Raw genomic sequence first — 72089 nt, forward strand, 5'->3', positions numbered from 1 at the left:
TTTTGTCCTAATTTTGGAGTTATTGCCCTTTGTTATTTTTTAATACTTTGAACTCGAAACTTTGTCCGGAACATAACTTGAAAACCCTTGGAGATAATTTGTTGAAACTTCATACAGTGGTAGAGGGCATCAAGGGGGAGTGCAGTGTCAAAGAACCATAACTCTATTTTGCCTGGTTTTTGAATTATCTCCCCTTATAGAAAAATCTTGTCCGGGGCATTACTCTAAAACTATAAGAGATATCAACATGAAACATTGTAGGTAGATAGATCTCATTGGGTAGAGGTGCAGTGCAAAAGAACCATAACTCTGTTAAGCCTTATTTTTGAATAATCTCCCCTTTTAGAAAAATCTTATCCAGGACATAGCCTGTAAAACTTATAAGAGATATCAACATGAAACTTTGTAGGTAAATAAATCTCAATGGGTAGATGTGCAGTGCACAAGAATCATAACTCTACCTTGCCTAAATTCTGGAGTTATTGCCCTTTGTTTATTTTACTTTTTGAATTGTCCAGGACATAACTCGGAAATCATAAGAGATATCATCAAGAAACTTTGTAGGTTGATAGATCACATTGATTAGAAGTGCAGTGCAAAGAACTGTAACTCTGCCTTGCCTAATTTTAGAATTATTGCACTTTGAACTTTTTCCACGGACATAACTCTGAAACTACAAGAGGTGTACTTTCCTGTGTCCAAAACCTATTCGGGGAGCATCACCCGGCTCAAACCGGGCTCTTGTTTCTTGTCTAGAGCATAACTTGAAAACTACTAGTTGGAATTAAAAACTATTTCATACAATGGTCAAGTATATTGAGAGGAAGCACAGTGTACAGAAATCATAACTCTTTCTGGACTCATTTAAAAGTTTTTGCCCTTTGTTACTTTTTATTGTCCAGTGCATAAATGAAAATTAATGGTTGGAATTCAATGAAACTTTATACAATGGTCAAGGGCAGTGAGATGAAGTGCAGTACACAAGAACCATAACTCTATTTGGACTAATTACAGTTATTGCCCTTTGTTACTTTTTTGTCCTGTGAATAACTTGAAAACTTGTAGTTGGAATTCAATACAACTTCATACAATGGTCAAGTGCAATGAGAGGAAGTGCAGTGTACAATAACCATAACTCCATCTAAAGTATTTATAGAGTTATTGCCCTTTGTTCCTTTTCGTTGTCTTTCTGGACTTATTGCAGAGTAATTCAATAAAACTTCATCAATGGCCAACCACATTGAAAGGAAATGCAATATACAAGAACCACAACTATCTTTAATTGCCCACAACCATAAATGTATTTCAATTGTTTTACAAGGTATTCTGTTACTAGTAACATCCTCATTTCGGAAGCAGTCTTGCGGAGGTATTAATCACATTTAGTGATAGTTCTAGTTTTAATAATAATTGTGGCATTTTACAGATTAACTCATTGGAAACAGGATTTATTTTTACTGGACGCGCCTGTAGAAGTGGTTCAGGGTGGCACAGTTGTTGGAAGTATAGTATTATCAAGAAATCCAGAATATAGACGACATATTAGAGCAGAGTTTAAGTTTATGGTAACCTCAGGAAATGAAATTGTAAGTACATAACCCCTAACCTGCTGGCTCTGGAAATGATTATACTTTACTGTATCCCAGTATAGAGCCAAGCCTGACTGCCTTTTCCTTGCAGTATGACCATTCTCTATACTATTGATAAATGATCATATCCTCCTTGGGGGCGTCCATGGCCGAGTGGTTAAGGTCATTGACTTCAAACCACTTGCCCCTCACCGCTGTGGTTTCGAATCCCTACAGGGACTTTGGATTCTTTCATGTGAGGAAGCTATCCAGCTAGCTTACGGAATGTCGATGGTTCTACATAGGTGCCTGAAATAAAATGCACGAAAGGGCACCTGAGCTCTTCCTCCACCAGTAAAGCTGGAACGTCGCGATATGACCTATACTGTGTTGATGTGACGTAAAACCCAATATAAATAAATAAAATATCCTCCTTGTGGCTAAGTGGTTGCCTTTGACGGTAGAGGCATCAGAATTGCAGCCACTGTTTATCCCTGCATGATCATAAGAGGGAACTAAATGGGTTCAAATTTCTGGAGTCTATGCATCTCTTAGCTCCAGCAGGCACCAAAAAGATCGTGTTGATCTATATTTATTTGTTTTTATTTTAAATTTGTTGGTTTATTTTGTGGTTACTTAAATCAACACCAGCACTGTAATGGTCAAATGGCAACTTTCCAGCTTTGCTTATGAGGAAGATCTCAGATGTCCCATTTCAGACACAAGGGGGCATTTTTATAGAAGAACCACTGACCTTCTGATAGCTTCCTCATATGAAAGATTCATAAGTCCCTGACATGATTCAAACCCATAGGGGTGAGAGTCAAGTGATTTGAAGTGCATGACTGTAACCACTTGTCCCCGGAGCCTAGTTGTACTAATTAGTGTGTATATAAAGTCATGTTTCAAATATTTTATATGTTTCTCTTTGTATTAAATTTAAATTTTAAATGTTTCTCAGGTTTTAGCAACAACTTGCATGTTTCTCTGTATTACAAGTTACAACAGATAATATTCTATTTGTTTTCAGTGTAGTAAGCACAAGAAAAAATTCTTCATATGGAGATAAGTTTCTCTGTACATTGACCTGATCATCATGAGATATCATAAGACGTTAACTTACAGATGACTTGCAGTCGTCAAACCAGGCTTATGACACTTATAGAGGTAGTAAAGCAGATGCTTTTATTGCACAATGTCAGCAGTCCAGACTCAAAACTCCTTGGCACTTTCCATCAATCTTCAGAAAAGGAACTTTAACAAAATAGTTAGAATATACTAATCGTACACGGTATCTCATTTTACAATCATTAAAATATAAAAACATGTAGACAAGTACATGTAATTAATAAGTGTTTAAAATAAATAACTCATTTTATCTTTTTATTATATATTATGTGTAATTTCACCTGTTTCATACAAATTCAAAGGTACAAAAGTAAAATGATAAAAATTTATTGACTTTATTATTATTATTAGAAATGAAGTTTTTGTCAAACTTTAACAGCAGAGCAAAACATGACAGATAATCAAGAAGAATTATCTATCAATTTTGTATTTTGAATTTATAAGATTTATATTGGTCTCAGTTGTATTCACATAACATATAAGACATATAAGTCTGAATTGCCTCAAAGCAACAAACAAATGTTGAATAGTCATTGAACTCCTGTAAGACTTGTATTATATATCTCTTACCAATCACATGCTGGTAATGAGAGCCATTTACTTTTGCCATCAGTATAGGGTCAAGTCAGTCTGCATTTCCATGCAGTCAAAATTGTTTAAAGAAATCTATCCCATGCAGGGCTAGGGCTTATATATATTTCATATGTTATATTGTTTGGTGGTCAAAATTACCAGCCCCCCTCCCACTAACGACTCTGCTTCGTGACCCAGTGACCTATTTATGTATTTTAAGCTACAGCTATTAAATTTGGCCTAGGTGCACATTTGCAAATGCAAAATTGTACTTTGATACCAGTTGACCTAGATATTGATCCAGTGACCTACTTTTTAGCTCATCTGTCACAAAGTGACATGGTGAGCTTTTGTGATTGCTTTTCAACCGTAAACTTTTACTTTAAAAGACATCTCCTCATTAACTGCTAAGCCAATTTCAGCCAAACCTCACAGAAATGTTTCTTTGGTAGTCAACTTTAAAAATTGTTCAAAGAATTTAATTCCAAGCAGAACTTTGGTTGCCATGGCAACCAAAAGAAAAAACTTAAAATATATTCTTTTAGAAAACCATAAAAGCTAGAGCTTATATAGTTGGCATGAAACATGATTTAGTCAATGTCTACCAAGTTTGTTTAAATAAATGCCCTAGGGTCAAAATTGGCGGGGCCCCGATGGGTCATTGATTTTCTTTATTTGTATATAGTAAAAACTTAAAAAAAATTCTTTAAAAAACACAAATAGCTAGAGCTTAGATATTAAGCATGAAACATCTAGTGGGTGTCTACAAAGATTGTTCAAATAAAAGCTCTGGGGTTAAATTTGGCCCCGCCCCAGGAGGTCATTGGTTTTCCTTATTTGTATATAGTAAAACCTTAAAAAATCTTCTTTTAAAATACCAAAATAGCTAGAGCTCAGATATAAAGCATGAAACATCTTCTAGTTGGTGTCTGCCAAGTTTGTTCAAATAAAAGCCCTGGGGTAAAAATTGGCCCTGCCCCAGGGCGTCATTGTTTTTCACTTTATATTTATATAGTAAATACTTAAAAAATCTTCTTTGAAAAACTCCAAAGAGCTAGAGCTAAGATATTTAGCATGAAACATCTTCTTATGTTTATCTACCAAGTTTGTTCAAATTAGGGCCCTTTGGTTAAAATTGGCCCCGCCCCAAGGGTCATTGATCTTCCTTACATGTGTATAGTAAAAACTTAAAAAATCTTCTTATAAAAATCCCAAAGAGCTTGTGTTTAGATACTAAGCATGAAATATCTTGTAGAGTGCCTACCAATTTAGTTCAAATAAAAGCCCTGGGGTCATAATCGGCCCCTCCCAGGTGGGGTCATTGTTTTTCCCTATATGTATATACTAAAAGCTTAAAAAATCTTCATATAAAAACCCCAAAGAGCTAGAGCTTAGATATTTATCACGAAACATCTTCTAATGGGTGTCTACCAAGTTTGTTCAAATAAAAGTCCCTGGTTTAAAATTGCCCTTGGCCCAGGGGCCTACAGGTGAGCGATTTCAGGGCCATCATGACCCTTTTGTTTAGGAAATAGATATCAATTCTGAGTGCATTGTTGTAGAATAATGCACGGTTTGAGTTCAAATGCGTAGCAATATAATCACGAAGGCCGATAGGCCTGAGTGATTAATTGCAAAGCATTTTCGTGAACGAAAAACGTGTATTATTCTACAATAGTGCAAAAAGAATTTATAGCGAGCTCGACGAGCTGGCCCGAAGGGCCTGCTCGCAAAGCGAGCTTTACGGTAACGCGAGTACCTGCTAAGTGATGGTTTTGAAAACTTTCGTCCGAAGTACCGAATTGGACACATCGCAACTTTTCGAATTTAAAGATAACGAATAAAACAGAGGAATTCTGACTGAAAACGGATGTGTAGACTGGTCACCCGCGCACGTCTATGGGAACCATAATTGGACAGGGAACCAGAACAACGGAAGCTGTGTATAAAATAACGAATGACAGTTTTAAAATGGAAAATGTAAAATGAAAATTGAAGGCGCCATTTTGTTTGAAAAATCTGATTAATAAAAACCTTTTTTGTCGAATTTTGATGTGAAAACTATCTAGAATGAAAGAAAATGGTCTAACTAAGAAAATGAATCCGAACACCAATATCTTTTATTCAGTCTTTAACGCTGTTCAGACGTTTAAAGTATTGTTTACGTGACGTCACAATGTACCGCCAAACAGCACGTGCAAAACAATCAAATCGAGTACGCAAAAGTTTTAAATTTAAAATTTATTTCACTTTTAATAATCTTTATTTCGCTTGAAAAATTATAGAGTGAAATAAAATAAACAAACAAAGTTTTATCAACGTTTCCAAAACTCGTTATTCATTTAACGACAGGGGCGGAGCCATATTTAACACAGTACGGGTGACGTCACACGCACTCGTCACTGCATTTGAAATAAAAATGAGCGATTATTTCATACTATTTCACGTAAAAAGTACATCGAGCTCGCTTTGAGGCTTTGCCTTTTTCATATTATATATTTCCTTTCTAACACGTCAAGAAAAAATATAATTATCAGTATAAAGTTGGACTTTATGTTTGGTGGTTAAATTTGTTTTCTCCTCAGAGTTTCCAATAGAAACGTTCTTTAAAGGCTGTTCCAGTTGGTTGAAAAAAAATGTCGTTAAATCTACCGTGTTAAATCTACATTATGAAATAACGAATTTTGAAAACGTTGATAAAACTTTGTTTGTTTATTCTATTTCACTCAATAATTTTTCAAGCGAAATACAAATTATTGAAAGTGAAATAAATGTAAAACTTAACTCTTTTGCGATATTTAAATAGAGTACTTGATTTGATTGTTTTGCACGTGCTGTTTGGCGCTACATTGTGACGTCATGTAAACAACACTTTATACGTCTGTACAGCGTTAACGACTGAATTAAAGATATTGGTGTTCGGATTCATTTTCTTAGTTAGACCATTTTTGTATTTTCTGATCGCAAGATCAGTAAATACTTAGCTAACATCCACGGTCTAACACAAATTTTCCTAACAGACCTAACAACGCAAAGTAGTTCTCACTCAGAACTGCTTAAAAACCAGCAATTTAAAATAAAGAATAATTTTTAATGTATGCATTTAACGAATTACAGTGCATTAAAAGTGTAGAGTTGTCAGTAGAAATATGAGGTTACAATCACAAATTTCGCGGATGAATATCTTTTTTACCCAATGAAAAATGTTCGGCTATTTTCGTAAAGCTTAATCAATGAAAATGCTATTTTTAGCTATGTCGATTACCAAATACTCCAGAGCGTAGTACACAAATAAATCTGACTGTCGAGTAGTGGAATATATACATGTCGTACTGTTTTGGCGAGAAGATTTTCGCTAAATTATTTTCATCAGTGTTAAACAACAGGTTTATAGTGAAGAAAATACCTCGAAATTAGTAAGGATTACAAACACGGAATGGAAATTCTCAATTTAGAATTACAATGTATTTGTTATTATTCAAGCTACATATGTATTACTTCACCGTGGTGCAGAGGTAGCGCGCTCGTTTAGGGTGTGAGAGGCCCAAGGTTCAAATCCTAGTCGAGGCAACTTTTTTTTTTGAAGTGTCTTTTTTAAGGAAGTAGCCACGATATGCAAGGATAAAGTATGGCTGTCATAAAAAATGAAAATGATTTTTTGATGCAACTCTAGTCATGCAAAATTCCATATGTATCAATCTCAAACTGCGTTATAGGCGCAGTCGCTGCGTAAGATTAATTATAGTACATAAAAATAAATTATATAGGAAAATGCATACAGATAGTCAGTATGATTTAGATTGCAAAGGTCAGAAAATACCACAGAGGTTGCAGCCCTTTGATCTTTCATTCTAGATATTTTTCACAACAAAATTCGACAAAAATTGTTTTTAATTTATCAGATTTTTCAAACAAAATGGCGCCCTCAATGTTAAAATACACAGGGAAATAATAAGAACGGCGAGTGCATTGTTGCAGAATAATGCACGCTTCGGGCCTTCTTTGTTTATATAGAAAAATTTCCGATAGAGTTAGAATTGTATTTTGAGCTGCAGCAATAAATTTTGGTCTATATGTAGAATTGAAATTTGACTTTGGTTGGGCTAGGTTTTTACATGTGACCTATATATTTGTATAAATAGCTATAGCTTTGAAATTTGGACATGACTGTACAGTTTCAGTCTTAGATGTCATTGCATAACATTTTTTACGTGATATATCTAGTGCGTTTTTGTGTTATTTTCAATAAACATTTTCCAAACACACACACTCGAACGAATTGTGCTTACGCGCAACAGTTTATACTCATTTATGCTTTTAAAAAGGGACAACAAATATTCTATCTAGATTTCAAGGGCGCTGTTTTAAGATTTTTATTATTATGACTCAATAATTCATAGACAAGTAGTTAAATAAATCTGCCATAACTTAGTGTGATCAGGCTTTATGTCCCTTTGCTGTAAATCTTGACACATGAGATATTGGACACGTTTATGGCAATTTCTGGAAACAGCAATAAATAATAAGTGGCTAAGTGTTTTATCAATCTATGTTCGTTTGCATAACTACACGTATTGTCATAAATACTGACTAACTCGCCTTAATTTCTGATAAGCTGAAAATATATATCTAAAATATCCGTTTTATTTAGTTCTTAATAATACATCTCTGTCACCAATCTTAAGCATATTTTTTCCAGATCTAAAGTGTTTTTTTATAAATAAGAGTAAAAAAAAAAATAATAATGAACCACCTGACTTCCGGATGGACTACCTTAATTTCAAATGCTTACCACCTGCTTAACAAGTATCAAAGGCCTGCATTCTACTTTGATTAGATTTGCTTTGTTGTCAAAAATCTTATGTTGATCAAATCTAAAGGAGCTCCACTAGTTAGGTCCAAAATGTTAAGATAAAGAAACAAAATTTAATCAGTGACATCTTTGTTTTTTAATATATTTTTTGTATTTTAAAAGCATTCCTAAATACAATTTTACCAAAACACTGGAAGTTAACAAGTGACTATACAGGTATAAAGCCTCATAATTAACTTTTATCTGTCCGTCTTTTTTTTTGTGAAAATTCCTGGTCACAGTTTTTCATGCACAGTTTCTTAGATAAACTTCATGCAAATTCTTTAAAACTGGAATATAGAGCTGACATTGTGATTCATTTCTGTGTGATTCAATCATTTATTTATTTGTTTTTAATATGAGTATGTTTCTAGAAATGTAGTAAATATAGGTCTCGTCTTAAAATAATTTTTCAAGAAGACGAAATGTTCAGCCATTCTCTATATCAGACAGTTGGAATAATATGACAATGTACATGTATTAATGCGTCTCCTATTTGCCTTTAAATAATGTTTACCGTTTGTTGACTTGTTTTAAATTAAAACTTGTGCAAAGGTATTTAAAGTGTATTGGTCTATAATGTGCATATTTTTCATAAGTATTTCAAATATTGACAAAACAATAGAAATATATCGTTTGGATATTCTTATAAGATATTTCTTGAAAAAAGTTCTAAAGTGATCTGATATTAACATGATGAAAAATATTTTTATATTCCAGAACACTTTATTATATTATTCATCTGTCATATCGGATCATGTATTCAACACTTATGAACAACATCTATATAGAATTCTGATTTGTTTTCATATTTGATACTGAATAATTACTATCAACATACTCATTTATGTATGGTGTTACAGATCTTCTATTATAGACCAATTCACTTTGCTAGAATAACGCAGACAAGAATTCTGGTGTAATAATCACACGCGTTGTGTAATAATTGTTAATTAAGAGGTGGAATGAGAATCACACGGTTTGGTAGCCACATGAAACGGAATAGGCAGACTTTTGGATTGACACACCAATATTGATAATACATCAATTAATTCAATATCTTCCAGGGGTTGACACTAACTTTTCAGCCAGGAATACCAACGGGACATCTGTTTTTGAATCTTAAGTTGGAAGTCCCTGACTTTTTTTTAAATAATTATAAGAATATAGCAATAACCTTTGTGTATCAGTATAGATATGCAACCTATTTTTATTTTTCTTTCGTTCTACTTTTTGGGATGTTGATCATAGCCCATATGTAATAACATTCATTAAGTAATGAAGGAAGGGTATCCTTTATGTTACCTTCCAGCATTACAAAATCGAAGTGTTTATAGGTCTTGTAAAATATGTCTTAAATATTACTGACTTCAATTGATATAATTTATTTCTTCCCTTTGTCTGTAGTTATGCATTATATATTCCAGTAAGTAATTTTCATTTGATATTGTAATATTGCTGTATTAGGTTAATATTGCTGTATTAGGTCTACATGAATAAGTGTAAACTAGTCAAGAGAAGACAAGAGTTATAGTCTGCAAAAAAACATTTTTGCTCATAATTCCTAACTTATATAATTCCTTTACATAATGATATCAATTTCATGATAAGAAAGACAAGAAACAAATTACTATTTTTGCATTTAAAATTTAATCACTAAATCGATAAATTAAAAAAAATATTTTTTTTTTAAAAATCACGCATCCGAATTTGTTTGTCCGAAATCTAGTAACTATTGATTATGGAATTGCCGATTTTTTTCACAATGTAAGTATTCTTACACCATAGTAAACATCAAATATTAAACAAAACTATATAAAACAAATCATTTTTACTATGTTTACTTTTTGTAAGTTTATCATGTTTAATATTTTTTTTGCAAGATATTACCTTCTTAAATGAATACTTTAAAGTTGATTAATGATCAATTTTAATTGTTTAGTATATTTTTTATTAAAAAAATTTAAAGTCCCAACGGGACATCTGACTTGGAATTTTAGAAATTCCTAATTGCCAATATTTGGAGTCCGCGGGACAACGTATATAGTGTCGAACACTGTCTTCTGGGTATTCTTTTTCAACTACACTTGGGATACCTCGAGCTGCCTATACTGGAAAAAAACCTTATTCTATTACTGCAACCTGCATTCTCATTCTTGTGATACGAATGGAAAGGAGTGGATGAATGGAAAGGAGTGGAGACAAAAATGGTCTCCTGAACAAGGTGGTCTACGTCGAGGAAATGAAATTTGAAAAATACATTTTAGTCCTTATCAATTGCTGACAATGTGTATATATGCATACTTGTATTATATTTGTAAAGGACAACGCATGTGTGTTTTGCGTTTGATATTTGTATTACTTTCTCTCTATTTATTCATTTCTAAGATATAAATGTATACAGTACAGAAAATATATGTTTTGAAATGCTTAACGCAGTTGTTTTCAACCGACCTAAATGTTCGGCATACCTCATTGTTTAAGGAAATGATATACCTTTTATCTAAGATGGCATGCTTCCACTTTGAATTGAGCTTTTTCAATCATCATGTACTAATTCAGTTCCAAAAGACACGCTATTATTATTTTTACAGAATAGTGTTACCAAAATGTGATTTTTAACTAACAAATGAACAGTTAAAGAATACAAGTATTTACTTAAAAGGAGATGGAGTTTTGTAGTTAAAAGCAAATGGACGAAATTTCCACTTCCCTAGTGATATAACATACACGATGGTAGTTTGTCAATTAAAAAACAGCCTGCAGTTTTATATCGTTAATGTTTGCATAGATCAAGGATTAGAATCGGCATATGAAAAAGGTTAAAGTAGAAAGATTTAGACAATTTTCACTAGTTCTTACACTTCAAATGTGTTATCATCATCAAGGGCTGCGATCATCATCAACCGATCTGGATACTAAATATGTTTACAGAAAATCTAAAAAAATATTCACCATTGTACATAATGTAACAAAACGTGACATTATCTACAGATTTATATATATATCTACCTCGTTACCAACGGATTACACATGTACTTTTGCAAATTCTGATACATCTTGTTGTGAACGTCTGATCACATTTTACCAAACAAACACTTAAAATTTTGATGTAAATTTTGTAACAGAATAAAACTGGAGTCGGTCTGCTTTAAAATATAAAAGATACTACTTCAAGGACTTTGAAGACCTAAATTAAATTATCTTTGCTAAGTAGTGTCAAATAAGATTTACTTCTACGTAAGGATGAGTGGACGGGTTACTTGTGACTACTTCAGTTAACTTATCAATTTGAAAGTTAGGTAAGTAAACACTTTAATATATCAACAACCAAAGCAAGTACGTATTATATATAATTAACCTTTACCACGCTAATATCTTTAATTGGACTTTTTTCTGTCTGGACAAAACATTTTATCATTTAAGATATGTACTGACTAAAATGCAAACCACGATCAGCCGGTACATCTGCATGGGTCGCATGGGTAAATTCAGTTGTCGTCATCAGGTTAAGGATTTAAAAACCAGCGACTGGATGTATAGGAATTATCAAATGTGATTTCAAGTATCGTATAATTCACTATTGATATGTACAGAAATAATTGGAGGTCTGGTGCATAGTTTTTGAAAGAGGGAATACGGTTTCTAATTTGAAGAAAAACAAGAAATTTTGAAGAAAAAATATGTATGAGAAATTATAGAAACCCGCTTTTATCTCTTCGTCATCTGTTAGTTTCAAAACGTGTGCACAAAACTAAATGTCTTGTTTCATATCTTTTACTTTTTTAGCTCACCGGAACCGAAGGTTCAGGGTGAGCTATTAGTATATCAAAGGCGGATACTCCGGCGTCATGTGTCAACAATAATCTTCTTCTCTGAAACTACTGGGCAGATTTACCTCAAATTTAGTCTGTAGCATCCTAGTGACAGTTAAATTTGCTCATGCCATTTCAATTGGCCCCTTTTAGGGGTCAACAGAGCTAAAATAGAAAAAACTTTAAAAATCTTCATTGATTCTACATACTCTCGTAGGTACACATTTGCAACATAGATATTTTAACAAATAGGTCTTTGCAAAATATTATGTCAAAATATTTCAATTTATGTAGTGAATAAAGATTGTTTATTATGAAGAAATAAAAATCAGTGTTGTGAAAGTAAATTACTTGAGGGGCAAGTTAAAGTTGAACTGAACTTACCGAAAGAGCAGGACTTGCCTTTCAAGTTAATTCATTTAAAAAAATAAGTTCCAATAAAGAAAAGTAGTTGTTTCTGGTAAGCGACTCAGGGCCATCCTGGCCCTCTTGTTTTCTTATTTTTACTTCTTTTTTTTCAAATCGTTGAAAGTGTAAATAAAATGTACATTTAGTTAAGATAAACAATTATAAAAAAAGTTTGATCACTTTGTAATCCTGTTAACCAAAAAAAAAAAAGATATGATAAAAGAATAGTACAATTAATGAATATATATCAATCTTTTGTTTATTCCTTTTATTTTGGCTTGTATATAAGCGGATATATTGATGATTTAAAAATAATCAACTTAAAATGTCATGGATACCGTCAAATAATAAGGCATTTTTAACTTTAACAGAAATTATGCACAGATACTAATGCACAAAAACGACAAACGAAAGAAAATGTCGACAATTTTTAATTAATAATTCTAAAACTCTTCTATCATCGATAACAATCAATGGTGTCTGTCGTAGATTTGTTTGTATAATAACTATCATTTTACTTGTAGTGTACATGTGTGTTAATGATGACGATCTTTTATTTGTAACCATTTTGTCGAAGATATCAACAAAGACTTCGCTTAACAAATACGGCAAATGGAAATATGTGACAGTGGGATTAAAAAACTTAAACTAACCTAATAAATGTAACCAATTTTACTATGAGCACGAAACTCCAAAACATAATCTATATTTCAATTTTGCGAGATAGGGTATATTATTTTCAAACTTTAAACACTCCGTATTTACAAAATAGTTTAATCACGCAAATCATATACTGTATAATTATGGAGCATGTCCACGTTTTTAACGATTCGAACATGCATACATGATACCAGTTAAACTGATGAAATTTTACTGCAATACAATGTGACGAGTCATTCAGTAAATTATCCACGCCTCTCTAAATGAGGTCAGTAGCTTTCAACCAATGGCATTGTTACAAAAAAGTATTTGTTTTCTTTTTCCTAAAATAACGATAAAATTGGGCCTACATTTTTTATTACCGTTTTATTCAATCGTGCACTATCATGTTTAATTATTGTGAGGCATATCCCACACGTTTCTATGTATTTTGGAAACCAAGCTCCGGCAACAACAGAGGAATGGTATAAAAGATGAACGCACCAGACATGAGCCAGGGTTGCCAGCAATTCTTGAAGAATTAACACGGTTCAAATAAATCTTACAGGAGGAATAAAGATGATGCGTTGGTCTATTACAACTTTAATGTTGGTGGCTTGTCTATTCAAATTTGGAGGTAGGTTACTCTCTTTATAAACAGAAAATAACATTTAAAAATTAAAAGGCGAAGATGAATAACTAATTAGACATTTATTTTTTAAGGAAAAAACAGAAACAACGCTGCTATAAGCATATAAGTACAAAATAAATAAAAGGTTAGTTTGTAATTAATTTTCATTCTACTAAACATTTGTAGAAAAAAAAACAATCCTAGCCGAAATTTTTATTTAAGAATAAGACTTACAAGGTTTATTTCACTGCATGTTGTAGTAGAATATTCGGCTTTTGAACTATATGCTAAAGTATTTAAGTATTTCCCATAATTGCAATGTACCCTAAACTAAAACATTTATAGTAAGAATTAATTTTAGAAATATATTCCAGCTTAGTACTTGTTTTATTAGTTTGCATCATTTTTATTAAGTTAGGTAAATGCTACTTTATGAACAATTGTTATTTATCAATCAAGACAGGTCCAATAACAAATAAGGCCTTCAGCATTTCGTTACAATATTTTCGAAGTAAGTTCGTATTTTTAACCCTGAACCCCAAACTTTAAACTTGCATAGTTTATTTATTTTTGCCAGGGTTAGAGATTGTAATATGTATCCTTGTTTTAGGTTACTATATAAATACATAATTCATTCTAACGAAAAATATTGTTTCTGTGAATATCTGTTTCTTAAAATGTGATTTATGTTCCGTAAAATTGGACTTAAGTATAATATTTTACAATTCACTTACAGTCACTAGCGAAAAAATTAATTCAATAGAGTTGGGCCTGGATATCGAATACTACTTAGGCCGATGATGGTTGTCTGTGCTATGTTGAAATTTTTGTGACAGTCCAATGGAGAATTCTTTAAAAGAATATGTACTCAATGTGTACTCATAACAGGAGGTATCCACTGTGAAGTGTTGCTCAGTACTTTATCCCCGTATTGTTAATTATTCTGTTTCTACATTCTCACATTCCATGTCTTCAATGTTCTATGAAAATTGGTGGAAACATATAAACCCGAACATTCCTGTAAAATGTTTTAACAATTGGTACTGCATCAATGATTTAATTTGAGCGCAAGTTTACTAGCTTATTGGTTTGATTTGCTAGTGACAGTCGCTTTTGCAAGGAAGGGGTATGAAAAACAGCATGTCTTCAACTAAATCAAAGTATGTCTCATTGAACATATCTTCGTACAAATAATCGTGGTTAACAGTAAACACGGCTTATTTTCGTTATTCTATTGCATATTTTGACATATAAAACTGTTTTTGATATTGCTAGAATTAATTTTCTCAAAATCAAATTTGAATTGCTTGTTTCCAAAGTCGGTATCATTTACTAGCCTTAATTGCAAAACAATGTTAATCATACATGGTAACGTATTAATGGTTTATACAATGGTAATATTAAGTCTACAGTAGTATATATAGTTAACATAAGATATGAAATTAAGAAGTATGTGCAACCATTTTGTTAAGAATTTCACGTTAATTTGGATTTTACAAGCGTAATTTTTACAAAATCATTTACGAGGCTCTTAAATACCATGCGTTTTACAATATATTTTCAATAATTTCAATGTTATAATACTTGAGATATCTAGAGTGGATATTTGTCTTGCTTAAATTCTGTCATTCATGTAAACCATTCAACAATTTCTCATAAAATTCCTTTGTCAAACAGAAATGTTCAACATTTACGAGCCTATCATTTACGGGACTCACTCTCTTTCACCTTCTCTTGTGATTTATTCTGCTGGATTTGTTAAATTATTTCAACTTGTTAATGGACGTTGGTATTATTGGAATAATATTCTTCCACAAAAACAAAGACGTATCCATGTTTTTTTAAAATATGCATCTGAAATGTGTCTTTCGCTTGCAGGTAGCTTCTAAAAATCATAATTTTGATATTTTAATTGATATTTAGACGTTTTGACTATTATAGATTTCAATGGATACCAACTTTCATATACGAATACATTTAAACTTATATTGCAATCACAAAAATGAAGCAAACATGAAAACAGACCTGTCCCGTATCTGACTGAACTGTCCCGTATCTGACTGAACTGTCCCGTAAATGGTTAAATTAATTTTGGAATATTCCTTCGAGTAATAGCAAATTTTAATTTTACGCTTATCGGTGTAAACGCAATAATATTGGAGTATATATTGTATTCATTGTAAGATACAAGGTTCTTTGGAGCAGATATGGTGAGAACTTCCTAGCTAGTATTTGTCCTTAAATAAATACATTCTGAAAACTTTATAACATTTTCATAGATGTTTACTTAAATGGGATATGACTTTTCATGCATCTTGATATAAAATATTTTACTTTATCTAGACACTTAAACAAACATACCATATGTGTTTTGCAGTTCAATTATAAGATAATAGTAATAATTAAGATTGATGTGTCCCGTAAATGACCAGAGCGAAAATAAAAATTAAAAGTTAACAGTGATTTTCTCAATAAAAGTGATATTTCTATGAGAAAAATTATTTGTTTTGATTCGTTCTATTGTAATCGTTTACACTAAATTGGATTTATATGCAAATCTAGCAATCTTGTTGAACTTCAGATACCATTTGTACGATCTTTTACTCATTTTTTTGACTATTTTCAGTTCAATTGTTTAAATATTGTTATTATGGCCAAATCTTGCCAAAAGAATATCTGCCCCATTTCATAAATAAATACTGTATACGTATCATTATGAATATATAATTAAAAGTATTAACATTTATTTCTGTCAATCCATAACATCCTGAGACTTGGTCACTTACGGGATAATTGAAAAATCATTTACGAGTCCTTGATAAATTGTCAATATATGAGATGACGTAAATTATTTCACATTTGACAGTTGGATAATAAATAAGTAGGCAATATCAAGAATTCGTCAGTAATTTTCATATTTTCTTACTCGTCCATTGTATGGATCTGTGGATTTTGTAAGGTTATTCATTTTGAAAATGAGATTTCAAATGAGATGCATTTCCAAGATGTACTTTTGTCAGTTCAATGATTGATTTCCATTCGCAGATGTTAATATGAATAGATGATGGAAAGTTTATTATTCTAAGAGACAAAATAAAATCGCCATATCATATGCACAAATTTAAGGACCATTGTCTCGAAAATGGCGAAATTTAGTTTCTGGTTTTATCTGGAAAACCTTTCATAGAGAAAAATCTAGGACATCTGTACTGGTAATACATGTATTTTATATTTAAGATGTCGAGATTTTGATAATTTTGGAATAGAATAGAATTTTAATATACAAGAAAGCTCATTTTTCAGTTTATGTGGGAATGAGTAAATAAGTTTACTCACCGCCTTGGAGTATAGCGTTATTTTCTTCCTTTTCTTTTACGGTATTAGTTCAATCTTAAAGGAGATAAAATCTTTAATACTTGTCCAGACAACCACTTTCTTAAATAAATTTCTAGTTAGAGGCTCATAAGTAGAATTTAGCCTCTTACGAACACTTATGAACTGTGCTCTCTTTTTTTTTAAGATGCTGTCCCTACCTTTACAACTCCAGCTAATGGAGTAGGAAGTGTAAACTTGGATGAGAATGTAGCTGCTGGTCACAGAGTGATAACTGTTGCAGCAACTGTAACAACAGGTCAAACTCTTACACGGTTTACTTTGATAACGCGAAACACTCCTTTTGTTTTAGGAGCAACAACCGGGGTACTTTCAGTCTACAGTCCTACGATTGATTATGAGACTACAAAAACTTACGTATTAACTATAGAGTAAGTAGCCAAATTGTCAATCTGACTAAAGTTCAGATTTACTTATTTCTTTCATGTAGATCTGATAACCACTAATATGTTTCGCCTTTTCCCAAGAAAACATTTTTAGCTATGCAATCAAACCGGTTTTGCAGATAGCCATAAGAAGAAGTATCAAAATACAGTTATCCGAGGAAGTTAGACAAATTGTTGATTTTTGTTAGAAAAAAGTGGTTTGAAGTAATTTTTAACAAATTAACTTGAAATAATAGTGTCAATTTTTAATTGGCAAGATTGTTTTTGCCAATTTACCTGCCGGCTATATGGACATCGCCATGTTTGTTCTCAAAATCGTGAAAAATACCTACACAGTATTGGTTTCGCAAGGGCTAAAATTAGAAACGGCATCGCTTTCAAATTAAGGATAGCTCGTTTAAAAGATCGCGAGAAGGCGACTATCTGTGGGTGGATGTTAGATCCTAATGCGTAGCGTTATTAAGGAGCTGGTTTTTAATCAGACTGCCAAATTGTTACATTAACAACATTCAATTATTTACGGCAAAGCATCGAGGGCTACAAGAAGAAAATATAAATATGCAAATATTGAACAACCGAATAAGCCGATAGAATTCTCATAGAAAGTAGTTATAACAATTAACACTAATAAATTTTAAAAAAAACAAGAACAACTGAGCACCAAGTTAGAAATCTTATCAAAATAGTATTTAGCAAAAATGTCCAATATCATGTATATAAACCCACATATCCACAAAAATCACTTAAATGTACACATTGTATTTATTTTTTGTTATTATAAATGAGTTAAGTTTGGAATCATACTTAGTTCTTATTTTTTCTAGAGTTGTTGATAGCTTGCCATCAACAGCAACAGCTACACTGTCAGTTTTAGTCCAAGATGAAAATGAAGCTCCTTCGTTCTCAGCTGCAAGATACTCCGTATGTGCGAAAGATGGTTCTGCAGTAGGTAAGTAAATCATATCAAGTGAATTTAGCATTTTACTTTAGCCGAGTGTTTCATACAGGTTTTATATATTGGTCTTTCTACATTATGTTAAATTAGCTTAAGACATGAGTCATTTGAAAATCCTATGTTTTCAATGAGATAATTAAATTGATTTCATACCTTATGAATTATAATTAATGAACTCTCATCGTTTGCACCACGTGATGTTCCAAAAGAAATCATTATTAATCATCATAAATCTCATCGAATCAGCATCATTTTAGCGGTCCAAAAATCATATCAAATGAATATCATATCTTTCTCGCCTCGGGGTCAGTTTTGAAATTCCATCAACGCCCTACGTACTTTAAAGAAAAAAGTATAATGACCTCAAAATTATGTCCGATATAAGTCATAACACACTGTTTAAACTTGAGAGAAGTCTGAAATTTTGGTTCCCTTGCTATGGATTGAAAGGCAAATTACTGAGCAAAACGAACAAATATCATATAAATTCGCCTCTTTTTTCGTAATGTACGGTATTTGCAACGTTTTTCTTATAAAAAGGCTATAGAATACACCAGTTAAATATGTTTCCTTTAAAGGCCCATTATGCCTCAGAAATGCTTCCAATTTATTTCCCTTTTCATTTTCGGATACTTGGTACAGTTTTCACAGTTTTTACTCATTTGCCATATATACATGGACTATATTTTGCAAAGTTCTATAGCTTTGTTGGCAATCGGTATAATTATAGTGAATAAGTATTTTGTATGGAAGTCAAAATACTACTTTGTTTACATTTTGCTACCTTTATTACACATAACTCACATTTAGCGCTGCTTTTGTCAAATCCATTATTCAAACATGATTAAACACATGTTGACCTGTCTAAAGAATAGAAAATATTGATTTCTGAGGCATAATGTGCCTTTAATGAATATTTACTATAACTTACTCTAAAATAAGATTATTCTTTTATTTTTCACTATTTTGAGTTCTAACTTCTTAGTTATGTAAAAACATATTGTTCACATTTTTTGTGGTATGATTTTTGTGAGAAAACAGTGAATTTGTTAATTTACTTTAAAATGTATAGAAGAAAGGGTTGCCATTCTTGTACGACCAATAATGATAATAATGTATTTATTTGTTACAGGTACGACAGTGACTTCTTTTACAGCAACCGATCCAGAAGACGACGACCCTTTGACGTACAGCATACAAAGTAATTATTTTTGTATTTCAATAAGTTTAAACGGGAAGATGAAACATTTATAGTAACTTATTCCAAATAACAGTAAAAAAAAGCTGCTAGCAACAATAAAATGTTATTGGAAGTAAAACTTTTCGCATTTAAAGTTATAACGCTATGCTTTTTGGACTATTATTTTAAAAACCACTCTGGAAATAATTAATAATTATCTATTTCAAATTTTGTGTGAATTTGATAAACTTTGTGAAATACATATATTATTGCTTGTTATCTGAAAAAAAAATGAAAAAAAAGAAAAGTATAAACAGATTCTTCTTTAAAAATATGTGTATTTGATCTGTTTTATTTTACAGGTGGAAACACAGACACTGATTTCAGCGTTGAAACATCATTCCTGGGAACAACATACCTTACAGTAGCAAAGATGCTTAATAGATGTGCAAAACCAAGTTATACTCTTGATGTTCAAGTCTCGGATGGCTCTTTAACTGATTCAGCCACTTTTGATGTAACAGTTTCAACTGCTTGTGAAAATGGAGCCTCAGCTCGCGTCTCCAGCCTTGCAGCTTTACTTATAGGTCTCATCTACGCAATGGACTTTTCTCTCTTTCGTAATTAATTCCTCGAATTTGACCGGCTAACAAGACACAGATATAGTGTAAACTGCTGACAACATATTATATTTATATGTTTGAGTGCACTCCTTTCAGACACAATCATTTTCATTCTTACTTTGTTTATCACATCTAATCTCTCTATAGATACGATGCACAGCATGCAAGACTAAGTATAGTAGTCACTGTAGACAGAGACAATTTAAAACTAATTTAATCAAGTATACAAAATTCTTTAGAGAAATTTATTTTACATGATAGGGAATGGTGGGTTTATTCCCCACTGTTTCAGGAAACTCTCTGTGTTTTGATCTGCAAGTTAAAAATATACACGTACCAACACTGCATCTTTATCGACGCCATTGATATAAGTATTGCCCTTTACTTGTGACATTTGGCCGTCATGATCTAAACAGTGGAACTCGAAGAACAGTAAATTATATATTTAAGTGAGGGTGCCGTTTAAAAATAAACTTCATTCTATTTTTAAATATCATAATGGCAAAACTGAAATTGAAATTCGGAAATTTTGCATAAAATGATTTTTGTTTGTACTTCAGTAGCATTTAGTTTCACGTGCTTATTGCCTTTTGTTTTGACAGCATGAAAACATATGCATATACATGTAAGCAAATTCATTAATAACTCAAGCTATGAAATTGTTCGTTAATTTTGCACGAAATCTATAATGACCAAGTATTAATATTGACTAAGCAAAGCTATTTGAAGAAACCTCGTAGTAAATCAAGCTAATAAAGTATTTTATTTCATTATCATTATGTTTTGTAAGTTACAATGTATCAAGTTATTACACCCGACTCACTTATATACATACATTTATCAAATATATCTTACGATATGAAAGTTCAGGGGCGATTTCAATGATGAAGCATTATATTGCAGATGTTTGAATCTTTTCTTTATTTCTTAAATCTTAACAAAGTCTTTGACTTTATGATTGGTAAATGTATTAAATTAAGTGTTTATATTGCGTCAACAAATGACAACGTACTGAAAGAGGCAAAAGTATTTGATGACAACACTAAGATGCAGCTGTACAGATATGTGTGTTTTGTTTATCTTTCTTTGTTTATATTTGCTTGTACTGATAAATTATAATCTTTAAACTCTTGTTATTTTTTATTATTTAACTTTGAATCTGAATCGGCCATAAAATTGTGATAGTCACGTATGTGTTCTGCTTCCCTGTGAAAATAATCATCATACGAAAGCGAAAAGAAATTCGAAATCAAAGAACTGGTAGTGTTTAACAGAAATTGAACCCAAAGTTCATTGAATGTGTCCATTCTTTCATGATAGATATAGTTTTGGATGAATCGTCTAAACCTTTCATTTGATTCTCCTAACCAAGGCTTTCACCTGCTCTGTGACAAAAGCAACAGTTTGAGAATAGCGCAGCGATATCTTTTTTTCAAATCAGCCGAATGTGACGCCATTTTGTCATGCTGATCGATGTAAAAGGGTATTTATTCTATGTCCACAGTAAACGGGTCTAAATAATATAAATATAAAAAACTTATGTAAGACTTCAACAGTCAGTTTGTATTCAAATGAATATTACGATTTTAAGATTCAGCAATGTATTATTTTCATAATAACGACATTAATATATGCTTATAGATCCATCGGCTGTTGGGTCAAGACTCATTGATATAAATCTTAAGTGCTTTTGAAGTTGTTTTATAAATTAACAAAATTGAACCGATAACGGAAAATGGGAGTCATTCAAAGTTTTGCTGTGAGAAAACTGGAAGGGGTGCTCCTGCATATGTTAATCGATTTTGATCTGCATTTGTGGTGGATAAAGGTATAACCAAAGAGTGCCGTTATTTAGAAATAACTGTCACGTAATATTTGAGTATAATTCACAACTGGCCGGCCGGCTTTGTCTAATTTTAACTTTTGAAATTTCAAAGATCTTTTATAAGATGTTTAATGCACGGGCAACATTTGTTCATTTCCGTTTACCCTGTTACCTATCGGGTACAACACTGAAACAAATTGTAGCCACTGAAGAACTCGTCTTATATACTGCATGTAGCTCTCGTTAAATTTGGTTTTTTGCACCAAAAACTTTTTACAACGAAATTGGACAAATGAGAACTTAAAGTGGTCTCTGGAATAAGTTGTTTTTATGTATATATACATCGGGTTTATATACAGAAGAAATCGCTTGGCGAACTAACGCCTATCTGACAGAGATGTTTCTTTGATCATCACCAATAGCCCAACATGTCATAAATAGGTAGCCTCCAAGTTTTCAAATAGCGCTTCTGAAAAGAACTCCTTTTTGAATAAGGTTTCGCTTGAAATAATTGAAAGGTCTGAGGCCTATTTTGATTATATAGACTAGACAGTTAAACCTGTGAACTAAATCCTCCGATATGAGAGACAGGAAATGGTCTACAAACGGTCTTCATTTGTAGGTAACTTCATTTCATTTTATCAATGTTGGGTTATCAAAAATTGGCCTTTATATTTGAAGGGCTATCTTAATTAAGTAAACTGTACATGTAATTGTTTCCTAAAATTTGTGAGATATCATTGTTTTTTTGTTGTTGTTGTTTTTTTTATTTGTTATGCTATCATAAACTACTTATGAAGAGTAATATTTTTAGAGGTTTTAAAGATGAGAAATCTAATTCAATAAATGTGGCAAGCTAAAATTCAAATCGTTCTGTAATGTATTTATTAAAAAAAATTACATTAATTGTTTTAAAGCAGCATGTATCAAGTTTCATTTTTACTTTCATTAAAGTTGGAAAATGTATTTAAAAGTGAAATATTGTGCATTGTGCAAAACAGTAATTGGCTCATTGCAAATGGTACTTACAATACACATTTACAAAAATTAGGTCAGAATATGCAAATATTACCGTTGCTGCGTTAGTCAAGGAGTCGAAGTAAGGTGATAAATACTGCCAAATCAGTAAAAAAATCCCACACATGTAAATAATTACTTGAACCTTGAATCTTTAAACCTTTCTTAAAATCTTAGTACATTTTTTTTCAGTTTGATATGCATGAAATATTTTGGCTCATCTGGAAACATGCAGCTTGAATGTTTCAATTTTTTTGCACTTGTCCAGCCACTTGAAGAACATTGCATTTGTATTTGCTCATGACGTTATTAAGAAAAACAGTTCATTCTTTAATATATTCATTATATTGTACTTTCATATTCCTATTAATGTATTTTCATTTCTGGCAAATTTTCTCCAATTGAATCATTTGTCTCCGATCTCTGATTCAGAAATCATGTGAGATTAGTAGTCGGTCACTTGCGGAGAACAACTGAAATACTGGTAATTTATCCAGGAAATGTCTAGAAATCGGCGTAAGAACTAAACAAACAAATCATTAAAATATCTTAATATACTCGTGTAATGTACTTTGTTAAACACTGAAAACTATTCAGTTAATGTGTAATAAAATATGATCTGTTCTTATGGCAACTGATTTAACTTTTGCCGCATGAAGAAAACATATTTTGGTTTCAATTATCGGGATAAAAATATGTTTCTACAAGTTAAATGTTGATGCTGCACATCAAAGACGCCGCCAAATGATGTGAACAGTCAATCAGCATTGAAAATCGTTCTCTTCCGAAGCACTGATCAATTTTTCTCCATGTTCTTAATATGTGCTCGTTGTTTTATAATAATAAAGTTGAACATTTTTGTGAAAAAGTAGAACCTAATGCATAAAATTCACAAAGAAATGCCATGTCTGAAATTCTGAAATGTTTGTCTGTTGCGACAAAGATTGAAATGTCTGGTCGAAGCAAAATAAATTGGATAACAAGTAAAAATGAAATGATTTGTAAACTTAAAATAATTTGTTTGACAACCCCATATAGTGTAGTACAAATGAGAACAGACGTCAAAACATATCGCACTTTAAAATTTAGTTTGGTAATGCTTTAGAAAGAGAGTAAGAAAGAAAGTTTTAAGGAAGTATGTCGAATACAAATAATAGGAAAATACTGTTTCTACAGTGTAAAACAGTGTGACTCTGAGCTAATTTGTATATCTGACTTTACCCTATGAAAGTGATTAGCCTTTGTCTACAGTATATACAGTCAGTCTGGTCAAGGATTTTTCAATGTTGGCAATATATTAGTGTATTTTATAGTGAAATCTCTTAAAAAAACTTCACTCAGGTCCAAAAGCCTAAAAACATAAAATTTGAATTATTAGCCTGATTTGAGAGAAAAGCATTCGAACGCTTTTAAAGTTTGGGTAATTTTTCAAAGTCAAATAATTATTCTAGAAAAACGGAGTGAGCGAATGATCTTAAAATTTACAATCAAGTTATTGGTCTAGCCTACATAGAATTAATCTAAAAAAAATAATTCAATAATAATTGAATTTCGTTCCCAAATACAAACTTTCATATACCAGAAAATAATGGTCTGTTACGTATCCTTTATCACAAATAAAAGAGGCCGTTGATCAAAAAGATGTTGTTGTAAACTTCAAATCTTCATTGGTCACAATTGGGGGAGACCCACAGTTTAAAAAATAATCATATTCATCCCAAACAATTTTGAAATAAAATAAAGATGAACGAAAATAGGATTTAACCACAAAATCATTATGACATTGAATTTTGAGTACCGTAACTTGAAAACAATAGGAACACAATTTTATTTCATTCACCACAAGAAGCTGACTGTAAAATTATTCTTACTATTTACTATACTTATTATTAGTCATTAAGTTTGACTTTGACCCTTGAAATTACTAAGATTATTAGCCACCCTCTGAAGTTAACATTGTTGAATAAAATATGTTCTGTTTTTTTCACAAAGTGTTTTACCAACCTACAAAAATACAAATAATTGCAAATGACATAAATGTATACATTTTGTTGCTCCGTTTCAAATTGTTTTAGAATTACGTCTTTATATTTAAAGTATTCAAACAAAACACTTATCAGTCAAATGAGTGTTAATATCAAATGAAAGTTCATTGTAACGTTACATGTAATTAATATTTAATACTTTACACAAATTTTTATTTTGTGTCTGATTTTATTGACCTTATTTCTGCATACATTATAGCGAGCATTTGAAAATTCGATCGAACATAGGTAAAACACGTCTATTTTACGGAATGAATCCAAACGTTAATTTTATACTAGTAGTTTAATTTTATATCTCGACGCAGTCAGATTTTCAAATGAAGACAGTAGCTAAGTGTATTGCAGAGGTCGTAGGTTCAAACTGGCCAATCGCAAAACATTTTCATATATTTTTTTCCTTTTCTTCCATTATAGATAAAGATACATATTGCAATTCGATAAATTGAAATGCAAAAGATTCAGAACAAACGAAATATAATAATACTAATAATAATATTATCATGAAAGGCCGCTCTCATTCTTTAAAGACGGTACAATTTAAGTTATATTAGGATTGATTAAAAAAAAAATAAAGATTTTTACACTAAGTAATAGGCAGAGGCTAATGAGATAAGCAGTTCAATAAGAGCCTAGAAGGATATAGATTATAGCTGTTTAAGCCGTGATTTCTTTTCCTATAAGAGTATAACTTTATTGCTTAATATTTACTTAGATATTTTTTATAAATAGATTCTAATTATTTTTGCAAAAAAGAAACAACATTATTTAGTTACTCTTTGCCCTACTCATCCAATGTGAAGGCCTAAATTTGAAAAATTCTGCCACTCTATTATTATAAACTGACATTGCATTACAAAATGCCCGAGCAGACATCTGGGTAGAATCACCGACTTTCCGTACACTACCTGGATAGTTTCCTCAATGAAAGAATTCAAAGTCCCTGGCGGAAATCGAACCAACGGCAGTGATGGGCGAGACTTTAACAACTCAGTCACGGAGGCCCAAACAAAAACGGTACGTCTTATGGAAAACAAATAGCGACGTTATTTATTCAAAGAATTCAATACCTTTACTGGTGCATGTTGTTGGTGTTTCCCAAATGCCAGTTTTAAGGCTTTTTATTGTTTTGTTAGTTGCAGTATATCCATAGTCACAAGAGACGGTAGCAATTGACCCAAACGTTGTTCTAATAAATACAAATTTCCCATTGGTCATATTTGGGGGAAACCTCCCTTTGCATTGGTAAAATTGATACACTGACCTCGCCAGGCCAGGTAAACCGGAGCACACACACACGCACACACACGTTTAGAAAATTAGATTGTTCTAGAATGTAAAGTTCAATGTTCTATTGGTCATATTAGGAGGAGACCCACAATCTGACAGATAATCAAATTTATTCTGTAGAATAAATTTTCTTAAATGATAAAAATAAAGTTTTAAAAGCAGATTCAACCTCACTTTGATGATGACGTTTGTTCATCTAAGTCTAAAAAAGGGAAAAAAGAAAAAGCAGCAATAGAAATAGATGTTATTCACTGAATGAAGTCATCCAGTGAAGATTAAACGCTTTGTACGTATCACATAATTCACCTTTAATTAGTCCCCGAGTTTTGACTTGTTGAAAATACCAGCCACCAAAATAAATAAATAAATAAACAAATAAAATAAATAAAATTTAAAAAAAAAACATATTTCTCGTAAGATTTTGTGTCTGTCGTACATTTGTCGTCGCAGACCTGTTTTAACTACGTACGGCTTGACCATAGCTTTAGATAAGTTCGTGGTGAAAATATTTAAACTATGAACTAATTTAATGATATCACTGGTAAGAGTATCGTTCCTTTGAGATAATTTTATGTCAACGTAAAAAATGTTTTTCTAGTATTAAATTTGGTGTCAAACAATTTTCAACCACAAAAATAATTTAAAACACGTATTTATCAAATTAATTACATGTACTGTACCGTATATATTGGTTAGATAGTTTTATAAGAAATAATGAACTGTTCACCATAGTTGATGTGGCTAAATATTCTCCTTAGAAGCAAATAAAAATCAAAGCACAGAAGGCGCTGAATTTGTTTGGGTCTCAGAATGTAAGAAAGGTACAGGTTGTGAGATTATATGTATGGTGCCACCAATGCTTTCCAGCGTTTTAAATGTAGTAAATTGGCTATAAGACTTATTGCAACACTGATATTCAATCCAATGTTTATTTGACTTAAACAATTTGAAAAAAAATGAGTTGCCTTTACTGGGGTTTGGACTCCAGACCTCTCGCTTCCTAAGCGAGCGCGAAAACCCCTCAGCAACGGTGAATTTATATGTGAACGGCCTGAAGAAAACCATATTATTCTAAATTAGTGCTTGTAACGACTTTAACTGTTGTTTAACACAGATGTAAATAATCCTGGAGCTTACTATAAGCATGTATATTTATAAAGAATCAAAGGGCTGAAAGTTCTGTTGTATTTTCTGATCTTTGCAATCTAAATCGTACTGTAAATCTGTATGTATTTTCCTGTATAAGTTTATTTTTATGTACTATAATTCATCTCGCAAGGCACCAGAGTTTGATACATACGGAATTTTGCATAACTAGAGTTGCATCAAAAAATCATTTATGTTCATTTTTTTACGACAGCCACACTTTATCCTTGCATATCATGACTACTTCCTTAACAAAGACTCTTAAAAAAGAATTTAAAAAAAAAGTTTCCTCGACTGGGATTTGAACTCCAGACCTCTCACTCACTAAGCGAGCGCGTTACCCCTGCACCACGGAGAAGTTATACAAACCGTCTGAATAACATCAAGTCATTCTAAATTTAGAACTTCCATTGCATTTCGGTTTGTAATCCTTATTAATTACGAGGTATTTTGTTCTGGATAAACCTGTTGTTTAAAATTGAAGTAAATAATTTAGCGAAAACCTTCTCGCCCAAACAGTCCGACATGTAGAATCTATATATTCCACTACTCCGTTTGTGTAGTATTCGGTAATCGACATCGCTAAAAATAGTATTTTCATTGATTAAATCATATTCATCCGCGTAATATGTGATTGTGCATTTATTGACAATTCTATAAGCCAACGCTATTTTTAAACTTTGAATGCGTTGTATTTGTTGGATACTTGTAACAAAATAAAAATATTTGTTTCTTTTAAATCGCTAGTTTTAAGCTGTTTTGAGAACTACTTGTTGTTAGGTTTTTCGTGAAACTTCTGTGTCAGAGATTGAATGTCCGCTTTGTATTTACTTATTTTCGATCAGAAAATACAATAAAACAATATTAGAAATCTTCGACCATTCGGGAATTATTTTGCTTGAAAAGTAATACGCCTGTCTTTGACCATCTTTACGCAGTGATTTCCCCTGAATTTTTCGGCGTTAGTGTACATATAAAACCGCTTCAAAAAAGTGGACTACTTTCGGCATTTGCAATTAACAGCATTAGACTCTGAAATTTCGCTACCATTATTCGTTTGGTCTGACGACCCAAACAAATAAAAATGAATGAAATAACTTTGTAATTTTAGGCCAAATAAGAAAAAAGAATGAAATAATTTTGTATTTTTAGGTCAAATGAGAAAAATGAATGAAATAACTTTGTATTTTTGGTAAATTCAATAATATTTTTTTTTTATTTTCAGATTGACGAAAATGATTGGGTAATACTGCATGAAATTGATATAAAAAGAGAATTGGATATACATTAGCCTGGGTTCCAGTCTGTCGATTTTTTATGTGCTTCTGTTCGGCAAATCGACAGCCTGGGGAAATACAATTTTCGATCGAAGCGCCACCTAGTATACACCCCGAAAATTACGGGTGTTATTAAAGAACGATAACTCATGCAACAACAAACTAGTTTCTAAAAATAGAAACGGAATTTCCACGAAGTGACCCGAAGCTCAACGAACAGTTACGGAGCCTCGCTTTCAAAACACCATTTCCGATTAAAAACTAACACTCGTTGACAAAGTTTATTGCATGATAAGTGAATCTGATCAACAGGTGTGATTACTTAAAGTAGATAAAGTGCGTGAGCATCAGATATTTGTGCTGGACTCAATTTATAATGGTAAATGGCGTCAAATTTTCAACATTTATCATCTTCGCCTCGATTTCGATTTAGTCATGTTATTTGTTGGTCACGTGCTAATCGGTCTATTAATAGGATTATCATTAGTCGATAATTACATGGGAAACCCCGCAGGTTTCCCCAGGCGTTGATACTATCAAAACCAGAGATGTTGTGCTATCTATGACGATCTAGTATGAAATAGCGCGTAAGTTATGAATAAATAAAAAAATATCAACGCCTGAATCCCAGGCTAGATATACATGTACAAGAAGTAGTAAGTAGTTTATTGTATTGTATGTGTTTATGATGAAATTTCAAATTTAAGGTAAAATTCAGAAGTGGCTGAAGTCAGTTTAAATTCTTTAATGACAAGTGATTTTTTTTTTTCAAAAATTGATCTTAGTGTCCAACTTTATTTGTCATCCAATGAAAACGCTGTATTTCTTAAATATTCTGTGCGTTAATTTTCATAGAAGAACAAAAGTCTATACTATATTGAATTCTGTTCATAGTCGCCTTCTATTTTTCATAGTGCTTCATAGATTCGCGTTTGTAAAAATAGTCATTTGCATAAATTTGCACATGTATGGAGGGTTATTTATGCCAAAATTACATCTTGCTTTCTTACGTTACATCGTGCTTTCTAACTTGTACATCGTGCTTTCTAACTTGTACATTATGCATTCTGACTTTTACATGTTGTTTTCTTACATGCACATTATGCTTTCTGCTGTGTGCGACTTGCTTAATTTTATGTTATGTTAATTCAACCTGTCAAAAAAATGTCTTTTTTTCACTAAGTTGAAATTATTCACTAAGATGCTTTATGAATACGGCCCAGGTTCTTGTTCTCAGTGTCAGCTTAAAACTGAAGGAACTGCTGCCAAAATCAGCTGATTCTGAGAAAAAAAATAAAATAAAATGTCAAAACTGTCTAGTCTGTCAGACTTAAGACAGTTTTGCCTTTTTTTTTCTTTTGCAGCGGTACGGGCTATCTCTCTTCATTTGAATTTTTATATCACAGGTACCCTCTCATTTTTTAACACATACGTACCCACAATGCACGACATATGATTTTATTTGCGTTAATCGTTAAGTATGTAATATTTACATAAAAGTAAGAAATATTACATACCTATTTAACAATTAACGCAAATAAAAGCATATGTTGTGCCATGAGGGTACGCTGCAAAACCGAAAGTAGGGTGTTTTTATGAATTTTACATTTATTTTTGACAATAAACTGCAATTTGTCCGAGGATGATATGCAAATGAACATATTAAATATGTATGATGCATATATAATCAAGCACACGGTTCATTGCAGCCCGAAAAGTATGTCGAGGTGATGGGCGAGGCAAGACATGTCGATTTTTTGTAGCTTATTGTGAAGTTGCAGTACATGAAAAACGGGCACATGACAAATCAGCACATAAATAAAACATTCTAGTGTTCCGTGGTATATATCTTTTGTACTTGTCAAACCCCCTTTCCTTATTACATTGAAATTTTACTGGATTGTTATCCATCGCTGGTTTGTTGTTAGCAGAGAATAACCTGTGCATGTGTAAAGAGGGTACCGTTTGAGCAGATTTTGCAAAGAGGGTACCGATATAGATATGCACCGTGGTGTAGCTTTAGGACGAATGATTTCATAATAATAATTGATGAGTACATAAAAACAAAATGTACAAAAATGGTCCTAAGAAATGGTTATAAAATGAATATTGCATGTTTGGCTGAAGATGCATTATTAGTAGTTCTCTTTAATTATAGCGTTCATGATATTGGAAATGTATAGCAGATCTTACTCATTTAAGACAAAAAAGTATTATACCTTAAGGCAATAGTATTTGCAATACAAACACCACTGAGAATGTAATAAAAAATTGTTTATTAATACCTTCTATGACAAACAATTCATTTGATTTTATAACCATTTCTTGGGACATTTTTGTACATTTTGTTTTAATGTACTCATCAATTAATATTATGAAATAATTCGTCCTAAAGCTAAACTCTCACAGATTGACAGACTAGACAGTTTTGCCTTTTTTTTCTCAGAATCAGCTGATTTTGGCAGCAGTTCCTTCAGTTTTAAGCTGAAACTGTGAACAAGAACCTGGGCCGTATTCATAAAGCATCTTAGTGAATAATTTCAACTTAGTGAAAAAAGACATTTTTTTGACAAGTTGAATTTAAAAAATCTAACGTGTGTACAAAATTTGTTTGAAAATAGGCAAGAAAATGTCCTAATTAATAAAAACACATAAAAAATGTTGTGGATGGTCACAGGTATTGGAAATAAGCCATGTCAAAATTTAAGAACTTTTCAAGAGGATGAAATATTTTAATAAAAAGTTTTTTTATGGCCCAAGCACTTTGAACAATGTTGAACAACTGTTCTATTTTATAATTATTTTGTTGATGAAAAAAAAAAAAAATTCTAAAACCATTGATTTGATCATTGTCAGCTGGAAATATAATTTGACCTACAGAGTTTCATTAATAAATATAAAAAATGGTTAAATCGTTTTGTATATTTTCTACATGAGTGCAAATGGAAATTTTAAAACAAAGGGACGTAACTTGGTAAACTGAATACGAACCGCAATACGGACTTTACCGAGAATATTACTGTAGCGCCACCTGTTAGCATAATTTGGATGTCACATATTATTACACCAGATGTCGCGTTGTATTATGCCTGCTGCATTCGGCTTTCGGCTATGCGCATTCTACCTTATGACATTCGTCATTCAAGCTGAGTAAATTGACCTAAATACAAACAGTTTCAGGTTAATTTATTGAATTAATATACCAGATCAACAAATGAATAATAATTGATCGTTAAATAACGACATCAACATAAAATTAAGCAAGTCGCACACAGCAGAAAGCATAATGTGCATGTAAGAAAGCAACATGTAAAAGTCAGAATGCAAGATGTATATGTCAGAATGCCTAATGTACAAGTTAGAAAGCACGATGTAACGTAAGAAAGCAAGATGCAATTTTGGCATAAATAACCCTCCATACACATGCGCTTTCATGGGCTGCTTTTGAATATTAGTTAAGTAAAAATGACGTCAAAAGGTCAACGTACATTTTTTTTTCATTTATTGATAAAGTATATACATGCAGTTCAGATTTAAATCGACATCTTGGCGAAAAAGATACTGCATGTGTTTCAGTAAAAACCAATACAAAATGTCAATTTATATTTTTGTTGCGAATGTAGAAAAAGGACACACTGTATTGGCTAGCCGTACGGCACTTTTCAAAATTTTATGGAAGTCGAAAATGCATATGTTATTTTATGACTTTAAGCGAGGATTTTAACCAAGAAACAGCATTAATTGTCTTCGGATGTTAACTTTTTAGAGATTCATCGCCTTGATCGCTATATATCGATCTTTGTCATCGCAAGATGTCGAGAAAAAAATAGCCTTTGGTTGCATTTACACCAGAGACATAGTTATCTATGTCTCTGATTTACACCAATTGAAATAGTTTACAAAATTTTGATCATAATCCTTTTTTGTTTCATTAAGTTTAATTTTCGACACCTTTAATATGAAAAAAAAAAACAACAAACACTGAAAATGATTGTTGTTAGGCTCTTGATAATTGCGACAATTACCGACGGTACTGTATAGAAGTTTGTCCATCAAGGAACGTTTGCATGTTCCGTGAAAGGCATTCTAAAATTCTATTGTCAGTCCCTGGATAGGTTTTAATTAAGGCTAATTAATTGATTGACTGTGCTTATATGTTCGATATTTATCTACTGTTTTGAAAATTATATAATTATTTTTGCATTTCACCGTTTTTTTTTTCAATGTTCTTTTTATTTATTTATTCCACTCCGATAATTTTTTATTCGATCCATGTGCTTAAAATTAACACAAATGATTTAATAATTCATCTTTCATACAAATAAAACAACAAATGATAAGCATGAAAATCAACAATTTTATAACGTTCGACTTCCATATAATTTTGAAAAGTGCCGTACGGCTAGACAATACAGTGCGTCCCTGAACTTTTGGCTAGTCGTACGTTTCTTTATTTTTTATTATTATTTTTTTTTTTTTTTTTTTTTTTTTTTAGATATTGTTACGTATTTTGAACCATAAAAAAATCTCCTCTACACCTCTTGTGAAAATTAAATTGTCTGGTCAATACTTTATTATGTTAATATTTCCTTACGATTCAACTAGATTTATCATGAATCTAAAGATGTGGGGAAATGACATCACGCGCACCTGTTTTTATACGGCCAATACAAAAACATGGCCGCGCTTACTGATTTGTAGAAATCGGTGATTTAGCGATTTAAATTTTGTTATCATTCGTTTAATATTATTATTAAGCGGCAGAAAATTTGCAGATTTATTATTTATAGTATTCTTTTTCTGAAATCAAGTTTTTATTCTAACCTTGTCTTTCCCTTTAATTTGTAACAAAGAGGAAAGTCACGTGTGTCTATTCACTTTTTTTTTGGTAGAAAGAAAGTGAAAATAGACATTATGTTTTTGGAAAATACATTACGTGACCTCGTGTAAACACATGACGATTAGTGTATACATGTATAAATCATATAAGATATTAGCTACTGAGTATCAGTTGTCCAACTCATCAAAGTGTATAATTCATATCAGGTAACAATCATAGCAACACTATTTGGTTAGTTAAAAACTTATGTTAAGGTATTAGGACCCTAATGGGCACTATCAGGAACTAAAGAATTGACATCATAGGTCAGATGTATACCTTAAAGTACACCTGTATGCAAAATTTAAACAAAGTTTACCGTACGGAAATCAAGTTATGGCCACTTTTCTGAACTCAAGCTAGGATGTTATGAGGGCCCTTTTTTAGAAATGAGGAACCTTTAAATAATCTGCAATAACATTCTAATGAAAACGTTTTCCTATGAATTTTTGGTAAGAAACAAATAGTACCATTCAGCTAACAATCCACATAAGCCACATATATCTGTATAAAAATGTTACCCTACCCCACCCATTTTTACCACATGTCTGACCATTTTTCTACTTAGGGAGCCTAATTCAAAAAATTCTTAAAATTTACCCAAATGAGTGCCTGTTTTCAAAGTTTCCCTAAATTTTTAAAAAAGTATATTGGTTGATCTTGTAAAATATGAAATACTTTTACCGTCTAGTTTTGATTATATTACACTTTGAAAATATCAGGTACCATATTTATTACTAGATTTAGCATAATTTAGCCAATAAATACCTATATAAATTAAAAATTCAAAAGTAAACACTTTTTCTTTCCATATGGGACATGAGAGATACATAAATAATGTTAAAAGAAAAAAAGAAAGAAAAAAAAAGTTGACCCTTCTGGGGATTGAACCCATGGCCCTCATTTTCAATGTAGTTAACAGTAATTCCAGCCTATTTGAATACTCTTCAAAGCGGAGGTAATGCATTAGGGTGCTAATACCTTAATATCAAAATCATCATCAAAGTTATCCAATTAATTTTCTTTGATTTTCATCGCTTCCTCATGTTTCTGCTGAGTTAACTAAAACTCTTGATTTATGTATACTATTTTCTATGGAAGCAAATATGCATTCTAGATTATGTTAAAGAATTTAAATAATTTCAGTTCTACTATAGTTCAGCTTTTACAAATTTTCCAAAAAGTACCCCCCCCCCCCAATCTGCGCAAGTTTTATGGTTAACCCTTTCCCTCATTCCCTCATGAGCATATTGTGAAAAATGGCCGTTTTCATTGAAAAGCCTCCTGTTACAAGTTCAAACTGCTATGAAACTATGAAAAATGCTTCAATACTAATCAAACTTGGCACAAATGTTGACTGGACCATTGCCTTTGTAACGACATGCTCAGTCTTAAATTTCCTGTTACCATGGCAACAAGGGGACATCTCAAAATTGCCAAAAATCACTATTTTGCCTTGATTTTTTCCATCAAAATTTATTTCAAAGTGCTGCAACTTCTCAAGGGCAAAGGCTTTTCAGCGTTGGTAACTCGTTACCTTATGATCGACCTCGGGTCATTTTTAGCCTCTCATAAGTCCAAAATTTTCTTGGCGATGAGAGGGACTACCGCCCCCTTCAAACCCCCCCCCCAAACAGAAGGGGGCACATCCCCCTTCTGGCAACCCCTGATGTATCTTTTGGATGGGGGCGGCGCCAAAAAAGTGCTCACTTTTTTAGCAACATTTCTCAAACGAAAACATGTGTTTGGGGCAAATAGGACATTTTTTTCACTATTTGAGGCCAAAAAGAGGGGGAGGGGTCGAAAGTGTGTTGTTTCGCGTATATATGAAGTAAAGGGTTAACAAAAAATGATGAAAAACTTTGGAATTACCCAAAATCTAGTTTTTCCATGTTAACACCTAATTTTGGTGAAAAATTGTTGTCTTGTAACATTTTTTAATTTTTTTAAGTTAACCCTTTCCCTCATGAGCATATTGTGAAAAATGGCCGTTTTCATTGAAAAGCCTCCTGTTACAAGTTCAAACCTATTTTATTGTAAATTGGTTACTGACAAGAATCAGCATCAAGTACATATTCTGTTTATCAGAAACATTCAGGTTCTTCTTTTTCATTGCTTTCAGGTAGTATTCAACTTTACATGAAATCATTGAAATACTTACTAAACAAAGTTATAATCAAGAAAATTATTCCTAACAATTTATTTAGTGGACAAACAGATAAACTGCAAGATTTTGTTTGGTAACTGTTAGTCTCAGTATGTGATAAATAAGGTTGAGTCAGAGCTTAATTTGTCAAATAAAATCAGAAAACATACAGGAAAGATTTTACCACTCTCAAACAAATTTCCTAGTAAACATATGAATAGGAAAATAGGAATGTACAGTCTTTGAATTTCCTTACACTTACAAATTATTTTAATTTTAAATGTGGAATTTTACAGATTAACTCACTGGAAACAGGATTTATTTTTGCTGAACTCACCTGTAGAAGTGGTTCAGGGCGGCACTGTTGTTGGGAGTATAGTATTATCAAGAAATCCAGAATAAAGACGACATATTAGAGCAGAGTTTAAGTTTATGGTAACCTCAGGAAATGAAATTGTAAGTACATAAGGCTTTTGGCACCAAAAAAGGTTATACTTAGTATAGAGGCCAGTCTCTAAACTATTTTTTTAAGGTCGAAGCATCAGAATTGCAGCTACCGTTAATCCCTACGTGATCGTAAGAGGCAACTAAATAGATTTGAATTTTTGGAGCTTATGCATTTGTTAACTCCAGCATGTGAGGTGGTTTTGGCCCCTGGTGTTGCTTTAAGTTTGTAACAATCTCTCCCTATTAAGCTCAGCTGGTGGCGTAAAAAGTAAATCAAATTGCCTAGGAGTTCAATATCATCTTTCAGATTTTGGTGCAATATGTGCCCTAAAACCAATTATATTTTTTAAGAACCATATCTAGGTTTCCAGGGCCCTCTTGACCCTCTTGTTTAAGATTTATTTTAATACTACGGGTTCTACCATGAAGTAATGATTTCAGATATATTTATTTGTTTTTATTTTAAATATTTATTTGTTTTTATTTTAAATATTTATTTGTTTTTATTTTAAATTTGTTGGTTTATTTTATGGTTACTTCAGTCAACACCAGCACTGTAATGGTCATGTGGCAACTTTCCAGCTGTACTTGTGAGGGAGACATCAGATGCTCCACTGTGCTTTATTTCAGGCATGAGGGGCACTTGAGTAGAACCACTAACCTTCTAATAGCTTCCTCACATGAAAGATTCTGACAGGGTTCGAACCCATAGAGGTGCGGGTTAAGTGATTTTAAATCCATGACCATAACCACTCGTCCAGGGAGCCTTGTTGTACTACTTAGTGTATATATAAATTTGTGTTTTAAATATTTTATTTATTATTGTATTATATTTTATATCTTTGTATTAAATTTCAACTTTTAAATTAAATGTCTCGCAGCTATTTGTGATAACTTAGTTAATGCATGTTTCTCTGTATTACAAGTTACAACAGATAAAATTATATTTGTTTTCAGTGTAGTAAGCACAAGAAAAAGTTCTTCATAGGGAGATAAGTTTCTCTGTACATTGGCCTGATCATCATTGACGTTAACTTATAGATGACTAGCAGCCTTCAAACCAGGCGTACAAGACGCATCTCACAACTTCTTGGTTCATTTAGTCAGTCTTTGGAAAAAAGGACATTAAGTATAAATTTACCAATTTGGCATTGTATATCAGTTTACAATCATTGAAAATATATATTATGTAAACAAGTAATGAATAAATGCTTGAAGTAAATTATCTGTTTAATCTTTTTATATCTTGTTTATTTACACCTATTTTTTGCAAATTCACAGATATAAAAGTAAAATTGTCAATAATTATTGAAAATATTATACCCCCATAAGCAAAGTTTATTGGGTATAGGGTATATAGCATTATAGGAGTCTGATTGTCGGTCAATCAGTCAACTTCCTGGTTTTCGGATGATTACTTGAGTTTTGAATGAGTTATTATCCCCCGCTGAAAAGGCGGCGGGGGATATAGAAATAGTCTCCGTCCATCCGTACAAACCAGAGCTACATTATGGGGTTTGGTCTATTGTTCTCATAACCATAGATGTCTTTGATGTCATTCATTCCGTTTCTCTTGTGGGGTTATTTTCTGCATTGTGGGGTTAAAGAACAAAAGAAATAACAACAAAAAAACCCATAATGTAGCTCTGGTAAGAACGTCTGTCTGTCCTTCTATCCGTCCGTTCTTCCATCCGTCCGCTCTCGCAGGACAGTAATAATATGGCTAGAGGGACAATAGGTAACTGTTCTTTCTTTTTGATGTCATTCATTCCGTAATGCTTTGATGTGGCTATTTTCTTTTGTGTGGTTAAAAAGAACAATAGAGAGAACAATAAAGTAGCCACATTATTACTGTCCCGTTAGAGCGGACGTCATTGTGTCTGGAGCATATCTCAAAAAACCTTTGAGATATCAACATGAAACTTCATAGGTAGATAGATCTCACTCAGGAGGTATGCAGTGCACAAGAATGATAACTCTAGCTTTCATATTTTTTTAGTTATTGCCCCTTGTTATTTTTCATACTTAATTTTTTATCTGAGTGGAGCATAACTCAAAAGTCTTTGGAATTTCAACATAAAACTTCATAGGTGGATTTATCTTATTGAGGAGGTAAGCTGTGCGCAAGAATGATAACTCTACCCTTTATAATTAGCTCACCTGAGCTATTTCTAGGTGAGCTTTTAGGATAATTGAATGTCCATCGTCCCTCGTCCGTCCAAACTTGTTCATTAACACTCTAGCGGTTACATTTTTGCCTCAATCATTATCAAACTTTGTCAGGATGCTTATCTAGGTAATAGCTCGGATGAGTAGGAACATGGGTCACTAGGTCACAGGAGCTAAAAATAGAAAAAACCTTGTTGTTAACACTCTAGTGGTCACATTTTTGACTCAATCATCATCAAACTTGGCCAGGATGCTTGTCTAGGTAATTGTTCGAATGAGTTCGAACATGGGTCATTTCGGATGAAAAACTAGGTCACAGGAGCTAAAAATAGAAAAAACTTGTTAACAATCTAGTGGTCACATTTATGACTCAATTGTCATCAAACTTGGTCAGGATGCTTGTCTAGGTAATTGCTCGGATGAGTTCGAACATGGGTCATCTCGGGTGAAAAACTAGGTCACAGGAGCTAAAATAGAAAATCTTTTGAACTCTATAGTGGCTACTATTGTTATCCAAATATCCTGGTAATTGGTCTAAAAGTTTGTTTTGAAGATTTCTAGGTCAAGTTTGAATATGGGTCACCTGGGGTCAAACGCTAGGTCACACTGCCCAAAAATGGAAAAACCTTGTTAACACTAAAGGTCACATTTTTTACTTGTTATCGAACTTGGTCAGGATGCTTGTGTAAGACATTGCTCGGATGTGGTTGATGAGTCAGGGGAGCGATCTAGGGCCACCTTGGCCCTCTTGTTTGTGACAATTTTAGGCAATTTTACTCTATAAAACAGCTTGATAACAAGCCTTTGTACATTTTTGGGACAAGTTTATGTATTCATATAGGTAAGCATTTTTATACTTAATGAAACACCCTTGTGACAACTCTTTCGCTGTCCTCCGACAGTTCTTGTTCAATTATGACCGCTGGTTCTAAAGCTTATGGAGCTTTATATTACTGTAACTTGCTATAGCTGTTTGCCTTCTACTTTATTTAATTGATAATGTTCTCTTCTGTGTCAAGTGAGACAAATTTTCGAATTTCACCCTTATTAACTGGAAAATAGTTTATCCGCTATGATAGGAATGTCATATCTCGGCGGTCGATCCTCTAAGTAACTAACCAGTAAATTATCGATTTCTTTTCCAGTGACCGAGCACTTATCTTTACATGATTTCTGAATCAGCGGTGGGAGACAAATGACCATTAGACTCGAAGATCAATGTCACAGAGAAATAACGCCTCCCCCGGGGATCGAACCAACGACCCATGATTTGCAAATCCGATGCTCTCCCTATTAAGCTAAGCGGTCGGTCGAGAAAAGGAAATAAAATTGCCTAGGACCCCTTTAATTATTTTTTCTTGGGCGTTTGTCAAGAGAAATAATACCTGTATAATCGATAAATTATTGTCGTTAAATAAGAAATAAATAAATGAAGAAACTTTAGATGCTCAATTCAAAATGTTCGACTAATAAAGTGAACTTAAAGCCGTAAAAATAAAATAACTATAACCGTTAGCTATAAAAATGAATTTCATTTTTAAAAATGACCGATTGATGTAAACTCAAGACTGTTTTTCGAGCTATTTATATCATAGGCAACTTGAAATCTACTTATAATTCCATAATTTATGCATATTCTTGAAGAGTTTTATGATTCGTTTGATTTTTTTCCAGTTATACCAATTATCTTTTTATGTTGTATTTTAACGTGAGTTTCAATAAATTCTGCCCACACTCCACTTGTCAATCTCACGTGCAAGTGTTGTATTTTGAAAAGAAGAATAAATATTTCATAAATTTTAGGGACGCTCTTTAAGATATTTTTTTTAATATTGCCTTACAACATTATTTTTTAGGGTTATGTATCGAATAAGTAGCATAACAACGTGCTTAAGACGTGTGATGAAGCTTTAATTTGTGTTGCTGTAAATCATGAGATACACTTAAATCTGGCTCGGCACCGGACATGTTTACTAGAGAGCAATAAATATTTCGGAAGATTTAATTGAAAATCTCTTTTTGATAACATTATTTCAAGTACATGCACTTCAATACCTTGTCATAAATATACTTTGTTACATCAATTGTCTACTTGAAATGTTCTAATTTTTTAAGCCTGTCTGTCCTGCTTAGGCCCATATTCGGTACAAACGCATGAAATATGCCTACAGAGTAGAAAAAATCCAAAATAAGAGATAATTAAGATAAATGACATACTCGGTATCTGCGTTTTAGTTAAGGTTAAATCACAGGAACTTGATATTTAATAAATAAATCACAACATAAACGTATATTAAAGAAATAGCCCTCATCTCCATTAGGTATTTGATTAAAACTCCAGACAGTAAGAAACATTGCAGTGTAAATCCGGCATTACCAAGGTCAGACATGGCTTTGGGGTAGATAGTAGGTTTTTTTTAAGTTTTCGTGTAGATCTTATCATATCTTTCTTGAATTAGTTTGATAACACTTTGTCAATGGTGAGCTGAATGTTATATTCACAATGGTGTCAAAGATGGCGGATGAATACTAAAAATGCTTTAAATTAATAATGTTTTGACTCAAAATCATTCATTATCTGCTTATTTCAATGTCATTAAATAAAAATCAAAAGCATTTTTATTTTCCATGAGGTGCTTGTCATTTTGCTATGAAAGCAATACCTAAGTTGAAATCAACCATATACTTTTGTATGTCAGGAGAATAAATCTCAGGGAATTTGCCATAATTCTGTCAAAATCCATGCTAGAGTTATTGGCCTCGGATAGTGACCTCCTATTATGCTCTCAAATAAGTGTGTGAAGTTACATGCAAATATCATCAGTGCATGGTTGATTGAATGGAAAACTTTAACTGAAGTGTTACGCCGATGCCAATGCCGACGCCCGAGTGAGTAGGATTTATAGAATAGTCAAGCTGAAAATGTACATTGTAACACGATTTATAAACGAAACATGCACTACCTCTTACAATGCAGAGTCAAAGAGAAATAATTGTTAAGTAACTAAGGCATTTCTGACTTATTTATGGTGGCATATTTCTACCACCAGATAACCATATACTAACTAGTTAATTAAGCAGTTACTATCATTCATCTGCAGTATGGCATGTCATTCAGCAACTTATCACGCCTCTTTCGTTTATGTAAGTAGCTTCCAGCCAATAGCATTATAACAATGAATCTTAAACCTTTTCCTTAAGTAAATATAAAATCGGGTACAATTTTTATTCCCAGTTTTTTTTTTTCAACGAAGGGGGGAAGTTGGGCATGTCCCACACGTTTCTATGTATTTTGGCAACCAAGCTCTGGAAACAACAGAAGAATGGTATAAAAAGACGAACGCGCCAGACATGAGCCAGTGCGTCCAACAATTCTTCAAGATTTTACACTGTTTAAATAAAACAAGAGGAATAAAGATGATGCGTTGTTCAATAACCGTTGTATTGCTGGCGACTTGTCTCTTCAAACCTGGAGGTAGGTTACACTTTTTTTGTTAAAAGGAGATGAATAAGAAAGAAAAAATGAGTTTGAATTGGAAAAAGCAGCCACCAAACGCAATGGCAAAATAAAGTTTTATTTTTTATTATTATTTTATTTTAATTTAATTATTGATATATTTTTTTGGAAACCTGCAAGATAAAAAGCCATCTTATTTTCAAGAAATAGAAGGAAAGAAAACGCACACAAATAAAATAAAAGAAATTTTGTACCTTTTGCTTATTCATGAAAGCTAAACATTTGAGCATTTTAGGAAACAATACAATTTGCAAACAGTTGGGAAAATATGAGATATATTAGTATATATTTAAATTTATAGAAATAAAATCATTTGAATGTTAATTATACTTACGTATATAGATTGACATTTTTATAAAACAATAAATTCTGTTGTTTTTTTCAAGTACGCCATTGCTGTCGTAAAGCTTTTTATTCTATGCTAAACAGTAAAAATTTGTTCTAACCATTGAAATGTCGACTGATATATGGATCTTATTCATAAATAATAACACTTTATTATTACAAAATTTTCAGTATAAAGTAATATAATGATTTAATTCACTCTGAAAAATTAAAGAAATTATCAGATATACAAAAGTACTATAATTTTGTGATAGCTTTGTCATTTGGAAAACAAATGAGAAAAGCAAAAAGAAAAATAATCAAATCACATTTAATTCAAACAAACTTATTTAAAACATTTCATTTAACATTATTTAAGTCATTTATTTAGACGAATAGTGCATTACTTATCTTTATTTTACGTAAATTTACCAATACAAACTAATTTTACAATTTTTGATTGAAGTTGTCAGAAAGGGGCTGATGTTATTGATATTTGTATGATTCTGCCTCAATATTAATAAGAACACTAATAAGAATAATGAATAAATAAATAAATAAATAAATAAATAAATAAATAAATAAATAAATAGATAAATAAATAAATAAATAAATAGATAAAGATATCAATCAGTGTGGCTTTTGAAAATGTTATAGGAATCAAGCTGGCAGAGATACACGATTGTTGGTGTGAATACAAAACTTTGTATTCTCTCATAACATTTATGACAAATGGTTAAATATGTGTCGGCAAATCGTTGTGGTAGCGATAGGTGGATATTTTTTGTATAACTTACAATTCACATAGTTTTGCAAAGAAGTCCTATGAGAATACGCTTTTGTCACCTAAAGTTTGGAGGTAGATAAAAATTTTCAACATTTTAACTGATTTATTTAATAGTTCAGATAATGAGAATTGATATAGAATTCAACCGACACATTCTGCCAAAAAAATTTTAATAGAGTTGTGCGGACGACAATGAACATGGAGAGCGGTCCGTGAACTATATATTATATTTGGGGGACTTCTCAAAACACATTAAGCTGAAAGCAAGGCAAATACAAATTATTTCTGGATTCAAGACACTTTTAATTAAAATGGTATTTGAAAGCAAAACATCTAATTAGATTCAGACGAAATCGTAGCAATGTCTCTCAAAAGCCTTGGCATTTTTCCTCTTCATAAACTTATTATATAGTTCGTGATTTCCCGGACTAGTTTTGGCGAGCGGATGGCGACGTCTGCACCTATCGTTTTCTTGGGACTCCCTGTTGACGTCGTAAGTCACTATCGCTCTCAGAAAGAGGAAAGCCCAGCCAGCTATATTGTCGGCGCATGTCCTCGTGTGGGGAGCGGCTGTTGTATGCGGGGCGCTGCTGTTCGGTTGTCTTGATCGTGACCGGCTGGTTGTGGTTGCGGTCCATCAGCAGGCTGTGTCCTTTGGTGTTCTGCTTGTCCAGCTGCTGGTCTGTCAACAAGTCTGCGTTCTGTCGTCTTTTATGGCCGTAACAAGCTTCCTGAAACAATATACATATAAATATAACAGTGTTTTATAATTTACTAGGATTTTATTACTGGTTGCTAATTGGAAAATATGGTTGTACTTTACGAAAACAATGATCGTTTCTCAATGGTATAAAATACAATCTAAGTTTGTGTAAAAACGCATTAAAATCGTCTTGTACTCAAATATGACCTGTTTTTGTTAATGATATATTGTAACATTATTTCGTTTTGCAACCAAATTTCTTTCAAAAGTACAAACAACGTTTTTTACAACAATTCAATAATATTCTTACTTATATCAAATTTTTCGATCTGATTCGGCTGTTTTGGCCAATCAGCTTGCTAAGTTTGTTGACAGACGGTCCCGTAATTGACTTCCCAGTTGCATTTCTATAAAGATCTTTGGCTGGCTGGCCTTAACCTGGTTAATATTTTGTTTATTTCTTCAATTTATGTCCGACCACTTTGTTGGATTAGCTTAATAGGATCGTGTAACATCAATTTACTTTCATCGTCTGTTATTTTCACAGCTTTTTTTGTTGGCTGTAATATCGTTACTGAAAATAAAATAAATAATAAAGTTATAATAATAATTTTATTATAATATTACCGATTAACCAATTTTTATTTTGAAAGGTAAAGTGTAAGATAAAGTTTTCAAAAATTTTATTAAAAATGACCTGAATTTCTATTATAATAATGATGAGACGATGATTATAATAGTAATTAATAATAATGATAATGATAATAATAATAATAGCATTATTATAATTAAAACTTCAGTTATTTTATCAAAATTTTGGAAAATTTATCTAACTCTTTTATTAAAAATAAAATTGTTTGGCCTAGACAATGATTACGTACAGTACATGCGTGTAGTTTAGAGTGTGAATAAAGTGAATAGAGTGTAATAATGACATTCACTGGCCTGGAGAATTATAATTAAATGTACGTAAGTTTTATTTTTCACAAAACATTTATTTACTTTCATTTTTTAACAAAAACAAGATATGTTTTGTAAAAACATGTAATGCCCCCTAGCGCATGGCCAATTAGTCATGTGAATAAGGTTATTATGCATGACTTTGACCCAGTGATCAAACAATTAAAAAGGATTATCAAGTATCTACTGGTCATGACCTTAACCTTTGACCCCTTGACCAAAACTCAATAGGGGTCATCTACTGGTCACGAACCAATCATCATACAAAGTTTGAAGTTCCTAGGCTTAAGCGTTTTTAGTTAATTGATCAGAAACCGTTTTTACCTTCAAGGTCAATGTGACCTTGACGTTTGCCCACTTGACCCCAAAATCAATAGGTCATCTGCTGTGTCATGACCAATCACCATACCAAGTTTGAAGTTCCTAGGCCTAAGGGTTCTTTAGTTATTGATCGGAAAACCGTTTTTAACATACAAGGTCAATGTGACCTTGACCTTTGACCCAAAATCAATGAGGGGGCATCAGCTGCTCATGACCAAATCACCATGCCAAGTTTGAAGTTCCTAGGCCGAAGGCGTTCTTTAGTTATTGATCAGAAAACCGTTTTACTTACAATGTCAATGTGACCTTGACCTTTGACCCCTTGATCCCAAAATCATTAAGGGGTAATCTGCTGGTCATGACAAATCACCATGCCAAGTTTGAAGTTCCTAGGCCTAAGCGTTCTTAAGTTATTGATCAGAAAACCGTTTTTACTTACAAGGTCAATGTGACCTTGACTTTGACCCCTTGACCCAAACTCAATAGGGGTCATCTGCTGGTCAGAGACTAATCATCATACAAGTTTGAAGTTCCTAGGCCTAAGTTTTTTAGTTAATTGATCGGAAACCGTTTTTTTACCTACAAGGTCAATGTGACCTTGACCTTTGACCCCTTGACCCCAAAATCAAAGGTCATCTGCTGGTCATGTAACCAATCACCATACAAGTTTGAAGTTCCTAGACTAAGGGTTCTTTAAGTTATTGATTGGAAAGCATTTTTACCTACAAGGTCAATGTGACCTTGCCCTTTGACGCCCTTAACCCCAATATCAATAGGGGTCATCTGCTGGTCATGACCAATCACCATACCAAGTTTGAAGTTCCTAGGCCTAAGGGTTCTTTAGTTATTGATCGGAAACCGTTTTACCTATGAGGTCAATGTGACCTTGACCTTTGACCCCTTGAACCCAAAATCAATAGGGGTCATCTACTGATCATGACCAATCATCATATCAAGTTTGAAGTCCCTAGGCCTAAGGGTTCTTTTGTTATTGATCGGAAACCGTTTTTTACCCAAGAGGTCAATGTGACCTTGACCTTTGACCCCTTAACCCCAAAATCAATAGGGGTCATCTGCTGGTCATAACCAATCACCATACCAAGTTTGAAGTTCCTAGGCCTAAAAGTTCTTTAGTTATTGATCGGAAAACCGTTTTTGCTTACAAGGTCAATGTGACCTTGACCTTTGACGCCCTTGACACCAAAAAATCAATAGGGGTCATCTACTGATCATGACAATCACCATACCAAGTTTGAAGTTCCTAGGCCTTAAAGTTCTTTAGTTATTGATCGGAAACCATTTTTCCTTACAAGGTCAAATGTGACCTTGACCTTTGACCCCTTGACCCCAAAATCAATAGGGGTCATCTACTGATCATAACCAATCACCATACCAAGTTTGAAGTTCCTAGGCCTTAAAGGTTCTTTAGTTATTGATCGGAAACTGTTTTTCCTTACAAGGTCAATGTGACCTTGACCTTTGACCCCTTGACCCCAAAATCAATAGGGTCATCTACTGATCATGAAAATCACCATACCAAGTTTGAAGTTCCCTAGGCCTTAAGGTTCTTAAGTTATTGATCGGAAACCGTTTTTGCCTACAAGGTCAATGTGACCTTGACCTTTGACCCCTTGACACCAAAATCAATAGGGGTCATCTACTGGACATGACCAATCACCATACCAAGTTTGAAGTTCCTAGGCCTTAAAGTTCTTTAGTTATTGATCGGAACCATTTTTCCTTACAAGGTCAAATGTGACCTTGACCTTTGACCCCTTGACCCCAAAAATCAATAGGTGGTCATCTACTGATCATAACCAATCACCATACCAAGTTTGAAGTTCCTAGGCCTTAAGGTTCTTTAGTTATTGATCGGAAACTGTTTTTCCTTACAAGGTCAATGTGACCTTGACCTTTGACCCTTGACCCAAAATCAATAGGGGTCATCTACTGATCATGAACAATCACCATACCAAGTTTGAAGTTCCTAGGCCTTAAGGTTCTTTAGTTATTGATCGGAAACCGTTTTTGCCTACAAGGTCAATGTGACCTTGACCTTTGACCCCTTGACCCCAAAATCAATAGGGGTCATCTACTGGACATGACCATCACCATACCAAGTTTTGAAGTTGCCTAGGCCTAAGGGTTCTTTAGTTATCACTCGGAAACCATTTGGTCTACGGACCGACGGACCGACGGACCGACAGACCGACGGACCGACGGACCGACAAGTGCAAAGCAATATACCCCCTTTTCTTCGAAATGGGGGCATAATTAATTAAGTTTATAAGAAAAATTTACCTTCGTTATTATCCATGTTTGCCACATATACAAAAAGCACGGGTTTTTCATGCAGGTTTAACGCAAACTTATGCACTGTAAAATGGTTAAAATTTGTGAGTGGTTAAATTAATATACGCAAATATAATAATAATAATGGTAAATCGTATCAAAAAGTTTTTAAAAATTTTATATTAGCGATGTGAAGACCACCACCTAATCCATTGATGGATCTTCGTAACAGATTATTTTCAGACTATGAAGCGCAATATCTTGGTCGAAATGTGTTCGATCTCATATCCTTGCAAAGGTACGAAATAACAGGCGAGAGTCCAGAAACATTCATTCAACTTGTCAATTCAGTTCCCCTTTTCCGAAAATAACAATACACTATCGAGACGTAATCGTTTGCTGCTCGTTGTGATCTGGCTGCGAACATACCCGACATACAGAACACTATCTGTTTTCTTTAATATCAGTGTCTCGTCCGTTAAGGATACAGTCCGAGGCCTCCTTCCTAAAATGGATGGGTACCTAAGACAATTTATTGAATGGCCAACAATTAACGAGTGGCAGAATTTGCGAGGGAATTGGCCTAAAATAGTGCCTGCTGCTGGAGCAATAGATGGCAAACAAGCTATGAGATTTACAGACCAAAAATCAACCAGCAACAGTACTTCTCAGAACACAGGCATTACCACTGCTTGCATTTACAGATAGTTATTGACAACACTGGCAAAATACGTCATGTGGAACGGATTTTTTGGGCACCCAAAAATGACCCCAACATAAACAGCCCCATCGGGGGACATTGGAAAAAGCCTTTTTTTTCCTATAATGTATTTTAGGAATAAAAATCCCAATGTCACCCAATCGAAACACATTTGTTCAAACGCAGTTTGACAAGCATGGCAATGAAAGGCGCGTGGGGTGCTTCTTTTAATAAATATGTGGGCGGGTTTAAAGTTTTAAAGTAAAATGCTATATCCAAATTAAACCCAATATGAACTAAACCAATTTGGGACACCCGCTTGTTTTTCTTCATTTTGTAAGAAATTTTTGTGTCCTTGTTGCAAAAAACTTTTGGGGCTAATTGATTAAAATTTTTGTTTTTAAAAATTATAAGCTAGAATTGTCCATTTTACTGTAGTTGCATGATTAGCAATAAAACATCAAGCAAACTTTATTATTTTGAGACAACCCCACGAAACAGTACGTACTTCACGCTTCACTTTCACAGTCCGTTATCGTCCGCACAACTCTATTATTCAATCAAATTTTACTGATTATGAGATATATTCATTATGCATCATGAAGTATGAAAGAATAAAACATTAGGGAGTGTGAAACGTTTTCTTTTACGAAAGGTGATGATTTAAGTTTGGGGATATCTATCAAGTTATGCATACAAAGGTTTATGCTAGAACAAAAATGAAAGTTTGGTTGGATTATTAGTTAAGTTCACATCTTTGTAAATTTTATAAATTGATATATAGCTAATAAATAGCTCACCATGTTGATAAAAAAGGATCAACATAGTTCAAATAAATTGTCCTAGAAAGAAAGGCCAGTCAACGCTGCCGGTAATTATTGTTGAAATCGTCATACCTAATGTTGAATGAAGATGAATCTGGCTGAAAAATGAAGTATTCTAAGCGGCGGAAAAGTAATGGCCCAAAAATTTTTTATTTAAGCCAAGAGTATCACTTTCCCCCTTTAAAAATTTAAAACCCGGCGTTTCTTTATTTTTTACTTACTCTTTTAAGGGATTTGGTTTTCTTATTTAAAAAATCAAAATTTTGGTTTAGTTTTTTGCTTAATGTTAACATTTCCCAACAATCACAAATCCTGGTTTGGGGCTCCAAGGTAATGCTAATGCTGCTAGGGCATTGCGACGTACCAAACCTGAGGATACAGCTGTTGATGCCACAATAGCAACATTTACGGCTACGCCAACGAGCCCTGATACCATTGCTAGTTATGAATTGTTAACAGCGGACACGCCGTTTAAAATATCCTCACCTGGCGGATTATTGACGTTGACCTCTGCGCTGGATTTTGAAACTAAATCCAGTTATGTTATTGAAGTAAAGTAAGTAGCAGTTTTGCACTGTAATAAAAGTAAAAGCAAATCTAAAGCTTAAAGCTATAATGTCAATGACTTTCTCCAACTATATATATTTTGAAACCATGAGGAAAAGTAACGATTGTTATACCTTTGTTATATACTTCAGACGATTTGAATTTCTGAAAGTAGTTATATGCTTTATCATTGTCGGAAATAGATCATTCATTATTTGTCAACTTGGAACCAATAATAAATAAATTATCAATAATTTTCTATATTTGTTACAATATTTTTTTTTAATTTGTCATCTTTTATTCCGTCACTATGCAATGACAATCATTGATAATAAAACTCAATTAAGAATATCTTTTTATAGTGGATTTTCTTTATTCACAAACTTGTCCTTTTTAGCATATACATGGGCTACTGTGTTTTTAAAATAATACTTCTATCTACATGTATTATAGCATAAATCAACTTAAAAAAAAAATCCATATACCTGCTGAATTTTATTGCAAGTTTTTAAAAAGATAAGTCTCCCTTCCCATTTTTGTTCCGCCTTATTTGGATCTTTCACTATCCCTACAATTCCTGTCACTTTAATTGTTTTAATACTAGTATGTATTTATTGCATTTGATATTTGATCTGCCCATTTGGTGCTTCGCCTTTTTGCCCTTGTAGTGAACCTGTGCGGCTGGAGGATGTCACAGAGTATGGTCCCTTGCTGATATTTGGTCTCAAATTTTGTAAACTGCAAAAATATAATCAACGTTTTAATAAAGCTTGCACAGCATGCAAACTTGTTTTTCAAGAGTGATATTAGAGAAAACAATAAACTTGTTTTGCTTCTTTAGCTATTGATTTTAACAATCTTATTACAATATGATATCTTGCTACGCGTAGTTAAGTTTTTTAAGGAGTCTGTGTTTGTCGTTTATTTATTCTCTCAAAGCATATACAAAACATAAATATTCTGTCTACCTTTTTAGAGCAACCGACAATAATGCTTCTCCGAATTCCGGCATTGCAACACTGACTATTACAGTAACTGATGTTAATGAAGCACCAGAATTTGGACAAGCATCCTATACTGTTTGCGTGACAGATGGTTCAGCTGCAGGTTAGTTTACCCTTTGCAAGCTTGGGAAATTGAATTCTGCTTTAATCATTAACATTAAATTCTATCCGATTTGATTGAATTGAATAAAAGAAAAAAAAGAAATGCGAAACTGTCAAATAGTTTAGACCCTGACAAGACGGTATTTAGCATTTTGTCCCGTTAAAAGTTGAAATCAAATACTTAGGAGATCATAGGTTAACATTCTTAGTCATCTTTTCCATGATAAAAACAACAACACGTTTGCAAAGCTTCAAATTACCTGATATGTTGTTAATAAAGCTTTATTTTATCTACGTAGCCACATGATATTAAGCAGATTTCTAAATTTTATTAATTTAGTTTAGTTGTATAAGATGATGTAATTCCCTTCTGGTTATTCTTTTATTCATTTAAAAGTAGAATAATGTAAACAATTTCTTATATGCATTTTTTAGCTTGGACCCAAGTTTTGACTTTGATAATTTAATTGAATAATTAAACATATTAGTATTTGGTATCTTTCAACATTGCAGTTGGTTAAGATATATTCCAATACTTTAGCTAGTAAGCGACTCGTTAAGATTTTTGTTTGTTTGTATGGATTTTTGTAGTTGCTGTAGCTGTTATTTTTTGTAAAAAGTATCCATTTGTGTTTGTTTGTTTTCATTTCTTTGTTTGACAATTATTGCCTCCATCTGAATCAAATTCACCATTTTCCTAGCCTGTTTTTATGTTGATTTTTTTAACTTCAGATACGTCTGTTGCAACATTCTCTGCATCTGATCAAGACGCTACCAATACCATCACCTACTCGATAAGTAAATATTTTACTTCTTTTGGTGGGGTTTTATGTCATACGGATTCTGTTAAAATAAATTAAATCAATTTCCCATCACTCGAGTAGATCCAGCTAACTGGATAGCTCAATAATCTAATATTCCTGTTTGTATTCCAGCATAAAGCTATAAGTTACAGGTGATTCTTAGTATGCAACCTGTACAACTCGGCACAGGAGGTCCCATTTATTTATTTTTTTGCTTTTGTTTCTAAAGCCACAACTAGTGATTATCATTGCTATACAGTTAAACAACCAAACTGGAAACTATGAAAATAAAATAATAATACATGTACATGGTTGTCATATCGATTGATTATTTGATTGATAGATTTATTGATTTTGTCATATCTTAATAAGTTAACATTCCAAACAAAGTAATCAAAATTGTCTGTGACGTTCAAACCTAGTGATATTTCTTGATGTACAATAAAAGATTTTTAATAAAACTTTAATAAAATTGCCTTTTGGGACCGCAATTAGCGTACCTGAGTTAGTTATTCTCTCTTAACATAAAACAACTAAATGAAGTGCTTAAATTCTGAAAGCTGCACAAGCTGATAACACTTGTTTTCATTACAATAAAGTTTTACAATTTACCAGTTAAACTTGTAAAAGGTTTCAATCGAGACATTTACACAATGTTTAAGGATTGCTTCGTTTCATTTACTTCAAAGGTTGTTCAATTTCGAAAACTGACATTGCCTAAACGTTGAAGAAGAAAAACATTATCTTGGTGAATAAGCCAATGAGATTTGTAAATTTAAGTGTAACCATTCGTACGTTTTACTTTGGCTAAACTTAATGCGGATACAAATTTGACAGCTTGAATTTAATTCATATTACAAAATCAAAATATTTTAGCTGGAGACGCAAACGATGACTTTAAAATTTCGACAGCTGAGCTCCAGGTCAATACTGGGAAAACCCTTAATACTTCTAGAACAGCGAAGTATACACTTGTCATACATGCCACTGATAATGGCAGTCCGGTACAAACCGGAACATCTACTTACACTATCAACGTCCAGGCGTCATGCAACGGAGCGACCGCTTTGACCGTGACATTGATGACTCTTTTACTGGCACTCATTGTGTCTTTAAACTGATTCTCTGATGCTTTATTCAAATGACTTTATGTAACATTTCTTAATTTTTTTAATATATGTTATCTTTTATTTATTAAATGGACCATCGTGTACAAATTAAAGATTAATTCAAGTAATAAAACAACAAGTCATGAAGAATAATTAACACACGTAATTGCTCCTATCCTTTTTGCTTTTTCTTTGAAATATATATTGTATATGGGAAATTAGTACTTATAGGTGAGATGACTCGCTCTGGATGCTAAAGTTAGATCATACCACATATAAAAAAATAAAAGCTTTCGTGCTTTCGCGATAGTACTGTTAATCAATTGACATTTTCCTGAAGTAGTTCCTGCTAGTTACTTGACGAAATGTTCTTTTTTAGATATATATAGGAAAAGATTTCCGCGTTTATACGTGCTATACATCAATAAAATTGATGATGAAATAATTATGAACTGCACCTCAACACAGCATGAGATTCCGTAAAATGACGTCTCATACCACATGGTATTTAAAACTTATTCCACGCTTGGAGTCAATAATGAAATTTGAAGTTTAAGATCAAGTGTGTGAGGACTGATTTTTAATATGAAATATCTTGATCGCATATAGGAAGTGTTCTCCTTTTGTGGTGAATGTGTATTTTAGGCATGCTCCTTTAATGATTGCCGTGAGGCAAAGGATTGTCACCTCCAGAGAATCTACTCCCTTATGTACTAGACTGTGTGATATGTTTGTGTTTATTTCTATCTGTGAAATGATATCAGTGATGAGATATTACCGTATCGATGTTTGATTCATTTCATTCTTATCTAAAAATATTTATTGTTACGATTTTTTTCTATTGAAACATGTAGCACTTCCAGACAAACGATAATTTGATCACAAAGATTTAATCAATTTATGAACTTATAATATTAATGAAATGTATGTTGTAAATTTATTTGTTTTTATTTCTAAAGCTTTAATCAGACTGCAAAAGGTTATATGGTAAATAACTAGAAATATTCGATTCCTGATTATTTTCTTTGTTATTCCTGATTGAATTGATGATGATAACTTAAAAGATTGCAATGATATGGTTAATTTTCCTTTATTTTCATACCAACTAGTAATATTTCGTCAGATATTGTGCTATAAAGATCAAAGTGTACATGATTTCAAAATTCAAATAAAGGTAACAAATATATAATGTTTTTGTTTGTTTGTGTTTTTGTATATTTTTATTCGGTCCTATTGGATTAACATCTTTAATTTCTGTAATTTGGCTCGTGCTGCGGAGCTTTAGAAATTGGTGTCATTTTGGTGAAGGTCAGTGCCATCTTTCGTGCTTGACATTTTCATTCAAATGTCACACCTTATACTTTATTGTTTATTGTCGTTTGAAATTGTAATGCGGCACAAAGAAGTTTATATGTAATAAATGTAAGTTAGATGACTGGTTGGTTAGTTGGCTGGCTAGCTAGATAGATGGATTCGTCATAGATTTTACACTGTTGCCCATGACACCAACGTAATACATAATTTTGTATACTTATCATGCAAGTTTTTAATCATCACGCTACAGTCGTCACAAGTCGCAGGTTTGCGTTATAACGAGTTTGTAAGACAATTTCGAGCTTCCTCTTATTTTTTTTCTTGCGTTCTGCACAGTTTGAATGTCCCTTTTTGATCAGTTATATCCCTTTTATGAAGTATGTCAATGCGTATATGCATTGGTTCCAGCATGAGAGAGTTAAACTCAAATGTAAATATATATATATGGCTTTCTAAAACAATATCAGCACGGGGGGGGGGAAGTGTTACACGAAGGGTGGAGTTCTTATGATAACTTGTTCAGGAGTTCTTGTGATAGCTGTCCGGAGTTCGTCGGAAAACATCTGTATATACTACAAAAACACTCGTTAAAAATGGTTATTTTCATCATTCCAAAATGAGTTTTAGGTGTTAAATTAAACTTTAATGATTAAGCTTGTCTTACATCTTGTATTATGTGTCAAAAACTAATTCACAGGCTGTTTTTCATCGCCTCTTGCTTCAAATCTGGTAGTTTTGAGTAAAATTTCCAAATTATTTGCCAATTCACAAGTATTGACCTGTTTATTTCTGGTCTTCATCCTTGTCATACATAATTACCTAATTATAATGCAAAATTGCAAACATAAAGCACCGGCTAACAGATTTATACTTGATTTTTTTCAAATGTCCCGGAGTTCTTGTGATAACTCTGAAGATGTCACAGAGTTCTTATGATAACTTTTATTATTGCCAGTGTGTTTCTTGCGCTAAATCACGGCACGTTTTATCGTTTTTTATTATTCAATGAGATTGTAAATCATTATGAAAATGTAGTACGCTCATACTTTGCGCAAAAAAATAGGATATATAATGTTGGTTTTGAGTGAATTTTAGTTCAAGAGATGTTATTTCTTACCCCCTTTTCTTTTTCATAGTATTTTTTTTGACGCAGATTTCGTAGACTGGAAAAAGGATTTATGTACTGTTTTCCTAGCAGTTTCCGGCCCCTAGCATTTTTCTGGCCCTTTATCATTTTCATCCAGGCATACAGAATATTTTTTCTCAGTCAAGCATCTATGTTACTGCATCAATCAGAGAAACATTTGTTTTCTATGTAAATCAGTTATAATAGTACAGCGTTTAATATGTTTCAAAGTTTTGTCTGTTGTTCTAAGTTACATTAGAGAACTTGCGACACTTACAAGCAACACCTGGGGAATTCTAGTTTGAATGCCCATGCACAATAACTGAAATCCCATTTTAGGTAAATCTGGAACCTGGAGGGACAGTTCAAGTTTTTTCGAGAGATCGCTAGTTAGAGTCAACCGCAGTTGAGTTTTATCATGTATCGTACTTTTTTAAGACATAGTTGTGGACATTATCCTGGTTATATACTTACATGTATTTATTATGGTATTTACTTAGCCCTTAGGTAAGGGAAGCATTCCTATATATTGTCTGGTGGTTGCTTAAACATGTGAAACATTTGTGAACTGTACATTTGATTGTTTTTCTAAGGTTTGTTAGATATTTTTGCGGTTCATTTTTTTTATATATTCAGCTATAAATAATGGTAGCAAAATTTCAGACCCTGACATACTTATTTGCAAAATCCGAAAGTAGTCCGAACTCCTCGAAGCGGTTACTTCCCTTTCTAAGTACACTAACGCCGAAAAATTAAGGGGAGATCACTGCGTAAAGATTGTCAAATGACAGGCGCATTAATTTTCAAGCCTTCTTGGCGAAGAAAAAATAGTTCCCGATTGGTCGAAGATTTCTAATATTGTGTAATTCTTTAAAGATATACATGCTTATATTAAGCTCCGTGACTATTTACATCCATGTTAAACAACAGGTTTACCGTGAACAAAATATCTTGAAATTAATAAGGTTAACCCAAAATTAGAATAATGTGGTTTTCTTCAGACTTTTTTATTTTTCACCGTAGTCGAGGGATAACACGCTCGTTTAGGAAGCGAGAGGTCTGGAGTTCTAATCCCAGTTAAGTCATGTTGTTTTTGTTTTGTTTTGTTTTTAAGGCAACTAAACATTGAATTGAATATCAGTGTTGCAATTAGCCTTATAGCCAATTTACTACAGTTTTAACACTGGAAACAGCATTGATGGCACTGTACAAAAACAAATTGGTTCATAATCTCACAACCTTCACCTTTCTGACATTCTGAGACCCAAACAAATTCAGCGCCTTCTGTGCTTTGATTTAATAATTAAATTACGTATGCGTTATTGTTTGAAGTATTTATTCCAGAAAATCATATATTTATAGATAAGCTGCGTTATCCGAATAAAGAAACGCTTTGACTTGAGTATTATTTGTGCATGTTCCTAAACAAACAAAAACAAACAAACAAACAACAAAACCACATCTATAAGAGCATGTTTAGCACAGACGGAAATATAGCTATTTTCCTTACATTTCAGGACGGCTTAAATTTACTAAGGAAAATCATGTCAACATTCATAGAGTACAAGCTACTATAAGCCTTAATTACATTTTTTGGAACATTTTAATGTTTTCTCATTGTAAAAGACTATATATCATAAATTGTATACTGCCGTGAGGACAAGAAAGTCGCACAAATTGCACGTTTTTTCTTTTTTTGCATCGTAGACATGTAAACAATTTATATTTACAATTCTATATAATTGCGTTTTATTTCCTAAGGTATATAGATCTCTATTCCAATACAATGTACCATTAATTCATTAAAGGCCCTTTGAGCCCCAAAAATGCTAAAATTCATATTTTTCAAAAGCCTGTCATTCTTAATGTTTTGTTTCAGTTTTCTAAATAGAGCTTGAAAGCCAAATAGCAGTCGCCTTTTCCTTTTTATGGCAGTTATTATATATGATTTAGTTTTTTGAATGGAAGTCATAATTCCATTTTTTACATTTTGCTATATTTATGACATATAATTATATTGTTTCACTTCAAGCACTTCTCTGCTCAAATGATATGCGCGTAATTACGCTTCAGATCAACAAAACATTACAAAACAATTTTTGCCTTTTTAGAGAAAATTACAAATGTACCTGCTTTTAAAATATATAAGAATTTACAGCGGAAAAGATTATTAAATACTTCAATCGCTTTTGTTAACTGTTTTTAAAAGCGCTTCAATGTAAAAAACGTTATTTATACTATTGATATTCTATTATCTTGAGTAAATGAAGAATTTGTCTTATCAAAATCACTTTATGCAAGTTGCTGATGGGATAAACATGACTATCTTTGACTGTATTACGTTCATCGATCCATGCTATATTCTCACACTTTATTCGTATACAATCCCTACAATAATTTGTAGGCGTACCAAAAATGGAAGAAAATAGCAAAAAGAAAAGATCTAACTATTTATAGCAATGCTACAAATATCAGCCGGTGTGTTTCTTGAAACGTGGAAATTTCTATAATTAGATATTATCCAATCGGTCTGATTTTAATATATATAACTTTTTATCATACAGTAATATTCCTTAAACGGATATAGTTCTATAACATTAAGAAAACATTAAAAATTTATACCAGGAAAGCTATAAATCTTGAATTATGATGTAGATAATTCATGGGGATGACACTTTGTAACCTAAAGGTATATAATTATATCATTAAATTTTTCGTTTACTTTCGATTTGTACGTTAGTTTTGTACTTCCGGTTTCGTGTACCAAAACAAATCACCGGTGGGTGTTTCATTATTGATATTTTTGTTGTTTTGTTAATCTGAATTATTGTGTTTGTTAATAAGCTTAGGTAGGTCAGAAAATTAAAAATAGTCTAATACAGAATTAGTAATTTTCTTACATTTCTCTTTCGCAAGATATTACAACCGGCTACCGTAATTTATTCGTCCTCAAATTAAGTCGCACATTAGTCCACCGGCGCTTGACATTCTATCAATAATTGAAAAAATATAACCAAAAAAAAAACAATAGAAATAACGGCAAATATACCCTTCTATACAATAAATGTTTATTTATTGTTATTTACTGTATATTTGCTGTTATTTCTTAATTGTTTCACTTTGCTTATATTTTTCAATTATTGATAGTGTCAAGATCCTGTGATTAGTCAAACTAATTAGACTTGTCAAAGAGACATCGAGATAATTTGGGTTGGACAGTATATAAAAACTGTCAGTAAAATGGGGCAAACTGTCCACGCCAAATTAATAAGGCTAGTTCTCCATTAGTCTAATTAATTCGGTGTGAACTGATTACTGTAACACAATTTACAAAGGAAGTGGCTAGCCGTACGGGCCCGTACGGCTAGCCAAAAGGTCTAGCCGTACGTGAGTCACGTACGACTAGCCAGGACACACTGTATTGGCTAGCCGTACGGCACTTTTCAAAATTCTATGGAAGTCGAAAATGCATATAATATTTTATGACTTTAAGTGAGGATTTTAACCAAGAAACAGCAATTGTCTTCGTATGTTTACTTTTTAGATATTATAATCGCCTTGTTGGCTATCGATCTTTGTCATCTCAAGATGTCATGAAAAAATAACGGTTGTGTGCATTTAAATAACACAAATTGAAGAAGTAAAATTTTGATAATGTTCCTTTTTGTTTTATCAAGTTTAATTTTCGACACCTTAAAATTAAAAAAAACATCGGAACATAATTGTTGTTGGGCTCTGACAATTGCGTCATAAAAGTTTGTCCATCATTAAGGAATTAAGTTTTGCATGTTCCGTGAAGCGCATTCTAAAATTCTATTGTCAGTCCCTGGGAAGGCTTTCATTAAGGCTAATTAATTGATTGAGCTTTTATGTTCGATATTTATCTGCTGTATTTGAAAATTATACAATTACTTTTGCTTTTCACCGTTTTTTTTTTCTATGTTCTTTTAATTAATTAATTTATTTATTCCACTGCGATCATTATTTATTCGATCCATGATGTGCTAAATTAACAAAAATGATTTAATAATTCATCTTTCATACAAATAAAACAACAAATTATAAGCATGGAAATCAACGGCATTATAACTATTAACATGCAACTTTGACACTTTTATCAAGATAGATTATACAACACTTGTTCGTATTCATTTTTTTTACAAAATGACGGAGCATCTTTATTGAAGTGAACACACAAGTACAAATGCGGTGCCTTGATTAAAATCCTCGTTTAAAGACACAAAATAATATATGCATAAGTCCCATATAATTTTGAAAAGTGCTGTACGGCTAGCCAATACTGTGTGTCCTGGGTAGTCGTACATGACTCACGTACGGCTAGAACTTTTGGCTAGCCGTACGGGCCCGTACGGCTAGCCACTTCCTTTTACAAAAAAGAAAAAATTTCATGCTGTCAAACGAAAAAGACATCGCCAGTCCAAAATTATCTCAATGTCTCTTTGACAAGTCTAATTAATTGGCTTAGTTGTAGGTCACTTCAAAATCTTATGCTAATTGCAGATTTATAGTTTATGCTGCTTTGACAAGTAAAAAAGCAATGCCATATTTGCACATAAAATCAAGTTATGAATTTATATTGTTATGCTAGTGTTTCATTTAATATTGATGAAGAGTTTAAAAACCTATAAGAATCTGTTTTATTTTCTCCTCAAAAATCTTATTTTTTGGTGTGGTGACTGGTTCTGAAAATTATCATTTCCAGGTATTAATTTTCTTTCACAGTGACACTATTTACTTACATGTCCTATGGGCACAATTCCTTCCCATGACACTCATGGTAGGGGTAATTTGGTTAGCACTTGGCAGTAACCTGAGATAGCTATATATATTTTAATATGAAAGTTGGCCTATGTCAGTTAAAAAAATTGTTCATTTTTTATTTTACATTTTTCGTTTAAAAAAAATAATTATTTGTTATTTCATGCAACCCTTCTGTTTTCAATTTAAAAACCTTTAGCCAAAAAAAATGTGATTGTTCCTTTATCTGAATACACTGCTGATTATCATTGATTTTCATTAAGAATAGTGGCGCCCAACAAGAAATGACACTGAAAATTTTACTGATTGGTATAAAAATCTATATATTTTTGAATTGTTTTTTATTTGATTTCCTTTAAACAGGGATGCCAATTTTCTGCGGATCTGTAGGTCCTCGAACCACTTTTGAGAACGATGTAAATCCGAGGAGAAAATTTGGGGGGTGTGGGTCTCTTTCCCCAAGTTTGCTACCTTCTATTGTCCGCTGTTTGTAAATGTTTAGACCGTACTGTAAATATTTAGACCGTACCGCTTTTAGGGTATGTTCAGTTATTGTTGTTGTTGTCTATCTTCACCGCCTATAAAGGCGAACCTCTGTGTATACTCTATAAGGATAATCCTCCACCGAATTATAGTAATCGAATGAACGATTGTCGATAGCGTTAAATATACCGACCAATCATAGCGTCTTTCTGTGGTTGAAGAAAGCAAAACAAAATGTCTGTCGATTAGCAAGAAAGATATTTTTTAGATGATTATTCAGCAAATAACTCCAACAATGCTTCGAAGATCAAAGACTGTGACAAAAATGTTAAAAATAAGTTTAATTTGAAATGGTTAGAGAACACAGTAAATGTGAATATCGGATCAACCGAGACAACCGTCCGCATTGGTGACGATTTCGTCAAATTAAATATCAGTAAATATCAATATCAGTTAATGAAAATATTTGATAAAGCACTAAAAGGCAACGCATTATCATTTTAGACCATCTGAAATGGATGAAAACCCAGGAGCTTCCGATGATTTGATATCAGCTGTAAATTTCCTTATTAATAAAAGTTAAAATTTTTAATAAAGTTCAAGTTTGAAAAGTTAATCATGAGGAAGTTAAATAAAAGGCTTTTATAGTGAATTGGTGCATAATGGAAGGTTTTCATACCATGAATAATTGTGTTGATAACTTAATAATAAATTTAAATAAGAATATGTGACTTTAAAAACCACAAAAGAATTATATATTGATGTTGTTGGTAAGTCTAAGATCTTGAAAAGTTAATCAAAGTTGTTTTTTTGTATGCCCGAAAGAATTTTGGGCATATTATGTTATACCCCCTGGCGTCCGTCTATACGAACCCAGAGGTACTTGTGTGACTCGGAGAACAATATATGGGTATAACAGTAAATTCTCTTTGATCCTATTCATTCCGTTTTTACTTGTGTGTCTTTTTTTCAGCCTTGTGTGACTAAAAATGGCCAAAAAGATCAAAGGAAAAGTCACATAAGTACCATTTTGTAAGTCCGTCTGTCCGTCCGTCCGTTAGCAATTTGGTTTCCGGAGCATAACTTAAGTTCCATTTGGCCCACAATATTCAAACTTCATTGGATGATTGTCCATATTGGGTAGAAGACCCCTATGCATTTTGGGGTCACAAGGTAAAAGGTCAAGGTCACTATTACCGGTACTTAAAAACTGAAAACAGTTTCCAGAACACAAATTAATTTCTATTTGGCCCATAGTGTTCAAACTTCATAGGATGATTGTCCATATTGAGTAGAAGACCCCTATTGATTTTGGGGTCACAAGGTTAAAGTTCAAGGTCGCTATTACCCCATAACTGAAAACAGTTTCCAGAGTATAATTTAAGTTCCATTTGGCCCACAATATTCAAACTTTATTGAAGGATTGCTATTTGAAGGAGGTAATACTTTATTTAATTTATGTTATGTCTTATAAATGCTTCATCCTTACTAAAAAAAAAAGCACTTTCGGGCATATGATGCTCCGCCTAGCGGTGCTCTTGTTAGTGAATTGGCATATGTTAATGTCTTTTAAGATACAAAATTGAGCTACCAGAGCTTAGTCAGACTAGATGGAAGTGCTGGTGGCAAAGGCTAATAACTTTTTGGTTCCAGCAGATTTAAGTTAAAATACATGATATTGAGAATGAATTAACTTTTGATGGAGATGTGAGTTTTTTACCCTAGAAGAACTGGGTATTGATTGAATAACATATTCATTGCATAGTGTTTCTGCAACAGTTCATGAATGTTTAGTGGTAAAATCCAATAAAGCATCATATAAACACTGTTAATCTGCCTAGTCAATCCTTTAATAGTGTTTTAAGCGGGATAGACAGTTTGCTTTGAGGATTTTCCCCCCAATATTTCATTTTTAGCTTGACTTTTCAAAGAATAGGGAGTGCTTTTGTACTCACCGACAGTGTCACACTTTGGTTATAGGGTTTTTCATGGAAGTTGGTATCTTAAAAACTATTGCAGGGAATGGGTTGAAACTTTACACACTTATTAATTTTGAGAGCATAATTGAAGGTATCTTTCCAAGGCCCATAACTGTAACATGGGTTTTGATAGAATTATAGCCCTTTTTGAACTTAGAAAATCCTACATTATACAGGCTGTTGTTTTACTGCCAAGCACTGGGAAAAGTCAAGCATGCTGTTTTACTGACAGCTCATGTTTGTATAACAATGAATATAATTATGTAGCAATCTTATACCTTTAATTTACTACATACAGTGAACTTATATTCTTTGAATGACATCACTCCTTAGTTTTGTAATATTCATATTTTATACAGTGCACTCCGATTAACTCACTTTGCATTAATTGGTATATGATTTAACTGTGACACATATTCTATAGAATGGTTTTCAAACTATGATTCAATTGATTCATCTGTCTTGCAAAATCAATCCTTCAGACTTGCTTATTAAATACTTTAAATATACCCAGGAATCTGTGATCAAATGACATAAATTACAATGTTAGACATGAACCAATCAAATTTATCATCTCATTCTGAGTAAATTACATGCAGTGTATTATCCTAGGGAATTTTGAATGAACACTGTATTACAACAATGCTTTAAGACTTTATAGAGGCATTGTAATGAATTTAAGAGAGAGCGGAAAAATCTCTCTATTCTGCCAAGTTGGATGATAAAATATTTTTCAATTACAGATGGATAGACCATCCAAAAATATAGTTGTCAAATTCCATTTTATCTAAGTTATTTGCTAAGTACAATGTATAACAGTATAAGTCTTTGGTTTGTGGTATTCATTCCATTTATAGATTTGGTAAGGATGCATGTATATTGATAATAGCAAGATATTAAACTCATGATTGCTTTCATAGACGCTGTTCGGAAAACATATAATTTTCCAAGGGAGAGAGATCCTGACATTGGTAAAAGGGGAGAGTATAATTTTCCAATACGTCTTTCCCAGCCATTATGGTCGTGACAATCAATAGATGTTTACCACTGTCTCGATTTTCTCCCAGCATTTCTGTTGTTTCTTTCAATAAATCAATACAAACAAGTGCAAAACTCCGGAGAATTATTTTAGCAGAATTATATATTCTGGTAGTTTTTGTGTGTTTGATGGTACAGGGACTGTTGTTATTGAATACAATATTTGTTTTTTTAGTGTCTGGACAAGGAAACTACATTGTTTGGTTTGTGCTTTTTTATGTGTATAATTATTGGCGTTATGTGTGTCGTATTATCGGGAAGTGTTTGCATATATTTTTTTTAAGCAAAGTATGGTTGTTGGTGTTGTTTTACTTTGTAGCAAACAGTAGAAGTATATTTATCACATCTCTTGCCACAGTTGTGACTTAGTTAAAATGGTATTGTGCGGCAGTGCATATTGTTTGTTGCAATATCATTTGCTTTATCCCAAAATAGTGGAAGACGTAGTAAATGTTAGCTTTGCACTATAAGTGCATCAATGAAAATGTGATATTTTTTTTAACTGTACAGTTACTAAACAGTTCTTAGTTTGGGTAATTGGTTAATAGAAAATTATATTTGTGTAGCTTCTTCACTGAATTTATTGAACTCATTGAATAAAATGTTTATTAAAATTTATTGAAATATAGTTTTATTCAACTTGTTCAATAAATTCAGTAATGAACCTATACTCATTCAATTATATCCTCTATATAGAGAATAATAGGTTGGTGCCGTGGATGGAGAAAGTTTATCTGGCGAGGCGGAGGAATTTATTGGGTGAGCCGAAGGCGAACCCAATAAATTCCGGAGCAGAGCCAGATAAACTTTCTCCATCCACGGCACCAATCTGTTATTCTATTTATCCTGTCACTGTTTTTTTTGAATAATTTTATTAGGCAAACTACCTTTAATCACACTATTAAACAAAGAAGGCCCGAAGCGTGCATTATTCTACAACAATGCACTCGCCGTTCTTATTATCTCCCTGTGTATTTTCACATTGAGGGCGCCATTTTGTTTGAAAAATGTGATAAATAAAAACAATTTTTTGTCGAATTTTGTTGTGAAAACTATCTAGAATGAAAGAAAATGGTCTAACTAAGAAAATGAATTCGAACACCAATATCTTTTATTCAGTCGTTAACGCTGTACAGACGTTTAAAGTATTGTTTACGTGACGTCACAATGTAGCGCCAAACAGCACGTGCAAAACAATCAAATCATGTACGCTATTTTAATGTCGCAAACGAGTTAAGTTTTACATTTATTTCACTTTAAATAATTTTTATTTCGCTTGAAAAAATATAGAGTGAAATAAAATAAACAAACAAAGTTTTATCAACGTTTCCAAAATTCGTTATTCTACACACAGAACATAAAGTCCAACATTATAATAATAATTATATTTTTTCTTGAAAAGTAGTCCGGCAAAATGCATACCACGTGATCAAGTGCCGTAGATCAGTAAAAATATACGGCACCTTGTTATCGGGCCGAAATTGATACAAGTGACAGGATAAATATCCTTTATAATACATGCTTTTATCAAAATCATTTTAAGGTAATATACCTCTACTGGGCTAATATCAGGAACTTAAAAAATAACAATACAGTTGTGCTGCATTCCTCAAAGGACACTGGTCCTGTGTGCAAGATTTTAACAAAAAATTATTATTGTTGGTCATGGACATATTGACACTTTCTAAACAAAAACATTACATTATATTGGCTCTTGTTTAGAAATAAGGAAAATTAATCCTCCTGAAGAAACATGTTTTCCTATTATTTTTTGTTAAGCTTTCAGATAACATTAACCACACAAGCTACATTATTGTTTCTAGTCAAAATGTGTGAAATATATGTACATAAAAAAATGTTACCCAGTTTAAATGCTTGTTTGACTATTTTCCTGTTTAGACTAAAGCACTTGATTAAAAAATGCTAAAACTCTACTAAATTTAGGGATTGATCAAGTTTTTCAAAAGTTAAAATATTGGTTGATTTTTTATTAGAAATTTTACCATCTAGTTTTTATTTTATTATACTTTGAAAAATATCAGTTACCATGTTTGTTATCAAATTTAGCATTATTTAGCCAATAAATAGATATAATAATTATATAATTAAGATTTAAGAAGTGTTTTTATAATCTCCCTTTAAAGTAAAATTTTTTATTACCTCCCATTGTGAAAAAAAATCATTTTGTGACATTCTTTTAAAACTAATCTTTATATATTAATATAACTGTGATATATACCGTAAAATTCCTAATAAACGCCCCTGCTCTAATAAAAGCCCCCCCCCCCCAGGCTATTTGATATGGAAAAAAATCTGCTCATGAGTGGTGAACTCTTGAATAAATCCATAGTTTTATTCAAATCTTTCAGAATCCATTTTATTTCATAGTAAACACAAAAATGAATCACATGAACTTTCAATGATTTTTGGATTTAGGAGAAAACGTGTTGTAATAATGGCCCCCCTTTTGGAAAATGTTTAGCCCCCGGGGGCGTTTAATAGGAATAATACGGTATATCAACTAATGTAAATCATCAAGAGATAAAATCATTCGGTCATTTAGATATCATATCACCTGTATAATATGCTTAGTAAGGACTTTTTCAAACAAGGAAGGTAAATGATCAAAGGGTTCTTGGTATAAATCAAGGATTTATTGGATTTCTTATATACATTCCTTTAATCATATAGAATAAATTCATCAAAGTTAAGTGTTAAAACTGTTCAAACTTGGTATTTTATGGTATGTAGATATGTCAGTGTTACATTGAATCCTTGAAGTATTGGTTTTCCTATCTAATTGACTGATTTCTTTTATGATGTATGGGACTTTCTGGTGTCAAATTTTTGTATATTTTTGAATGCTTGTCAAATAAATTGTTTTTGGTTTTCAAGAGTATTTATTGAAGTTTTAGCATCAAAGGTATCTCTGTTGTTTTTTTTTCAATTTTTTGTTTGTTAAAGTTTCTGAAAAAATATTATTTATGTTTTTCAAGAGTGTTTTATGGCTGAATTTTTTAATTAGAACAAGAATCTTAAATTGGCTGCCTGTGCACAAAGGGATACCTGGTTTAAGGGAAATTGTTTGTTAAAAAGTGGAAATGTGACTTTGCTGAGTTTTTGCTCAACAGTCACCCAGGAGTTCTGCAGCCAATTTTTGATTCCTTTTCTTGAATATTACATATTATGTTCACCATATATTGGTGTGGCTTATTCCCCTTAGAACCAAATAAGAAAAATGAATGAAAAAACTTTGTATTTTTGGTCAATAAGGTACTAAATTTTTATTTGCAGATTGATGAAGATGATTGGGTAATACTGCATGAAATTGATATAAAAAGAGAATTGGATATACAAGTAAGTAGTAAGTAGTTTATTGTATTTTGTTTGTGTTTATGATTAAATTTCAAATTAATATAAAAATTCAGATGTCAGTTTATTTTTGTACAATAAAGAAAAATAATTTTTGAAGGAAAAAACAACCAAGTTTTTCAAAAAAATGATCATAGCAAATACTACTTTGTTAGTCAAAAACTTATGTTAGAATAATATAAAAGTCATCATCAAAGTCATCCAATTAATTTTCTTTGATGTACATCACTTCATCATGTTTTTGCTGACAAGATTAAATTATTTTGTTACTACTAAAACTCTTGATTTTTGTGGATGCAAAAATGCATTCTAATTTATGTTAAAAAAATTAAATAATCTTAATACTACTAAACTTAATAATATCTGTCATATGTTGCGGTTCGGACCGGAATGGGCGGGTTCCCGAGGGACGGATATTCCGATCCGAACCGCAAACATATGAAAGATATTTTTTCTTGCATATTCTGCCATATTATTTCATATTTAAAATGGTTTACCTCAATATGATATATGTTCATGGAAATTAAAGTCATTTCATCCATAACTATTTTCTTACAATTTCGTATGAACTTACAACTTAAATAACAACTGGCGGAAATGGAACGATCATCAGCTATAGACATATTTCCTTCTAAAACGACGTTCTAGTCTTTCAGTTAACACGGTTTCAGTTGTTCTCATAAATGGCGCTAAAATTGACATGATGTTGCTAAAATGTGGGGCACGCCGACTCATGATCGTGGACACCTTCCATGCCAGATGAATTTTACTAAACTAAAACTGGCTTGAATTTTTGTGGATGCAAAAATGACATGGGACTGTCTAACTGTGGTATGTAAAAAAATTAAATAGATCTTAATACTACTAACTTAATATATCTGTCAATCACTCGCTCTCTGCGGTTCGGACGTGAATGGGGCGGTCGATTCCTCTCTTGATGAGGATCGGTATATCTCACTGATTCTTCGATATCTCGGCAAAACATATAAAGATTTTTTTTCTTGCATATTCCTCGCCATACTTATCTTCATATTTAAAAGGTTGTTACCTCAATATGATAAGTGTTCATGGAAATTAGTATATTATATATATTACAATTGTCGTTATGAACTTACAACTTTCAGAATAACTTTAACACGGCAAATGCCGTCACTAAGAATATTTCCCTTCGTAAACGACGTCCATTTTCACGCGCTTACTGTTTCGATAATCCTACAATTTACCACAATGACTATTCGTTGTTTGGCACGCGACTCATCTTGGCAGCCCCCCATGCCAGATGATTAGTATACACTGTGCTTAGTCAGAGGATAAACACTTACCTTCACGTGAAAACCATGCAGATAGTATACAAGTAATCTAATTGCACACCTAGTGTCTTATTCTAGAACGCGTTCGTTACCGGACATATCCTGGCGTCGCAATTCACTTTTTAACAATGTTTGATGGTTAGTCAGTGACAATGAAGATAGTTGGCTATCTCTCACTTTCTCTGACATCCCATCAATATATAGTCCTTCACTCACAGGATTATTTGTATAATTTTAATAATTTATCAACTAAATGTACTTGTATTTTTTATTTTACTGATATATCTACCTGCTTTCACCACAGACTGGAGATTTTGTTAATAACTATGCGTACTGCAACTTATTGTACATACCGCTTTATAATTGAATTCACATCGTGACAGAAGCAGAAGCGCTCCAAAATAAATTGTGGGGACTTAATGGTAAGCTAGATGTCTCATCAGTAAAGTTTTAAAAAAATTGACGCAGTCAGTCTGAGTTTTAGCATGAAATGAAAGTACTTTCATTAGGTGGTCATTACTATAAAATTTGTATAGTTATAAGATATATATGTAATAGCTTAAATTTTAATTCTTATTGCAGTAGTATAAGAGTAAAGTATTAATAGTACCTTAGTAACATTTGATTTTGATTTAGTATGCAAATGTAGTTGACATAGTTTTCAATATTTTGGAATTCTGTTTTTGCAATAGAAGAGGTATCTTACTATTTTTTTTTCCATCATACATAAGGACATAAAAACAATATTTATGCTGCAGTTTAGTAAAGGTTAACCATATAAAAATGATTACAACCAAATTTACGCCTTGAAACATTGTCAATATTTTTTTCCTTTGTAAGAAAATGATAAGGGCAAAGGCCTCGAAATGTTTCCGACAGATGAGCTGTCATTGACAAACTTGTGTTGTTTGTAAATTCAGGATTACTAGGCCCAGAAACTGTACAGTAAGTATTTTATCAAATTTTATGTTCTATTGTATACAAAAATGTTGCTACAAAGTTTTTGGTGTCTAGACATTATCTGACCACCACTGTGAAATTCGTAACTTCCTCATGTACATGTATGTATGTTATGCTGTTGTAATTAATTTTAAAAAGCTTTTACACTATATCAATATCAAATATTATATTGTGAATATATTGTTATTTTGATAATTTTCAGTATAATTTATGTTTTTAATTTTGTAATATATTTTTTCTGTATTTCAATAAACATTTTTAAAATGATTAATTTATTTTGGAATTTTATAAAAAAAGTAGGCAGTATCATTTACATTTTTTTTTCTGATGATGAGTTATTTTTTACAGTGTACATTAAACAGTCTTAGCAGTAAAAATCAAGCCTGCAACAATTTTCAATTTTGGCAATTTAAGGAAATCATTTAAGGTTTTAATTCTTTACTGTTTCCTTTTTTTTTCAAAAAGTTTATTGTTAAAACAATTTTTAATGAAAAAAAAAAATTTGTTTTCAGGACTGATTTAAATTGATTATTTGGAATATGAAATGGCTCATGGCACATCAACTAATGACTGTAATGTAAATGATATATTGACTGCTGATGTTGTAAAGTGAATGTATTAAATTCAGTAATTTGACCTGAAAATTAAGGTTGTAAACTGTATTTATATTCATTCTACTATGTTAAAAATGTATATTCATAAGTCATGTGACATGTAATTAGTGGATTGTATGGGGTCCTGATGATGTCAAAAAGTTTCGGATTTTACTTACCCTCTCAAAATAGAAAATTTTTTGGTTCCTTAGAACCTGAACTTGGAATTTACCTGCTTGATGGCTTCAAAGATGTGTAACAAGTGAGAAAAACAGTTGGCGTTGTTACATTGTTACTATGTTTAAACAGTATTTTGTTAGGACGTTCGTTCTTAGTGAGCAAGTGATCATCTCTTATTATAGATGGATTATGGTCCTTTCTAAAGAACGCAGAAAATCAGATGCTAGATGGCTTGCAAGTGCTATCAACAATTGCTTTAAGCTAGAGCATTGGCAAGGGAACTAAAGCATCGCAAATGCTGACTTTTTTGTCGAGGATTCCGCTGTGACCCTTGTTCGTGACTTGTTATAGTGGTCACAGGTCTATTCTAAGTGAGCTTCCGTGTGGAGGTTTGTAAAGAATGTGTGAAAAAGCATGAACAGTGGTCGGAACTTGCAGATTTTGATGATGTGGTTTCCACTGGTGTTCTAAGAAAGTCAAGCGAGTCAGAGGAAAAGGTGTTCCTGCGCGACTTAATTAGGGACTTGTTCTTCATCAGTGCTGAATTTTTCGTTTGTTTTTGCGTTGTAATCTGGAGCGTTTCTCAGGACAAATTGAACCAGAAATTTCAGTGGTTGTGAGAAATTTGTTTCTGTGAGAAGACTTAGGGCACCTAAAAGAGAAAAGTGCGCCTAAGTCTGGTGCTGCGGATAACATTGATTTAAGTGATGGCCAGCCAAAGAGGAAGGATATGGGCACAGAATCACATGCAGTGGGGTCTGTACCCAAATGGTGACATTTCTTCTGAAAAAGTGTATAAGTTCTCAAATTGGGTAGGTTCGTATTACCACAAGTGAAGCTTATAAAAATGCAGAAAGAAGACAGTGGGGATATAGGCAAAATGCTTATTTTGGCTGTCTAGTTCTGATATTAGACCGCCACGTGACAAAGTTGCCGCTGAAAGCCCAGCGAGACAAGAAATTTATGGGTGTGCATGGGTGGTCTCAGTTGTATCTTAAAGATGGAATTTTGTTTAGGAAGTTTATTCAAACAGTATAATGTTACCAGTTATGAATCAACTTGTGTTACCATCACTGTTTTAGTCGTAATCAAGTTATTAGGGAAAGCTTTCACATAATGCTATTCTATCGTGGACATTTAGGGGTCAAGAAAACACTGGCAGAAAAATAAAAATGAACTTTTTACTGGTATAAAAAATGTCATCTTCTGTGAAACTATGGATTAAACAATGTGCTTTCTGTGGAGCCAGAAAGAAACCATAATAAGAAAGCTAAGGCACCATTAAGGAATATTATGTTGGGTTTCCTATGGGACAGAGTTTTCAACAGATATTTTGGGTCCATTTCCCATTTCAGAGAGTAAAAATAGGTACATTTTAGTCGTTTTTGGACAATTTTCGAAATAATGTTGAAATGTTACGCTATAGACCAGACCAACGTGCCTGAAACAGTTGCAGAATTAAGATAGTGTTCGAGTATTTCTGTAGATTTGGATTAACCGCTGGACTTACATTCAGATCAGGAAAGAATTTTCAGTCTGAAGTATTTAGACAAATGTGTTGTTTACTAGAAATAAATCAAACAAGATGTACACCATAACAGAGCATCTTCTAATGGTATGGTGGAACGCTTTAATCAGTCATTGCTTTAACCTTATTACTACTTATGTGAATAAAGAACAAACAAATTGGGATTTGTACTTGCCCATAATGACTAGTGCCTACAGATCAAGTGTCCATGAAAGTACTCAATATATACACCTAACATGTTAATGTTTGGAAAGAGAGTTTAACTTACCAGTAAATTTTCTAGTAGGAGCATTCTTGTCAGTCTGAAAACTTGAGAGTTATACTGACTATGTAGTTGGTTTAAATGAGAAGTTTTCAAGGATATAGAAGTATTGTTCGAGAGAATTTGAGTAAATCTTCCACAAAGACAAAAACGTGGACTATGATACAAGAATTTCCATGAAATAATTATAATGTTTGGGGATGTTGTTTACTGTCTTGATTCATCAAGAATTGTCGGAAAAGCCCTAAGTTAAAAGGCTGAAGTTTGGAAGGGACCCATTTGTAATAACAAGAAAATCAGTGACTTGTTATTTGAAATAACAGGCATCCTCAAAAAATCAAAACCGAAAAATTGTCCATCATGACAGGCTTAAGAAATATCAGTGTACAACTATACCACAATGGGTTGTAGGCCTGCAAAAAACAGCTTACAACAACTAAAACATTAAAAAAGAAGCACCACTTTATTTACACCAATAAATAAACAATAAAGAGGTCAGGTCCCCGGAGAGGAGAAAGATGCAGGAAGACATCCAGACAGGCTTTGTTATGATAACCTAAAGTAGAATGTCAAACCTAGAAATTTTGCATCACAGGTTTGGGTGGGTAATGACAGCCCACGCGAAGTATTTTTGCAAATGTGCTTTGGTTCGCATTTTAAACTGTAATTATATTGTTTGAAATTCTTTTAAAAATTATATTAGTGCAGCTAGCATTCAAGACTATCAAAGAACTTTAACTTCGCAGCATTCAAAAAGAAATTAAACATATTCAAACAGAAAAAA

General features: G+C 32.4%; 3 protein-coding genes and 1 long non-coding RNA gene across 4 annotated transcripts in view; all 4 read left to right on the top strand.

Annotated features, from left to right (window-relative positions):
• The window catches only part of LOC132760253 (protein arginine N-methyltransferase 2-like), a 5773-nt gene extending 2748 nt beyond the window's left edge, over positions 1-3025 (top strand). The window contains exons 2-3 of the mRNA XM_060752190.1: positions 1427-1586; positions 2599-3025. Coding sequence (XP_060608173.1) covers positions 1427-1586; positions 2599-2637 — 199 coding nt within the window. The 3' untranslated portion in view covers positions 2638-3025. The remainder of the gene's footprint in view (positions 1-1426; positions 1587-2598) is intronic.
• Positions 3026-13436: 10411 nt separating this feature from the next.
• On the top strand, positions 13437-20232 carry LOC132760252 (cadherin EGF LAG seven-pass G-type receptor 2-like). Its single transcript, XM_060752189.1, has 5 exons — positions 13437-13620; positions 17135-17378; positions 18218-18342; positions 19481-19549; positions 19891-20232. The coding sequence occupies exons 1-5, from the start codon at positions 13563-13565 to the stop codon at positions 20154-20156; spliced, it is 762 nt and encodes a 253-aa protein (XP_060608172.1). The 5' UTR covers positions 13437-13562; the 3' UTR covers positions 20157-20232.
• Positions 20233-33694: 13462 nt separating this feature from the next.
• Positions 33695-37344, top strand: LOC132760250 (uncharacterized). The gene is made up of 3 exons (XR_009629832.1): positions 33695-33794; positions 36070-36229; positions 37178-37344. It is a non-coding gene; the product is annotated as an uncharacterized LOC132760250 (long non-coding RNA).
• A 10459-nt stretch (positions 37345-47803) lies between these two features.
• Positions 47804-53564, top strand: LOC132760251 (cadherin-7-like). The gene is made up of 5 exons (XM_060752188.1): positions 47804-47954; positions 49148-49373; positions 50340-50470; positions 51202-51267; positions 52149-53564. Exons 1-5 carry the CDS (start codon positions 47804-47806, stop codon positions 52391-52393), a joined length of 819 nt encoding a protein of 272 aa, XP_060608171.1. The 3' UTR covers positions 52394-53564.
• Positions 53565-72089: the final 18525 nt, after the last annotated feature.

This window comes from Ruditapes philippinarum, unplaced genomic scaffold (genome assembly GCF_026571515.1).
Source record: "Ruditapes philippinarum isolate M1 unplaced genomic scaffold, ASM2657151v2 ctg7376_1_1_1_1, whole genome shotgun sequence".
NCBI lineage: Eukaryota > Metazoa > Mollusca > Bivalvia > Venerida > Veneridae > Ruditapes > Ruditapes philippinarum.

Bases quoted from the DNA above. Each gene is read 5' to 3' on its own strand.
- LOC132760252 (XM_060752189.1), top strand. From the start codon at position 13,563: ATGATGCGTTGGTCTATTACAACTTTAATGTTGGTGGCTTGTCTATTC. The intron at 13,621-17,134 runs GTAGGTTACTCT...TTTTTTTTTAAG, and splicing joins TTGTCTATTCAAATTTGGAG to ATGCTGTCCCTACCTTTACA. The intron at 19,550-19,890 runs GTAATTATTTTT...TTTATTTTACAG, and splicing joins TTTGACGTACAGCATACAAA to GTGGAAACACAGACACTGAT.
- LOC132760251 (XM_060752188.1), top strand. From the start codon at position 47,804: ATGGATGGGTACCTAAGACAATTTATTGAATGGCCAACAATTAACGAG. The intron at 47,955-49,147 runs GTACTTCTCAGA...TGGGGCTCCAAG, and splicing joins CCAAAAATCAACCAGCAACA to GTAATGCTAATGCTGCTAGG. The intron at 51,268-52,148 runs GTAAATATTTTA...AAAATATTTTAG, and splicing joins TACCATCACCTACTCGATAA to CTGGAGACGCAAACGATGAC.